A 72,089-nucleotide genomic window follows, 5' to 3' on the forward strand; every position below is an offset into this window, starting at 1 on the left:
GCTTGGGCTTAAACTAAACCAAATATATTGGTTGATAGGGCGTAAATCTAAATTATCATTATATAACAAGGTTTTGCTGTATAAGTCAATACTTAGGCCTATTTGGACCTATTATATTGAACTGTGGGGCACTACTAGCAAATCTAATACAGATATCCTCCGAAAGTTCCAGAATAAAGTGTTGCGAATCATCATCGATTCTCCATATTACGTGTCCAACAACTGATTCAACGCGATATCCCCTTAGAACCCATAACTAGTGTGATTCGAAGTTCTAGTGCGAAGTACTCTGAAAGACTATTAGTGTTTCCCAATGCACTCGCCAAACAGTTAAATGGATGCGATGACAGTGAAGTGAGTAGGCTCAAAGGCAAACTACCATACGAACTGATTAACAGACACATAGAGTGTGATTTAATAATCTCTAGAACAAGTTAGAATAGAAGAATAAGTTAGGATAGACTTTAAAAAGAACTTAGAATAGTATCTAGAATATGATTTAGATTATAAATTGTACAGCAGATCACTTACTAAAGTGATTCTGAGTTCTATATATTGGGATATTATATAACGGAAATCATACAATAATACTTATTGGCCACGGGCAGATTGTTGACGTTCTAAAAGATTAATAAAAATATATTTGGTCTTACTAATTATATCTCGCAATTGTGCAATCATTTATTTTAACCATGATGAACTTGATTGAAAATGACTGCAAATCTAGGGCAGTAAACGCATTAAAAGTACGGAATTGGAGCGTATGTTAGCTGTTCCAGTGACTTTAAGGACATACCTTTTTCTATTACATCTTCCATTAAATACACTTAGACAATCTTAATTTACAAATTAATGTATTATTATTTTTATTTTTCGCAACATCAATTTAGCAACATTCTGTCATGTTTTAGGACTAAATCTTGGACTAGTCCTTTTATTGCATTACCACATGTTACTTACTATATATAAACCCCATAAGTCTAAATAGGTCTTATTATTAACTGACATATTATATAATTTTTTTGTCTTTCGATTAACTAGTACAGTTTTCCAGTTTGACCTATCAATGAAACATATGGTGATACCGTTTCAAAAATTGGGCCTCCCTTAAATGATATAATTAAATTTTTGTTTTTTTTTCTGCATATAGTGGCATATAACATACATGGGCAAAATTTTGTGTTTCTGGGAAATTGAGACAAAACATTATTCTTCTATTGTTTTTGATGATGGTGTCTTCTTCACTTTAGGTATCTGTGTCATGTAGATACCGTTGACTATCAACTATTAACAAATTCAGAATAATGCTATCATGGGAATTCTATTAATATATTAACAACCGCGAAATAATAAAACAACCGATACCCTGAATGTTCAGTTAAAATACATGTTACATTTGTCATCATTCATCCTCTCGACCAATGTATGAGAATATGGGAATGGGAACCATCGTATTAATTAAAAATGAAGAAGAAAAACTCTGCTAAAGTAATGTTGAAAATTGTAAAGGAATGATTGTAAGAAAGGGATTTATGTCAAAAGAAAAAAGATGTCAATGTTAAATCTTATTAAAACAGTATTCCTAATGATAACTAATTGAATGCTTTTAATCCAGTCATTAATGGATTCTGCTACGTATATCTGATTGAATGTGAGTAATGGCCTGGATAATAGTTATTGTACATTACACATTATTATTATAGATCTACGACTGAAATAAAAGCTGTATCGCACAATCTTCATGCATCCATACATCCTTAATGTGACATTTAGCATCGTTCTTCAGGCAAATCACTAATGATTTATGCTAATTTCCTTCAGTTCTTTTTAGCCTAGAATTTGTTATCGTTCTGTCACGTTCTCCACCGAAATCGTCGTTTTCAAAAGAGGACAAACCAATAAGGCTATTGGAATAAAATTGTCTCTAAACTATGATTTATTGTGTATATATTGCCGCTTAGTGAATCTCGTGTGGTTTAGTGTCATTAACGTCATGCTTCGGTTACACACTTGTTAATATGGCCATTTATTTAAACATCATTTTCTGTCATACTGCTCAGTTTCCAACAACAAAAGAAGCAGTACTTGGAATATTTGCCAACAGCTTATTTATTATGGCAAAAGATGTATCTCTGCCAAAGGCTGTAGAGAAAGTATAAGTGATAATAATAACTTCAAATCTGTCAATATTAATTTTTCCTTGTAGCAAAACAACAAAAATCTAACTATATCACTTGACGGATACACGATTTCTGGCGCAGAGTCAACTAAATACCTCGACATCTATGTTTATGGTAGGCTAAATTATAGACATCATGTTAGACAAAAACAAAGCAAATCAGACTTAAAAGTGAAGCAATCAACAACAAAAAGATTAGTTTATCAGCTAGTCACAACGCCAATTTCGCCCTATTGGAGACATATATGAAACAGCACTAAAACATGAATGCTTATCCCTACGTAGCCAAGAAAGAGCTCTACGATGACCTCGAAATCAAATGGATTTACGCAGGAAATCAGAAGATTGAAGCGAGCCGAATCATCAATCAATACTCTGTGATCGATTGGATCGGTGTAACAAAATGTTTAACACCTCTAAATATTACTTTCTCAAATAGCTCTGATATTGCAGGTAGTAGCGAAATGGGCCTGTAAGATTCGACTTGTTCTGCAGGTTTGTCAGGTTTTTTGATCATAATTATTTGTGTCACCTTACAGAATTCCTGAACATGCTCCAGTCTTAAACAGACATTAAATATATATGTCAATATGATGACTGCTTTTCGTTGCAGTTCTTTCAATAATCCAGGTGAAATGTCATCTATATCAGGTGCCTTTTCAGGATTGGGGTTATCATTTTCAGTGGCAACTTCCAAAGGAGAAATTAGATTTAGATCTACATCGGTTTTATAAATAGGAGATGTATCCATGGTAGATTCTATATCATTAGGTTGAAATATGCTACCTAAAAATTAAACAAATATTAGTCCTACCAATAATATTGTAAATGAATTATTTCGACTAATTTCTTATTTGTATATGATTCACTGTTTTCTGTGTCTCTGTTAGTATACTTGCATATCATGATGATACGATATACTTGAGAGACCACCAGAACCTCTTATCAAAGAAATTCCAGATACAGGAAGTGTGGCATAGCAACTTATCGCCAAGTAATAGTGACAAGTTAAAAACATGCATTGAATCAACAAGTGATTGATAATTTTCCTCAGGTGGGCAACAAGCGCGGATAAATCGAGTGGATTATGATATTAGGTTACCTTATCGGTATATGAATAGTATAAAAACAAAAAGCATTTTAGCTATAATCACAGTATCGATTCAAAAAGAGTTTAAATCAATGCTAATATGAAATATTTGATCATAGTCGGTTTGGTGATAGTTGCTGTTGCTGGTTCTCCGATTGGGGATCATGACGCACAGTTTCAACAATTTAAAGTACGTAGTTTGTTGTTGTTTATTGTATTTATCATACCCAATTTTATTATATACTTAGTTGAAGCATGAAAAATTATACAAAAATCAAAGCGAAGAAACCCAACGGTTCACCATTTTTAGAAAAAACTTGGAATTAATTAATGAACATAACAAACGTTATGAAGAGGGTCTGGAAACGTATACAATGGGTAAGATGTCTTTCTATAGAGGTCCTTATATAGCAATTTAGTAAAAATAATATATTAGGCCTATAAATTAATTTTAACGGATTTACATAGTGATTAAGACATATTTTAACTTCACTGACAGGCTTTACTTTTCACTGTGTATTATTTCGTCGAATTGCTGTGTGAAGCTCATCATAACCGTGCTCGTTCGATTTTAGCAAGTCAATACTGGTTTAGACTTTTTAAAAATAGTAATTTAGACGCCGAGACAAAGAGTTCAGTACAACCAAAACATTTTTTAATTTTTTATAACATCTTTATTGGATATACTTAGTACAATCTTAATTAAAAATTAATTTATAACTATATTTCATTTGTATTCGGATTAATTCACGAGTAAGACAAGTGCAAGATAAATACATCAATATGTATTCATCAATTATAAAATTATAATAACTTAAGCTATAGTTTACACTAAAGGTCACCTTATAGAAGTCGGTATGGTTTTGTTCGCTTCAATCTCCTAACATTCTGCGCATTGTCCAGTAGTTGTATTGCTTCTACGTTGGTATGATTTAGTAATCTTCCTACGTGTTTTAAGGCGAACTCTTGGATAACTTCGCAAATCCATTTGATTTGCAGGTCATCGTGCAGTTCTTCGTTGGTAACGTAGCGATAGGCATTGGTAATTAATCGAACAACTTTGTTTTGACAACGTTGGATGACTAGTTGATTTGAATATTTAGCACAACCCCATATTTACAACCCATAGGTCCAAATTGGCTTTAAAATTGTCTCATAGATCAACGTCTTTTATTTTAGATCAACTTAAGAGTATCTTCCGACTAACCAGTATAGTTGTTTTATTTTGGTTCTAATGTGTTTTGCTTTTTGTCTAACATGACTAACAAAACAATTTGAAGGCGAGAATTTAAGGCATTACTCGATGAAACCATCAAATAGGATCGATATCGACTACACTTGATGTTTATGTGCTGATCACTGCGTAAAAAAAACGACTGAAATTCGAGAAGGGATCCAACAATGCTAATTTTCTGCATGATAAAGCTCGACTACATGTGGCAAGACCGGTGAATTGAAATATTTTGGAACTTGGAACCCCATCCGTAGTATTGTCCAATACTTGCTTCTTCTGATAATACTTCTCTCGGCATATGAGTTGTAATCTGTCTGAGCAGCGGTTCACTTCTTATGAAGATAAGAAAATATGGGTCCATTCGTCGATATCCTCAGAAGATATATCGTTATCTCGAGATGGAATCCGTAAATTTCCTAAAAGATGGAAAAAAGTAGCGACTATTAATGAACAATCCTTTGAATAAAATACATTGTACCAATTTTGCTTTAAGATTAAAGTTTCGAATTTAAAAAGGAATCCTTTAAAGTTAATGAATGCGCCTGATAAAAATATAAATTAGTTTTTCACGCAGTTAATGGCAATTTTAGCTATAAACCAATTTGCTGACATGACTTCGGAAGAATTTTTGGATATGCTCAAAGTTCAGAAGAGCACTAAGTCTGAATTAACTACAAGCAAGGCTCTCAAACATCCAGACCATTTGGAGGCTCCTGATTCTATTGACTGGAGACTGCTTCACAAAGTCAGTGTTGTCAGAAGTGGGAAAGCTTGTTCAGCTACCTCAGCTAATGCCGCCGTAAGTACTTCTGTTATAGCCTATGTCTTTAATTACAACAAGTTAATTGGATATTATTCAAGACTGGGGCAACAGAGAGCGCTTATGCCATAAAAACCAATGATAGCGTAACTGCTTTATCCGACCAACAAATGATCGACTGTAACGGCGGTTGTGTAAGCGGTAACTTGGATGACGCTTACCAATATATTGCCAAATATGGTCTGGAAACTTACAGCTCATATCCCTTCACAGGTAAGATCTCAATCAATTCTGCAGTTTAGTATTTTTATTGCCAATATTTATTAGGACGCCAAGGCACTTGTGGATACAAATCGGATAAAGTAGCGGTTCAAATAAGTTCTTATGTTAAAGTGGAGGAAAATGAAGAAACATTGAAAAACGTTGTTGGTAGTGTTGGGCCTGTTGCGGTTACCATCAACGGAAACTACCTCCAGTTTTATTCTTATGGTAAGTTATAACAATACTTCATCCAACATGTTTCATTAAGTGTTCTCCACAACGCCTTAATTCTTGTTTTAATCAATCATTGACGTGTAAGAGCTCATTTATTTTTTAAGGTGTATATCATAATGCGGAATGTACAGGAGAGGACTTAAATCACAGCCTTCTTCTTGTGGGATATAACAGCGCTAATGGTGTTGACTATTGGACTGCCAAAAACTCCTGGGGAAGTTCCTGGGGTGAAGTTGGTTATATCAGACTTAAGCGTGGCGTAAATGAATGTGGCGTTACTAGAAATGCCATTTATCCCATCATCAACTGAGTGATGACTATTACATATGTATTTACTTATAAATAAATAAGTTGAATATTTTTGGAAGCACTTTTCTTTCACCGTTCACCTATTTATACTGTTTCATGCATATATTATATTGTAATAATGAAAGAAAAATCTTTCAGAACTCTCACAAAAGTGCTTCAATTTACAAATCAAAACTACTTCGCTAGCACTTGGAGAGTAGTCAAAATTCTTATGACTTTCAAACCAATGTAAAATCAAAAGACATTCCTTCCTAGCGTTCTTATAACCCCGTTACCTGTGATATCTAAGGTTTTCGAAAAACTGTAGATCAAGAGGCTTAAATTGATCACAGATGAAAGAAATATTATTCCGGGCCATGAATTCGCTTTCCATAACAAACACGGCTTAGCACTTCAACGTGGAGCAACTTCATGGATTAGTCAGTGATTACTCGGTTACATTCCTTGATATAGCTTTTATAAGGTGTGGTACTCTAAATTTCAAGTTAAATGGTAAATATTTTGCTCCCACTACACCCATCTACTAAAGTCATATCTCAGAAATAGATGTTTCATTGTGAAACAGGATGACGAATACACTAAACTACAAACCAATATATTCAGGTATTCCGCAGGGCAATTCCCTTGGCCTATTTTTATATCTCCTATATAAATCTGACGTACTGATGTCAAACACCTCTACTATGGCAACACAGGTAAGGTATCTGGATCGACACTTAAATTGGAAGAAACACATACTAATAAGTTTAAACAACTTGGGCTTAAGCTGAATCAGATGAATTGGCTCAAAGTGTACGATGGCAGATCCTTTCTTATTAATAAACATGTATAATAATTTTTAGAATAAGATAGAATAGTAATGAAATGATGTATAATACTTGTTTAGTTGTTTAAGTTAAGTTTCTACAAGAGATTATTTAATGAGTTTTCTACATATCATTGCATAACATAAATATTATCAAACACTTATTGCCCATTAGGCAGATTGGGGAATGCTAAGAGAATAATTTTCAAAAAATAGTATTGGTCGACTGTCGTTATTGTCAGGACAATATAGGCAACCGTAAATGTATCAGGTACTAAGGTTTTGATACCGTGCAGTCCCAAGGATCTACCTACAGGTACGCTTGGCATACAATCTGCAATTCTTATTAATCTAAAATATCCCCGAAGTTAAAATTTTGATAAGTTAAAGAATATAAAGAAAAAAAAGTGTGCTATAAAAAATATAATATATTTATCAATATATATACATTGCGTTACAAAGAAATATCAAGAATATCTTATAAACGTGTAATAGAGAAATTCTTAATCTTACCATAAATTTCAATTATAGGAAGAAAAAGAAATAATTGAAATAAATATCTCTTACTCTGAGATATAATCCTAACACCTGATGTATAACAAGCTACAAGATGAGTATATATGCTACAAATATAGACAACTATATCTTATTCTGTCAATATGATATTTTAAAACCTTCATTGGAATCAAATTTCAATGTTCCTTTTATTACCAACACAAAACACATCGAGGATATATCTCTGGACTTTTATTTTTGCTCTTCAATTTTCTCTAAAATTTACTAAAAACGGAAACTAAAAACTTTCAGCCAATTAAACAACGTCGAAAAACGAGAAAATTGAGTAGATCTATGTTTATCACCTGGGTATTAATCTGTCATATATAATTTACAATCTAGTAACTAAGTAGAAACCAAGTCTGTATTTCTATGTAAGTACTGTTAATATATCTATGTAAACCTCCAGTATACACCACATCCGCAAGGCACCTGTACATCGATGAAACTTGAAACTTTATACCATTCTAATTCCTGATCTTCATAAACATTTAATTTGTGTATGAATAACTTTAATTTAATTTTTATATAAAGACAAAGCAAGTTGTATGCACATAAAGTGTTGCACAGCTGAAAACGGAATAAAAATATATTTGAGTTCGGCTTTTATAAGACTTAAGAGAACAAAAGTTCATTGTTTCGTTACTATGAATGAAACGTGGATCCACTGCTGTAATTATCATTTAAAATTCGAATCTAGAGCGTCCAAACAGATGCAAAAATTCCAAAAAAAAAATTAATTAAAAATTAATATGATTATAAATCAATTTTTTTTCAATGCAGGTTCATTTTAGTTAACATATTCGGCGAACAGCTTATTGTAACCAATATTTAAGTAGCACTTCGAGACCTGTTAATATTTTAAACTGAATATCGAGATCATTCGACCACCCGATGATAATTCGAGTAGCCGCCGGTGAACGATATCGGCGATGGATCCAACCACCCCTGAAGAGGGGCTCCCCTGTAGGCTTGTTTGCAGACTCTCTTTTTATTCAGCCATTATCGACGTAATTATTCACGCCGGCCCGGTTTAACCAGCATAACTAAGTGGCGAAGTGTTCCAGCCTACTATGGCAACATCAAAATCTCGACCGGAGTAATACTTAGATGTAAATATTGTATTAAATAACTTATAGAAGAAACTGGATTGGTAGTAGCGCCTTCCTACATTCATGCAGCTAGTTTTGTGTTTGCCACACGAAAGCAAAGCCATGTTAGGACACTATAGTGTTAGTAAATAAGATGTTTTATATTATTGGTTGGTTTTGCGCATTGTAATTACGATAATATATATCTGGTTATGTTTATTATTTGCTAACTTCTTAGGTTATGTTTTCACTCACTTGTTAATTTCACATATATGGTTGTGAAAATTTGACAAAATTCAAAAAAAAAGGAAACACTACTATTTTATTATTTTTAATTGAAGAAATGAACAAATTATCACGACATAAAAACTGACACGATAAATCAATTGGTTTATGTTGGTGTTAATTTATGTATAAGGGTATTGAGAACAAGAAGTGATAGTATACTCTATAATACTTGAAAAAAATCGTTCGAAACCGAAGGTAATTTTAAAACATGAATAAAAATTATAATAATTTCTAGATCTGACAATATTAACAAAATTACCAGAACATAGTAATTTTATATCTTACCTATTAAACCTTACATAATTGCAGATATAATAAAATGTAACTAGTTATCCAACATTGGTAGAATATGTTAAATTTATATATATTATATATATGTATATATAATCATGGCTTTTATTGCTTATTAAAAAATATGTTGTAAAAGCATATATATTTGATAAAAATATGTAAAGAATGGCTACTGGAACTGTTGCAGAGAAATAGATGATGATAGATATATGGATGAAGCTACTATATGACAAATATAAAGCTACAGGAATCCAGACATACAATATATATTGGAACTCATTGGTGGTATGAAAAAACAAATGCGAAGAAATTACATCAATAAAATGTGAACATGCATAATTGAATATATCAATGCTAATAATTACACATTGAAATATAAGATATTTTATATCAACACTGTTTTGTTTTATTTCTTTTCAATAATGTTTTCAAAACCTCAGTAAAAAGCTTTTATTTATATTTTTTAACTCAAATTTAGTGAACAAAAAGATAAGTTAGTATAATTCAGTAGCATAATGATTATCTATTGATACAAGCTTCATTTTATTTGAGTGAAGTTTTTCAACTAAATTCTAATTACATTAATTGTCCTGAAATATTAATCATAGTAATTGTATTGTGATGTTTTGTTTTCAAAACAAACCAAATCGTTAGGCAAATTTACTTCTCAACGAAATACGTACCTCTATATAATGAAATTTCTATATATGACTAAGCTAAATTGAAATGATATTCATTCTATTCAAGTACACATGCCCTATTTATCCAATCTTGTACTACATTTTACAATTGTACATTTTGTTCATTTGTCTGTAGTCTCATGCTTGATCTTGACCAGCAAATCGACAATAAATTACAAACCTCATATATTACAACAAAATATATTTAATTACTTTGAATTTATTTTAGAAATATTTTAATAACTAAAGTTTATATGCAGTGGGTTTACCGTTTAACGTAGACTACCAACCACGGTCATAGACATTAAGCCTACCGACTGGTGAGTGACTAAATTGGAGACCATCAAACAAGACATCCGGTCTTACTTGACTGATTATGGACGTGATTGGAATCATTTTCGTTGTCGGACTTTGTACTCTCGCCTAAGTACAATCGCAATTATTAAACAATAACAAAATTAAATTTATGACCATGTCCCCGCAGGATTTGAACCCGCGACTATCGCAACAGTAGGAGAAACGTCGTGTTGCTTTTAGTAATGAGCTAACCAAAACGGATATTTAATTACTTATTAAAAGGAGATGTAATAATTTGAACAATACTATCTGTCAAGATTATACCTATTTCGATAGAACACTATTTCCATCTAGTGAAAGATATCTGAAATAATAAAGATTTCTATATAATCACTTCGAAATCATCTCAGAAGTTATTTGGCCTTATGTAAACCGGTTTCTGGCGTAATTTGTGGGATTCTATCCTCTTGTCTATAAACCATCATAAAAACTCTTTTGAAATACTACATCCATCCACTGCCACAATTATTACGATACCAAGCCGTCTAATAGATCATCATCTAAAATATTCTAATAAATGAAACTGATGTATCTGGCCGAGAATAAGCCATAGTAGGCGCGCACCACCCTAGACAGCTCGTGGATAAGCTTTGATTAGGGCCATTGTCGAGATAACTTATTGGTCCATCTCTTAAAAAACCTGTCGCAGATGTTTACAAAAGGGGCTTGAATTGGTAAAAATGTGGCCAGATTGGGCGAGCTATCAGTATCTCTATATAGACCGCACTCCTCTTCAGAACAGTATGGTCCTGTTTAACTAAAGTTTTCCCGAACATATGATGATGTTTGAGAACAAGAATAGGATTCTGCGGGGGGTATATTGGAAAGAAACGTTTTTTACTGCAGATGTCCGTTTTTTTATCTCCTGAAATTGATATATGGCCAATATAACACACATAAAAATCAGCTTGGAGATGTTAATAGTAAGCTATATTAGGAATTTTCTAATTTTTTCACTTCAAAAAGGCATCTGTTAAAACAAATTCATACATTATGTGTTATCAAAATCCTGTCCATCAATTTCTGCATTTGTTTTTCATTTTACTGGAAACATGACGATCTTGTGTTTGCCAGCGAACCAATCATCTATGTCCTTTTCCAATATTCCAATTACGCTGCATTTAACTAAACAAATGATCATCAGAAGACGCTATGTCTGGTGAATACTCTATGTAAGGTCCTCAGCACGCTGCTAGAATATATCCTACACATTTCGTACTTGTATCATGGGTGTATTAACTTATATCTCTTACTCGCTGACGTTTAATATGTTTGCAACATCTGCAATAAGATTCTACTGTGCTACTTGTTGCATTTATACCAACGGTATTCTTGTAGCAAAAGCAATCATCTACATTGTTATTCTGTTTCCTTCATAACGTTGCAACAAAACAATAAAAATTAGACATTTTCACCAAGTGATCACTTGCAGAATAAAGTTGTTATGAAAGTTGGCTTATCAATGTTTACTAGAACAATGCAATACAATACATTGTAAACTTGTATAATTAATTGAATCTACTTAGTAACAATATGACGATAACACATATGGAAGCAAGAAACAATTAAATTATATTCAAACATATTTGCGCTTTTAACAAGTTAAACCACAAAAGTTGTCTCGCCATTTCCATTGATATTGTTTTTTTTTATTCAATAAAAGTGCAGTCAGAACATTTCAGAATACGATAACAAACTACATTGACGTAATGAGGGAGCATTCAGATGCAAAGTGATCGCATTTAATGGTCGTTAACGCCCTCTGTCCGTGTAACCTTTTGCGTTCGGTCGTCGTTAGTCCAAATGACCGACGTAAATTAATTTTTGGGGGGCGAAAACCCCACTCGCACGACCCGGTAGGTGATGTTAATGTTTTATTTATGCCGGAGATAGGAAAATCGTTTGTGACATTCCTTGAAAAATAAGTGTTATTATTATAATACAGAAAAACTTTTAAATGTATTACGTCTAGTAATACCACAATAATTACGCCACACCCATCGTACCCGCCAGACATAGCGTCACCTGATTAACATTTTTTTAAATCGATACGATATGCTTGGCTAGCAAAAAGTTTTAAAATTCTGAAAAACTGCAAAAAAATTTCTATGTGTTAGCGCCAAAAAGATGGAAAAAAGTTGTACAAAATGATGAAAAGCGTTACGAAGCACCTAGTAACTTTCAAAGAACACAATTAAGCATACATTTGGGATGATTTTGGGATGATGGAAAGGAGCAAATAAGTAATACATACCAACGTTAGAATATTTTTATAAGATTTATTTTCCCAACTAAAATTACCCCATTCGTAAAAATACACCCGTTGCCTAGTAATGATCTAAACGTATACAGAATAATATATTTACATAAGGATAAGGTAAGTCAGTGATCTTAGAATAAAGTCGGTTATGTTGGAGCAGTCAGATCTAGAAAGGTATCTACTGCATGAGCCTCGAGGTTAAGTCCAAAGTCCAAAATGTTACCTAGAGAAGTGTAAGAATAGAAGGTAAGAATTGATTAGGATATGCGTAATGTTGCAGAAATAATTATATGTGGAATAAGTAATCATAAGCACGATATTAAGACCTGTTTGTGTGGGGTCATGTCTAAAATATACAAAAACTAAACTGCAGTGCTTTTTTACCTCTAATATCTTAATAGCATGCAATAAATTAATTAAAAAATTAAATTGTTAAAAAAAGTTAAATTGGTCCCTGGGTAGTGCAAATAAAAATATTGAACAACGTAATATACTAGAACTACATTTATCTAAACTATATGCATCAGCATCAAGATGTTAACTTCAATTGAAGATCAGCTGCAATCAATGACCGATCAGACCGAAAAACTATTCTAATTGAAAATGAAAATATTGAAGAGTTACAGAGCGTACTGATTATAGTCAAACACGGAAGAACACCGGGTCAAGATAAAGTAGTACTGAAAATTTTTAAATTCGAGCCAGAAGACTACTGAGTTATTAGTGGAAATTTGCCATACATTAGGAAAGAACAAATTCCACAGGATTAGCATTTAGTATCCCATATACGATATACAAAAAGTAAATGTTTGAAAGTAATACTTCTCAATTGTAGATGTCGCCAAATATGTTATACGGAATGTTACCAACATTAGCGATATTTACAGTTAAAGAATTCATTATCATTTCAACAAAAAATAGAATGAAATAAAGTGTTTATTGTAATGGAAGTGTATGTATGAAATATTTGTTTATCGTTTATTAATAGAGAGTATATTAGCCAAAAGAAATCAATTATAATAATTATATGGCGCTTTGTAGCATTAGTTCAATTTCAAGAAAGAGATCGCTGGAGGTCATCGAATGGTGTACTAAAATCATAGTAACCATGCTCCATCGGTTTCAGTGTGTGAGTACTGGTTTCAACGTTTTAACAGTAGTGATTTTGACACCGAAGGCAAAAAGTATTCTGGCCAGCCAAATATTCAAAACTAGAATTTGAAAGCATTCCTCGATCACTATCAATGGGAATCAACATCTACTAAAATTCATGTGTCTAAGATGAGCAATAAAGACAGAACAATGTTATTTTTCAGCATGACTCGACCACACTTTGATCACAATACAGATAAAAACATTCTTGGAGACATTAAAATAGAAAGTGCTACACTACCAGCCATATTATCTAGACCTTTCTCATTCAGATTCAGATGGAAATTAAAAAATGGAATGAAAAATGGAAAATAGAAAAAAAACTCTTATGGAAATACCAAAAAATGGGTCACACGACCCTTTAGATTAGATATGATAACGAGTATTGTATTGTGCCAGAACATGTAAGGACACCCGGTATAAGTAGAGGATGCCGTAACGCAGAAAGGAAACTCCCACGGCGCTCCGAAATCACTCCGAAGAAAACCCAACAGAGAGAACGGAACGTTCGTTTTTCCACTTCAAAACTGTAAATTCTTCCGCCGGTTGGCGGACTGACTTTTAGCCCTAACTTATGGCTCATCATGGCCGACAATCGACTGTTTCTTTCGTGGAAGCCGCAGGCAAATTTAAAGGATTTATGGCGATGTTTTGCCTATTCTTGTGCCCCCAGGTCCTACCCCTGGAGGATATTTATCATTTTGACCGAATTTGGGTCCTTATTGGGACGAATGGTTGGCAAAAAGTTTTGAAAAAAATCATTTCAAATTACTTAGACAATGAAGAAGGTATATACAGCCTTAATATGGAACAAAATAGCACGAGGGTAACCTTTAATATTTTGGGATCGTGTTAAATTAATGCTGTCCGCTAATAACTGACTTTTCTATCACAACATTTACTTTTTTTGGCTGTATTCGTAAGAAGTTTGATTATCGTCATATGCGATTTGTGTAGTTACAATAACTGACAAAAACCATGATCTTAGGATAACATAAGTACGCCTTTGTTCGATGTCAATGTACATATTATTTTTAAAACATATTAATAATTTACTAATAATGACAGGTAGTGTAAAAGTCCCGCTACCATTGCGCGCTATATTGGTTATGTGACGTTTAGTTCAGTTTCGCCTTAACCATTGTGTTGTGTGGACGTGTAACAATATTTGTTATGGATAAATATACGCCATAAGAACGAGCTAAAATAGTGACAACATTTCTTGCAAATAATCGTTCCATTATTGCTACACAGCGGAAATTGTTTCAAAAATATCCTAGTCGTCCAGTGCCTCACAAAACAACAATTTCTCGTTTACATGCGAATTTTCGACAGTACGGTACGACAGCAGACAAGCCTCGTCCTGGAAGACAACGGACGTCCCGTAACACTAAAAATGTGGCTCTGGTACACGATAGTATTGTAGAGTCTCCAGAAACATCAATTCGGAGAAGTGGTTTCCAGTTAAACATTTCTATATATGAGTTAAAAGCGAATTTTGAAAACTGATTTGAAAATGTTCCTGTACAAAATTCAGTTTGCCCAAAAATTGCTACCGAGAGATCATGATCAACGAGTTGAGCACAGTAATGCAATTCGAAAGCTGTCTGGTGTTTGAATTGAAGATTCAAATTTCCTCTAAATTGATAGTTAGCGATGAAGCCCAATTTCTTCTCAGTAGCTACATCAATAAACAGAACAGTCGGTTTTGGGAAACACAAAATCCTCAATTTATTCATGAAACATCATTGCATCTACTTAAAACAACTGTATGGTGTGGTATTCATGCCGGAAACATCATTGATCCCTATTTTTTTGAAAATGACCAAGGTGTCAAGACATGATTCTAGTTTATCTTTCCTAAAATGGAAAATCAAGGACTAGAGGACATGTGGTTTCAGCAATATGGGGCCACAGCACACATAGCTCGTTCAATAATTCAATTATTGAATGACGTTTTTCCACGACGACCAATTTCGTGAAGTGGCCAGCCATATCTCCGGATTTAACAGCATCAGACTTTTCCTTATGTGGTTTTTTAAAATCAAAGTTCGCAAAGCTATATTTATAAAATATTTTTTACTTGATTATTTGCAACATTTCTATAGAATAATATAGTTATTCACTTTGAATCAACGCTCCATTTCACAGAATACGTTAGCATTCACAGCGTCGAAATATATACACATAATAATCATTTATGCACGGCGCACAAGTTTTTAAGCGGTCTCCGGTGACTGTTCGGGCTGCGGTCTTGGCGGAAGGGTCACCTGGTGACAATTTGTCACCCTTCGAAGACGGGCGACATAAGTTCCCCATTTCCACAACGAAATATCCAGACTGGCAGATATGCGGTCTAGTTTAAACCTTATTAAAGTTACATTAGGATGCGGCAAAAGCGGAGATATATTATGGTTCATTTCAAGCGCAGGCTTCTACATGTAGACAGCAGCAAAACGTTGAAAATAAAGTATTCGTGAAAAACTAGCTGTACAACCACACACATGTTATGATGCTATATATATATTTATATATATATATATATATATATATATATATATATATATATATATATATATATATATATGTATGTATAATTACATTATTTTTACAATAACAATTAGAAAAAGCATTTTTGGATAAAACGTAATTTGAATACTCGAAAAGTAAATAGAAGCAAAGGCTTAAAAACAAACAGGAAGCCACTGGAAAGAGCACAAAGAACAAGTAACTGGGTTCAGAAGAGTCTCTTAAAGAACCACATCTAAAAATTATAAAAACGGGGTCGAAAAAAACTGGGGAAACAACATCAAAACAAAAAATTACTAGCCGCATACCACTGAAAACAAAAAAAATAGCCAAAATAACACGTACTCGTAGGAAATTCTTATTCAAATACACTTTAAAATCTACCTACTGTTTAACGTGGGTTCCGAACCACGATCCTCGGCACTGGCACCTGCCAGCTGGCGAAAGACAACTTAGAAATCATCCCAGAAAACATCCGACCATACCCAACCTGGTTACCGGCGGCACAAATGCTTAACAATTACAAACATAAATTTAAGACCATGACCCAGAAGGATCATAGGATAATTTTAGGAGAAGCCTTAGAATTATAAAGCCGTCTAAAATTGAATAGAAGAGATTACGCACGATTTACTAAAATCATAAAAATCAAGATTGTCAAGTAAAGAAGGCCCTCAAGTAGCTTAATTAAAAGACAGGACCAGCTAATAGAGTTAACAGTACATTCTATGTTCTAAATTTACTCTGTACCAAAACATTCATAAACTCGTAATGTTTTTGATGCCCATGGTGCATAAAGGAGGTGATTTCTATCCTAGTGACCACCTGCGCCTTGAGTAGCCCCGAATGTTTGAATATTGGAGAATTGCAAGTTGCCTTAGTGAAAAAGTAAAGGCAACAAAAGTTGGCGGCTCAGCTAGAAGTCGCCCACTCAGTCAAATGTTGATACCAAATGGAAAAATCCAGAAGCAAGAAAGTTGGACCCACATATCTTAATCTGAAAATTGTAACGGGTATTGAAAAGTATATTTTTACGAGAACTCTGAATGTAAAAATTCGTGAGAAGCTCCTGAGAAACCCACTAGATCAATACCAAAATAGGATATTCTCTTACAAGATCTTTTCTCCTACGTATATGCTACTTCTTTATCATAAACTCTTGAAAGCTGGTCACACTGTGTCTGAAAAACTTGGCCTTGGGTAGTATTGATAAATAGAGATGGTTTAGATAAACACAGATGTGCATAACTTTTAAATACTATTTGAAATCATTACTTCAGGATGTACTGCCAATTCATTTTCGTTTCATTTCAGTCCATTGATTTTTTAACTAGATCTACTAATTAGACCGCCTTCAATTCGTCATGCGGCATTCGCCATTAAGCCTACTAAGTGACCAGTGTCTCTGCAATACAAGTCTCTATTTATTAGCTCGCAGTAAAACACAATAAGTTGAATATTTTAAGTCTCTTGATGCTTTTTTTTCTTTCCCTGAACCCCGTTTTTGGGTCTTCTTATAACCTACATTGTTATTGCACTTATCTTATTGAGGGAAACCTTACAATTAGACAATTAGATAAAACGGATGGCAGCGGTGTTACCTGGAGACGAGGCTTGGGCAGTCGATGATGGCACATCTAAACCAAACGATGGTTGAGCACTGAATGAATCGAAATACCCTTCAATAACATCCCAGATAAACGTCTCGGGATTGCCGCCAACTATTCATTATCGTGTTCTAGTTGGCGCTGCTGGCACCCCGCCCGTGTTCAACATCTGGGATTATATTTCGGGGTATTTTGTTAAGACCGTTATTCCACGATGCAAAATTCGACAAGCCTCAAGGTCGCTAAAACAGTTATTAAAATAAAAGAATAACATTTCAATTTACGTACAAAGTATACATATCAACATAAAACTATAAACTATATAAAATATGATAAAGGACTATAAATATACTGTCATAAAATAACGAACGACTTCAGACCCTCAAATTTCAAGATCATCTTACAGGTAGAATGTCAAAGAAATTCTCCATCACACGCCTTATGACTCCATAGCACCTTCACTAGGTCTAATTCCAGGCAACTACTATTTTAGACCTTTAATGGCCTTTCTTACGTTTAATATTTGTTGATAATCATCGAAAATATACAAAAGTTGTTAAAGATATGTACATTTAATATACTTCCACAAAAATCTAACTGTTGATAGAACATATAGTATGTATGTTAATTTTTTAGAAACTTAGAATAAAAAATGCGAATTTACACGTGTGTGAATAACAAGTATTGTCCTCGTGTACAAACAACCGAAAGTAAAGAGAGAAAGGAGTCCGTACACGATGCTGGTGAAATAAAGGGACGGCTGAAATAAAGAAAACGGGCAAAAAGGAGAAGATAAATACAGCTTTTTCTGAACCCGGAGTATTTGCGTGTACAATTGATCGTGTTTTGTATCGCCCACTTCGAGATTATACAGCGTCGTTCCTGCCGATGATATTCTTTCAGGAGGGTGTTTGACAATGGTGCCGCGGCCGGCTGCTCTCGAATTTCCCTCGGGATTGGCGGAATATCCGACGCCTTCCAGTCCGAGAGCTGCGTACAAAACGCCGACTCACCTCACCGAAAAAGAAAAAGACGACGCGAAAGATGTGGCCGAGGCTGTGCAATTATAACTTTGTCGGAAAAATTATTTCACTTTCAATTAATATTTTATTATTTATACTTCGTAGTAAATTAACTATGACGTAAATGTTGGTCTCTTTTTAAAAATAACATGACAATTTCTATGAAGAACAGGCAAAAGATACGTTGAGCTAGGCGTGGCCCCAGTCTTCAAAATAAAGAATTCCTGTACAAATAAATAATTTACCGAAATAAATGAGCCAGATTTTCGAATTTTTTATTCCTGCCTATATCTTTAGAATAAGAAGGAAGAAACAATACTGATGGATTGGGAAAACATTTTTTCGCGTTCTTGGAAACGAATTTACTGAATTTACAAATTCAAACGTTAATCACTGATATATATGCTATTCAATCAATAACCTTTTGTCATCCTCATGGTAAAATCAAAATCGTCAAAAATCGAGCTTTCGAAAACCGAATCAAGTGATTTTCACAAACTTCTTTCCGAGTCAGAAGAAATCGAATTAAGGGAACTCTGCAAGGACTGGAACAAATCGGATGGAATAACTGCAGGAGTATACGGTGGATGCATCAAAGCATCCCAGCCAATCTGTCTCAATTTTTGACGAGTCACTAAAGATATCTGTCTAGCGTTAGTGTACCTTTCATATTGATCAATTCTGACCCGTGTTCAATACTATAGTGTGTATAATACTTACGCTCGTCCAATTTTGTCTGTACACTATTAAGATCTAGTCTATAATCATGTACTACCAACATTGTAATAGATTATTGTAAAGGAATTATGTAAACCTCGACTTTAAAAGTCGGAGACACTGTTGGGTCGTCAATTAAGAAACATAAATAAATTATAAATTAACAGTCGCTGATAGTATAGAACAGAATTAATAATTTGACCAGGTTCAAACAACTCTTTTGAACTTTTCCTTTTAATTCCCACCAAAAATTACACCTCAGCCTCCATGCCGCCATTGGGGTCTTTCTAGTTGTTTGTGAAGCTTTAATCATGATATTTTTTGCGCATTAGTGTCGTACGTGATCCAATTCATCAATATATTCACTGCTCTGAAACTCTGACCTTCATAGAACGAAACCACATAAAACAAGATTGGACCAAAATAGTTCTTACAACAGCTATATTTCTACCTTACTAGCCACAACTAATAAAATCAACAGCTACAAATAAAGTTCAAACAACTGTAAAGAGTACTATCAAGTGGACCAAAATATATTGATGTTTAATGAAATAAATGTTTGGAGGAAAAGGATAAAATTTAATTAAAGATGTTATACATGTTTTAACCTTTTTATAATGATATAGCAAAGCAGTTGACAAAAAACAAATTACCTTGAAGTGCTATATTGTATGTTCAACTTTTTTTCTTCAATGTCAATTTTAATACTCATTTCATCTACAGCACAATGCTTGAAATTGCTGTGTTGATATTATTACTGATCCACTGATCTCTGGTCACAATTAGTCATAAAAATAACTTAATGTCTATTGATGAAATTGAAGAAATATTTTGCATGTGAATAAAACCCTTTCCACAGTTATTTTTGTTTTATCATATTATACTCTTTTTTCTGAATCATTATTCTGAAATCAGAATGAATTATGTCTATAGGTGATGATTATGATAATCATTTTAGCATATATTATTTTATTCAAACTAGAACATGTTAATATGAATGTTATGTTATTTTACAATCAGTTATATCGAAATTAAAATGAGTTATTGAAATTTATATATACAAAAAACAATTAATCATTACTGCCCGTTAATTTAACAAATAAATAATATCTATATAGAGTTAAGATTGGTGCATAAAAAACGATATGTACACCCTTCCTTCCAGTTTTCAATTAATTTGTTATATATTTTAAAACCATTAATAGAATCAAAGAAAAAAAATATAATAGGTTGTTTAAAGGTAACTTAGTTATAACTATAATATAACAAGTAACGCTCGTATTTATGAATAAAAGAAATAAAATGTATATCTTAAATTAATGTTTATCCAATCAAATTCAAACCTAAATTAAAAACCTAAGAAGATAGAATCTTACCAATTAGTGTTGATTTATAAAAATAAAGTACAAGAGTAGAGTACGTAGTGATTCGTGTAGTAATAATGGTCAATCATTTTGGTGACTCAGACTTTAATATTTTAGTGCCTAAAAGAAACAACAAACGGCCTAAACATTTTAGTATAGTTTCTTTATACCCCTTCATAATACAAAAATAAGATCAGTAACTGTATCATTTACTTCTTAAACCATAACGTGATAACATACTCACCAGAGAGACCAGAACTTTTTATTAGAGGAATACTATTTTTGATATTGGAAGAAGTCAAAATCAATAGATTGATCGATCATTAACTTTATATCAAGTCTCACCTAACGATTTAAGAAAGACTACTACTATATATAATAATTTTCTTATCAAGCTACTATTTATGGTTCATGTCATCCATAGTTGTCTGTTCGTGATACAAGTGACAAGAAGACATGGCTTGGAAATTACAAAGATATTTCCTTATACTATGATATTGTGATAATTTAAAAACGTTCCTAAACTTTGTACTTTGTGCTTTATTAATTTAATATTAATTAATTTAATAAAATTTTATGCAATATGTATTTATAATAGTGATTAAATAACAACAATTTACTGAGACATCCTAGCGAGAAAAAATCCTGATAATATTGGTAGCAGTAGAACAAAAGACGGAAAATACAATACAATAAGGAACAAAATTATAACATAGGAGAGAGATGGACATCAAAATTAATGAAACAGATATCGTAAAAAGATCGAGAAACGCCTTGAAAGCAAAGGATAGACCGTAAAAATAATAGAAATACTAAAGAATACGCATAAATTTAGAATGACTCAAATAAAATTTCAGATATATCTGTCAAACAAGCGAGATCAAAATAATTACTAAAACCAACAAACCATAGATATCAAGGAATAATTGTAATGTTGAATGTGATTTCGTATAATTAGGGAAATAAGAACTAAACAAACCGAAAACTGCTTGAAATTGGAAAGGGATAGAGAAGGCAGGAAGTAACAAAGAGGAGATAAAAGAGAAAAACGCAAAAATATTTTTAAAAATATAGAAATAGCACATGGAAATACAAATGTAGACAAAAAGTAGTTACAGAGTATAGTTCAATAATAAAAAAAGATTTTAACAAGAGTTAATTTAAAAAATTAATAAAACAATACAACAAAGAAATGACGACAGATAAAAATAGAAAAAAATAACAATATTGGAGGAAAACCTGTCAATAAAAGAACTGGAAGGAGATTGATTTACAATAAGTAAAAATAATGAATTGTTCATTATTTTTACATTGTTCTCAAGTTACCACAAATCGATTCCGACATATTTGAACTTGCAAGTCTGATAATCATATCACATTCGAAACGTATATAATGGTCATGATAACGTAGAAATATTGTTTAAACAGAACCGAATTCATTTTTATATTTCGCAATATATTTTACGCAAATATGGAGACGGATTCTCCGAGGACCCGAAGAACGGAAAAAATTGGGAGGTGGCACCTTTTTACTTACGTATTAGCAACAGAAAAATCAACAAAAATCCTGAAAAATATCGTCGCAAACGACGGAGAATAATGTTCCGGCCCGATCCGGGCCCTCCTTCGTGGTTTACCAGGTCCGAATCCTGTGGGTATAAGAAGCGGGAGGTGTGGCTTTCGAGACGGCTGGAAAGGCGGCGCTCCCGTCTGGACACTCCCAGGATTAGAAGTAACTGGAATTGGAGCCTCCGATGCTCCTCTCGGTAACTGGAAACGTTCGGTTCGTTTTGCTTTTCAGGAGACGATATGAGAGATGTGCTCTTATTTGGTACTGTCCAGGTCATTCTGATAATGTATAATTCAGAATATTGAACAAATAGAAATGCATTAAAATGTTTTATTCATTATTATTTGGGATGAATAACTGTTGAAATTTTGAATATTTTTTAAAACTATTCTAGATATAGTCAATTCAAAACAGTAGTGACACGTGTGTCAATATTTGCCTGCCTAAAGTTGTAAATTCCTTTTACAATCAGACAATATTATCATTCTCATTTTATTATATTTAAAAAAAGATAGAAAGCTGTTATAGAAGTTCGATCCTGTAACCGAAAGAGCTTGTTGAAGTTGCCCGTTTGTCTGCAAAAAAAAAGTCTGCAAAATTCTTCAAAATATTATAATTACGGATTGTAAACTGGCAAACGGTGGTTTAACGCTTTGTTTTAATAAATTGCAAATCGACGGGGTTTTTATAGAAAATATTTTTTGGGCGTTGCAGCTGCACTGAATATTAGTACGGGCAAGGTCACTAAACTATCTCAAAAAATAAAGAACAATATAACCTTAAATTCACCAAAAAGTAACCATGAATTAAGATCAACTTGTTAGCTGTATCAGAAATCCAATATACAAAATGTAAAAAAACAGTAAGTAGTTTTTTCAATCGAAGCATAATTTAATACAATTATTTCAAAGAAAATTGTTAGTCTGCAAAGTACATATAAAAAGGCAAAAGATATACAGCTATTTGAGGCATGTAGACCATCCCTTCATACACTGTTGGGTAAAACCGGATTTAAGTGGTGTAAAAATAACCCACGAAGGGGTTTGATGGTTTTCTCATACATTGCTTTTAAAAGAATAATATTTTTAGAAACATATAACAAAATCAAGGAGGAATTATTATAACAATTTTTATATTTAAATGAGACATAAATATTTCAAAATAGAACATTAGGTGGCTCATGGTCATAATTAATATAGTGTAAAGACAACAAAAGTTGATGGAAAAAGGTAAACGTTGGATAACTATCGATTAGGTTTTGTTAGTCATAACATTTTTATAATTCATTGCAGACATATAGTTCTTCATCCTGGAAACAGAAATCCTTTTATTCCTGGTGCAGAATTAGTGTTCTTCTCTAAGTCCAAGGGTGACTACCAAGAAGAAATGAGCCATAACTTGTTTTTGCAGCAGAAAATCAGCTTTTAAAGGACTTTTAGGAACCTTCAATTATTGTTAAGAAAAATGCACCATATCTACCATATATATATAGTGCACTGGTGGGGAAAATCCAAACAAGTATACCAACAAAGGCTGCAATTAAGGAATAGCTTAAAGTACATAAAATAAGTTTCGAGGAAATCATGCTAAAGATTGAACTATTTCAAACTGTTACTCGGTAAATATATATGAAATATTGAATTGCATTTTATGTAAATTCAGATTACTGAACGTTATGGCTACAGAGTATTACAGAGGTCGAGAAGGATATTCAAACCAGAACTATCTGGACTTATGGAAACAGGCATTGTCCAAAATAACACCTTCGGTTTTTATGAGCTCGATCAGACATATTGAAGAAGAAATTGACAAATGGTAGAATCTTACGCAAGTTTTTGATAGATTAGAAAGAAACAGCTTAATTATTCACTTGATTAGTGATTCTGAAAGTTACAGTGATTAAATGAAACTTAATGAAAGTTGGTTTATGATTCAATGCTGACAATTGTCAGCATTGAAGCATTGAAGCAATACCAGCATTGGTAATTCCAAGACAGGGTGATGAAAGAGGAAACAACTAAAGGTCAGTATACATTTAATATACTTTAATTGTAGGAAATTGTATTATAGGGAGAAAGCTTTAAGAGCATGTGGGTTATTGTTCAGAATATACATGAACATTTGTAACATGTATGAGAAGAGGAATAATACTAATTATTTTGCAGATATGGCAAATGCATTAAGGAGAATGTAGCGATTAAATCATTTATTGGTTTATATATAAAAGTTGGACTAAAGTAATGTATTGAGATGTGAACCCAACAGGATATCATTAAAATCCAATATTCAGAATTTAGAAGAATATTCTGAAGATCAGATTGGTCACTGATTCTTTACAACATAGAGACTTAGATATAGATATGCTAGTTAATCAGAAAAAAACGGAACAAACATTCAAAGAACATTAAAAACTTTTTATATTTATAACTAGTAAATATTTTGGTCCAGCATGAATAATATTATAACTAAGATAATAATAAACATATGTAATATTTTTCTTCACTAAATAAAGTCCACTATTAGTTACGAGAACGTTTACAAGATTGTACTGATATTAGATTTTTTAAGAAATAACTCATCAATATTTCATATCAACATCTAACAACCCTGAACTGTATTATTAAATTTCAACCGAAAATCATGCCAAAGTATTTTATTATAAAGTGCACTTTAAACTCACTAAACTACTGAAAATAATTTGACTTTATACAGAAAATGATACTGACCGAATAAACATTTCCAGACAAGATTAAAAAACTAGCATCCATAGAAAAAAAAAACGAAAAAATATAACTAATGACTCACATCGATAGCGGATGATTAAAAAAAGAAACGGCCAAGCAGAATAATTCCTAGGGTTTGCAGGAGAGTCCACTGGGAAAACCACGGTGATTTTTAACCCTACGAGATGACTGAAGGGTAAATTTGTATTCTGAGGCAGAAGCGCTGGTGTAGTTGTTTTATTTTTCCTGAGGCTTGTGGTGAGATGGAAGGGACTTTTTGTTTCAGTTTTAAAAATAAGCATATACTCATATTGTATTAATAAATGATAGAAAGGTTCTAAAAAATTTCTTGTTTTCTTATAACATCTGTGATTATTCTTATATTTGAATTTTTTTAAAGAAATAGACCATATTAGATGAAATCAGCTATTAAAACATTTTTATTATTGCATTAGCATTAGTACCGATTACCTGAAATTTCATGTATGTATGAAGGCAAATGCTCAATTTTTCCAAGAACTGACATATTAATATTGGAACAGTTTTTGTATCAAACTAACAAGTTCATTGCTTATTTGGTGAGGATCGTTATGTATATGGAAGCAGGTTGAAAATAAATAGTAATGGTTACATGATGCGTATGTGATAACGCGTAAACGACCACGTTAAATAAAAATAGAAAATACAATATTTTCTGAATATTTTGTAGGCCGCTATTCTAAGATTCTAGCTATTGCTCGTTAATGTTGCATTCCTGGACATATCTCAGACCTTTGTTAGAAAGTGGCATAAAAGGTTGCAGAAAGTCTCTCTAATTCTCACTTTCAGTTACAAAAATCTTATCTCGCATATAGATATCTTACTATAAAACAAGACGATGAACATATTGAATTTTATACAATACATTCAAGAGTTTTACAAAAGAGTCCGATATTGTGTCTCCTATATACAGCTCTCTGGCAGGCTTATCATCACATTAAGGTCCCATAACAGCATTAAACAACTTCCAAATACAACCCAAATAGTTATTAGTACTTATTCGTAGATGTCCCGCCTATCAGTGACCAGTAATAATTGTCAACTACCCTAGGCAGACGATACTAACTACATTGGCTATTATACTTGAATACTTGGAAAATAACTTGGACTTAAATTCTATCCAGTGTATCGACTCATCGGGTGCAAATACAGATTATCAATATCAATACTTCAATCTATTTGCTTTTATGGATACTATAGGATACTGTTAACAAAGTTAATGTATCCATCACTTAACGGTTCAAAATGCTATTTCGTTGATGATCTGTACTATGTCTGTGATATAGTGTTACATCCCATAATAAGTATAATACAAAGTGTTTGTGTTAAGTATCTCGAGACTAGGTTAGAGCACTAGGTAGTGATTGCTAATCAGATAAATGTGCGACGTGCTAGTGAAGTATGCAGACTAAAGCTCTTAATACAATATGATCTGATTAATGAACATATAGACTTAAAGTGTTAAAGAATAAGATATTTTATACAGCTTTTACTTAAGTAATTGAAAATTATAATCTTTTTCAGAAAGTTTTTCAATATTAAATTACATTAATTCTCATAAAATTGTAATAATTATACTCGCATTGGGATTAATTATTTTTAAAGCAAACCCTTAATTAAATTTATATTTTAACGAAATGCAGTACGTTTGCAACAATGAAAATATCAAGCATAACTAAATCAAACTAAATTCAAATGTTATCAGTTCAATTTAAGTGCGTCTGCGCACAACTAAAGCCCATCACATCTTGTTCTTACTACACATATTTTGTATATGTTGTTTACTTCCCTGTAATCTCATTAATGAACGCCATAATTGAAAATGTAACTGAAATTTATTATGTTACAAAAGTTTTTGATCGCACTTCGTCTGTAATGACCCATGATAACTAACATCGGCTAGAATCGTCTCATGTTCAAATTATTTAAATAAATGAGAGATAAAACCGAACTCATTTGTATATCTAATAATATCTAGAACTAAAAAAACACATTAATATTTAAAAAACAACTGAATAAAACAGTACAGTTTATAGAAATAACTTTTCACATAAACCTTATGGTTTTAAATGTTTTTAAATAAGTTAGGATCCCGTTTCAAAAATTGAAAAAATTTAGGGCGTTTTTACGATTTGCCCTGATTTTTTATGGTATAAAGTCAAATTACCACGACCCCTCGTATAATCTTATGACCTTCCTACTCCATCAAGTATCAAGAATATATGCCCTGTTATATACCGAGTTATAAAACATTGCCACCCCTTGTCTAAGACAAGTACATCCCCCACGCTTTCCATGTAATGCAACGTAGGAAACAAAGAGCTCAACCGGAACGTAAATAACATTACTTTACTTGTTTTTTTATTCAAATCAAATAATACTACGTGAATAGTTTTGATATCACTAAGTTACAAAAAATAATACTCGCTGTTTGTTAACTGTTAAATTGACAACGATTTAAAAACTCGCACTATCATGATATTTATATTAGCGTCAAGCCCTATTTTGCCAAGGTAATTTCTAAGGGTAGTAAAACAATAATAAAGTAGACTTTTTGATTTGGTATGATTAAAAAAAGGGAGAGGGGGAAATAATTCTTCCGGAGAGCGAAGGCAGTCCCTCGGGAGTGCTGTGGTGATTTGTGCCCTAAGTCTGTCGAGGGAATTTGATATTAAAACGGTCTAGCCCGTTATTCGTCCGCTGCATTGACATATGTCGAATATAAGTTTTTGTATAGAGTTGCTTTGGTACAGCTCTAGTTATTTTTTAACGTGATTTTAATACTAGTTTAAAAGAAAAATTAAAACAAAAGTTAAATAAACATCCTAGTCTACAGCCATTAAGATCAGTGAATTTTTGAAATATTTTTTATTACTCTTATTAGTTCCACAATCTACCCATAGGGCAATACGTATTTGTTATGTTTTCATAGTTGTATTTGTTATTTGTAGAAAATCACTTCATTAAGTGATCTCCTGTATAAAATACTATTTTATTTAATTAGTATTACTCTAAAGGCTACTTATATCCAATAATCAGATCGGATAGTATTAGACATTTTAGTCTACGCACTTCACTGTCACTTCGCATATTTAGCTGATTAGCGAGTACAATCGGACACTCTTTCGAAGTACTTCACACAAACACGTTGAGTTATACTCGTTATTGGTTCTATAGAAATATCGACGTTACTCAACTTCGAGTATTGCTAACAAAGCAAGAAGACGAGCTCTCCGCAATGCGGATGTTGCTACAAGACGCCCTTACTAAACCCACCCCGGTCCATTCCTCCTGAGACACCAAATGAACCCACATCCCTACCGTTGGAAAATTAAGATGCGGATGATGGATTCACCGTGGTGGGAAAGAGGAAGAGGGGTCCCATCACCCCGCCACAACCAAGTCAGCAGTCGAAGGCCGTCGATAAGGCTAGAGAGGCAGCTGAATCCAAGCCGGCTGCCAAGCCGTCTACCCAACCCATCCACCAGAGAGCCAAGGCCAACTCGCAATCATCAACCTCCAGAAATGCTGCCAACGCCCAAACCAGCGGCCGTCAAGACGACCCAGCCTACTCATATATCCCTAGGAGACCACAAGTTGAGGCAGCTTTTTACGCAGACGACACTGCTTACTTTGCTTCTTCAAGAGTAGCATCGCGCATTCGAAGCAGACTCCAAAAACAACTCGATGAGACGGTCCAGTCCCACAGAAAACTCAGGCCATCTTCTTCCACAAGAAGCGTTTTGCACCGAGCATTTCGCGTCTTAAAATCGAGAACGCCGTAATCCCATGGTCAGAAGAAGCCTCTCGGTCTTGTTTTCGATCGCAAATTTAGGTGGAATTCCCTCATTCAAAAGTCCCTCCATAAAGTATTGTTAATTTGCTGCTCCCGCTTATCAGCCGGACCAGCAGGCTTCCTATCTATAAAATCTCTCCTGTACTAGATGCTGGTTCGATCAGTCGTTCTATAGGGCTCCAGTGTCTATCTAAAATACGTCCCACCTAGCCACGTGGAACGTCTTCAAGTCTGTCAAAACAAAATTCTCAGGAGATATTCAGGATCAATGCCTCCTGGTTCGTCAGGAACAATCAAATTCATAGAGAAACAGACGTCCCCCAAGTTCACGATTTTATATCCGAGGTTTACTCGAGATATTTCTCTATTCTTCGTCTCTCGGATAACGACACCACGTCCTTGCCTGGCCCTTGTGCCTCTTAACGGTGTTACCGGTTACGGGCACCCTCCTTACTAACAGTAAGAAATATCAGTTAGGGTCATTGGATCAGCTCATAGGGTAGGGTTTAGTGGATAGCCCAGAGGCAGTCTCCACATAACCAGTCCAATTCGCTTATTCCTGCGGGTTTTCCCGACCAGGTATCCGTAACAGGATTCCCCTACCCGGTTCCAGGCCAAAAAAAAAGAAATATCGCGTTGTGTTACTTCATTTGAAACATAGTACGGAGCATCGACAATGGCACGCAACACCTTATTTTGGAACCGTTGTATGATGGATATTTAGAACTTGCTGGTGGCTCACCATAGTTAGATTACAAAAGACCAAATAGGCTTTAGTGTAGATTTATAAAGTAACATCTTACTATTACTTGGATTTGCGCCCGATAAGCCAATACGTTTCATAGAGTTTAAATCCAAGTTTTTTTACGTTTGGCGAGTAACTATGCGCTTCTTCCGAGTTAGGCGTTGATCTAGGTGCATATCAAGATCTTAAGCATTCTCTGCTTACAGGAGTTGAAAATTATTGATAACTAGTAGACATGCTCTTCTACGGAACGTAAAACTTATCTGGCTGGATTTTGCTTCGCTGAAATGCAGCTGAACAATCTCTTTTGGCGTTTAGGTCTATATTTATTTTGTTTATAAATATATGCACTTGTTCTATTATTCCGTGTTTATTGCGAAACCCAAATTGGTGTTCTGGAATAATCTTTCTTTAATATATTAAATTGTTATTATATAATCTATTATATAATTTAGCCTCTTTATGTACAGATACTCAAAAACTTGCAAGAATATAGGTAATAAACTTATAGGCCATTAGGAGGTGACATCTTCTGGTGTTTTCTGTGGTTTGAGAATCATTATTATTACTTCTTTGACGGTGAATTTTTTATGTAGTAAGTCCATTTGAAATGACGAATTTAGGAAGCTAGTAAATTAATTGGATTAAAGTAAGAATTAATTGAAGATCCAGCTAATTCGCCAGATTTAACTCCCTCTGAATTTGGATCTTCTCGCGTCTATAAATTACCTTTACACATATACATTTAAATATTATTTTTATCCCGTTCTAAAAGCTTATTAAACACTAACTGATAAATATCATAAACTTTATTGTATTGAGTATTATTACACCTTTGTAAATATCACATATCATCACCACCCAAAATGGAAAACCTTTTTTTTCATTGTGTCATAATAATCACCATTTGGCCGAGCATTGCCATGCAAGATAATGATCGTGTGTCTCTTGCTCGCTATTGCTGATACTTTTTACAAAAATACGACGCACAATTTGCTCAATCGACATCGTTAGACATCTGCAGTAACAACTTCAGTCATTTTTAACAACACGTAATAGAGTACACCTTGCTGATCCCACCATATATACAACAAGACTTTATATGCATGAATATAAGCTTTGGTTTAAATGTGGATAACTCTCCTGGCCTCAGCCATGGCAAGTTTGAGCTGGCTTTTATTTTAAATAAATCATTGACATCAAAATCGAGATCTCTGAAACCAAAACCGACAATTAGGATTAGACGGAGAAGCATCACCATGAGTGTTTAATGGACTTCGACAACAGATTTCTTCAAATTGAACAAAAAAAGTAAGGAATGTTTCAGCATTTCGTGATTAGCGTCTCTATATACTGAACAACTCAATAATGCCAAAGGAAATCCTGTTACTCTCCTGAAAGAAATATCAAAACAATCGAATTTAATAGTTAGGTTACGTAGTTAACAATTAATACATACAAACACCTTACATAGACTTTCCAAGTGAATATCCCGTAATCACCATTTTTATACGTATTAGAGTAACTCTTTCAGCTAGCAATCCAAAGAAGTATTTAATTAAAAAAACAACATTTAATCTACACATATAATTCTGAAAATCCGGACACGTTATTTGGTGTTTCGTAAAGGGCCGACTGCCTATGTGAACACCATTCACAAAGCAAGAAACAGATATTCCCGGTGGACGTTACGTCTTCTGATAATAATTCACATCATGTGCGGTCGAAAGAAAAATGCTTTTAAGTCCTTTTAAAGTTTCCTCTGGCGTTTTCACAGTGGCAGGGCAGTGTGATGATTTATTGTCCGAATGTCAGACAGATAAATGTAATATGTTTGGTATTTTGTTCGTTCTTTTCTCTCCTTCTTTATATTTTCGCCGTTGTAATAGTGGAGTAACATTTGATTTTATATTATTTTAATCGAAATTTTCATCAATATTCTATGAATGCAATATAAAATATAAATATGGTTAACTGAGTAAATTTGTGCTAATGTTGTAATTCAACTATTTAATTATTATAACATTAACTCTCTGAAATATTTAGGTATTACAATGGCACATTAAATAAGAATTTTTGTCTGTATAGTTCATTTAATGTTATCTATCGTAAGTTTCTTCACATGTGAGAAAGATATAATATATCAATAAGAGTAAATTCACGTCATTAAAATTTCAATATTGACGTCAAAACGTCGCATTGTTGCTGCATCAACTTTCAGTTTTCAGTTCATTTTGACCTTGATATAACTAATTATCGAATATAATTTATTTTAACGTAATCGTACATCTAATACATATATCTTTAGAATGACTTATACAGGGGCAATAATTTGTGAGTTATACTTGTTTTAGTATATTTACTTTTAGTTTCTACAAAGGCTATGTGCTAGAGTTCTAGTAACATGTCTTTAAGTAGTAGTGTCCCCTAGAGGCCTAATACACATAATTAAGACTTTTTATTAGAGAGCATATTTACGGTTTTGTGCTTAATTCTAGTTTCCTTCTTTGCTGCATTTCCTTGTCATGTAGTTTTGATATTACTATGTTTCTCCGTGTATATATTTTCTTGGTAAAATGAGAGTTAATCACTGAATTCTCACTAATGCATTTACCATATCTACAAAACGGTTAGTATTTATTCTCTCCTCATACATTCCAACGAAACGCTCATGTATACCCTGAACAATTACACACAAATCTATGCAACCAAATCTTCCACACTCTATAATATGATTTGCTACAGTTATTCTATATTAATGATTTACTCACATTTAGTTGTTTCCACTCTTATAACCCTCTTTTCGTTATTGTAATTTGATTGTATTAAGTCTGCAGTGATAGGAAGGTACTCTGTGGTCGTATTGTCCAGTTAAATTTCAGAAAAATAGATTAGACATTTCATATATATTTACCAAGTAAAAAATTTGAAATATTTCATTCTTTAACGTGATTTCCTCGAAACTTGTTTTATGTTTTGCAATCCGTTATTCATTAGAGACTTTATTGACCCACTTGTTGGGACCCTTCCCACATCTAAAGTTATCCATATGAGATATATGTATTTTTAAATTTAGTCCACATACAGCGATTATTGATGATCATTACAATGATGCGAGTCACGATGAAAATGATGTTTAATTTCAAATTACACATCTGTCCGAATCACTAGGACACTTAGCAACATTATATTCTTAAATTTTCCTTTTAATTTCAACTATGATTATATTGTTTACCATCCGTTTCACTGAGAGTTTGAAACCATTAAAAAATTGTGGTCAATTAACTTTTCGGAGAAGATACGACACTTTTTAATACCGAAACTCGTGAATGCCGTGAAAATTAAGTGAATTTAAACATTCATTTCGGTATTAAAAACACAAATTCTGATATTGTCTTTTGAAAACAAGCATACAAGCATCAATATCGCTCTTTTCATCTATATAGCACGTTCACTGCGTTACTTCTGTTCACAAGAATCACATCATTTGTAATTTAATAATCATACCGTAATTTTAAAAAGGGTTGTTGGCATGTGATTCGTTGTATGGGTACATCCATTGTTATTTTACTGGTACATGAGTATTGGTTTTCAAAGTATATATCTGTCTATTAATAAGATCGAATGGTATCATTACGCACATTTAGCTGGCGTTCATTTCGATGGTAGGTTATATTGGAAACATCATGTTAGAGCAGAGCAAACTCAAAATCAAAATATTCTCATGTTGACCCAACATCAAAGAGATTGGTTTATGAGTTAATAATAAAGGCAATTTGGATCCATGAGGTGCAAATCTGAGATGGCACTAAAATATCAACCTAGTAATCCAACGCACCCAAAACAAAGTTTTACTCCTAATTATCAATCCTTATCTCTACGTCACCAAGAAACGATGATCTTAAAATTAAATGAATTTACGAAGTTGTCCAAGATTTTGTCTTAAAACATGACATATGGAGGCCTGGCATATTGATGGCGCTAATAGAATGAAATCCATATGTTTTTTAATTAGTCCTAACCCTCAAAAGGTGCGTATATAAATTTGGCAGCTGTCGGATCATTAACTTTTGCTATTGTGAAAATAATGGAAAAAAAGGAATTTCGAGTGCTGATAAAATATTGCTTTTTGAAAGAAAAAATACAGTTGAAGCAAACACTTGACTTGATACCGAGTTTACGGACACTGTCCCAGGAAAATCAACCATCAAGGTTTGGTATGCTAAGTTTAGACGTGGTGAAATGAGCACCGATGATGGTGAACGCAGTGGACGCCCAAAAGAGGTTGTTACCGACTAAAACATTTTAAAAATCCACAAAATGATTTTGAATGACCGTAAATTTAAACCGTACATCATATCATTCAGGAATATTCAGATATGGGAAAGTTCTGTGAAAAGATGCCGCGCGAACTTACTTTTGACCAAAAGCAACGACGAGTTGATGATTCAGAGCAGTGTTTGAAGATCATCAATCGTAATAAACCCGAGTTTTTGCGTCGATATGTGACGACAATGGATGAAACATGGCTCCATCACTTCAACAGTCATCTGAGTGGACTGCATACGATGAACCCGCTCCAAAGCGTGTGAAAACGTAACAGTCGGCTGGCAAGGTTATGGCGTCGGTATTTTGTGATGCACATGGAATGATTTTTATTGACTACCTTAAAAAAGAAGGACCATCCACAGCGACTATTACATGGCGTTATTGCGTCGTTTGAAGGACGAAATCACCGAAAAACGGCCGCAATGCACCATGTCAAAAATCCATGAATTGGCCTTGAATTGCTTTCTCATCCACCGTCTACTCCAGTTCTGACTCCCAAAGACTATTTCCTGTTCTCAGATCTCAAAAGAAAGCCTACTGAGAAGAGATTTTCGTCGAACGAAGAGGTGATCGACGAAACTGAGGCCCCTTTTGGAGCAAAGGATAAATCGTACTACATAAATGGTACATATATGTCTTACCCTGGTAGGCCGGGAATTTTTCAATTGACCTGTTATAGTTGCAAATCACAGCAACGTGGAAACAGTAAAGCTATTATACAACAATCATGAAATCAGAAGCCTGAAGCGAACCAAGTGTATTCTTAACTTTAGCTTGAGTATATTAGCTTTGTTTTAATTTGTATTATTATGTATTATCCGTCACCTTGCTTCTCTATTAATGCAAGTACAAAAGAACAGGCGCATTAAACTAATTTATAAATTAAGATTGTAAGCATATCTGATGTAACTAATAAAAGAAAAGTACATTAAGCTGACTGACAAGTCGAGTGTAGTGCACCGATACTCTTTCGTTTTGCAGTATTTTGTTTTGAAACAATTGAACTCAATCCGTTTTAGTCAAGAATTTATTAAAATATAAAAATGGCTCAAAAAAGAAGGATATTTCCAACACAGACGCCGTACTCGAACAACAGTGAATTGATCACCGACTAATTGAGTAGCATTGAGAATCCACCTACAACGAACCTAGTAGAAGTCGAAAAGGGATATCATGTAATGTCTAGTAAAACGAAACAGTCACCTCCCCCTCTCTTCCCGCCAACCCGCCACCGCTCAAATATTCAACGGTTTTCCGACTGTGATTAACTTAGCAGTAACAATTACAAAGTCAAATGTGAAGTTGAGAGAATGTCGTCGAGAGCTGGTAAAAGAATTAAGTTTTAATTTTTAATTGGACTTTGAATACGTTTTCGGTGTTTCCTCGGGGATAGATAGGGCATAATGGAGGACACCGGGGACGCAAAGAATTTTAAAGTAAGGGGACGGCGTAAGTCGGAATTTAAAAGTTCTCGTGATTATGTGAGGTTTTAAATTAGTAAGGGTTATTGACTGGATGGGGTAGCGCACGATATTAGGACCCGTACCAGAAAGATAGAAACGTCAATATGTTGTGCCATATTTTTGGTCGACCTATTCTCTATCTAGCTATAATACAACATCGAGATGACACTAAGGTGTTATCCCAAATGACTGAGACCGATTTAAAACAAGTATGGACGTATTATTGTTATTTCCTGTTGAATAGAACAGTCACGTGATTTTACTTACAAAGGTAATTTAGTTTTGTTCTTTTTATTAATAAACATGTTTTTATTTTCTAAAATTGAATAGCAGGTTCTGTAAAATTTGATATTACAGTTAGAATTTTTAGTTAAAATATAGTATAATTTTAAAGACATATGAAATCATTAATATCTAATCTCTGTATATAACGATAACTGGTAAATTTTAATAATTAATTGCAAGGTAAAAAGGTTAGTCAAGAAGGTCCAGTGATGAAATACCCATTTGAAAGGAATAGTTTCCGTATAATCGTATTTATGCTTGAAGGAAAAGAAATATCTTACTAATGTTGTCTTTACGGATAAGTTATTCTTAGTTACCAAACGCAGACAACTATTAAACAGCCAAGCTATTAAAATTTATAGTCTTCTCTATCAGAAATAACAGCTTTCTATTTGGAATAGTCCTAAAAATTACTGTTTAAATTTTTTCGTAATCTGAATCTTTATTGAGAAAAATTAGTACAATGTGTTGAATTCATAAGTATTGCCCATCGACAGCCGCTACTTTTCCCATATTTTAGATAATTTACGGATTCCATTTTGAATGAACAAAATTATCGACCCATTTTTTTGATATCTTCGTAAAAAGCGAAGGTCTGCTCAGGCAGGTCAATACTCATATGTCGAAACAAGTGGAAATCAGAAGGAGCAACATTTAGAGAATAAGGCGTGTGGAGTTCGTCTTTTAATATTTCGAAGTATGTCTTCACAAGTCTAGGAAAATGTGGTTGATCGTTGTCATATTAAATACTAATATTCTTGTATTTGCTCGAATTCCGGTCGTTTTTCGTGCTTAAAACTTAATTTTTAGTCGATAGCGATCTCCATTGATGATTTTATTGGGCAATGCCTTCAAATCTTCGTCTCCTCTAAAGTAACATAATTCAATGAACTTAAGCGCTTTTTCCTTTGAATTGAAGTGAGGAATAAAGTATTTTGCAAACGTGATTTACGATCTACTGCCGAAATCTATCAGCAATTCTGTGATGCAGCTCTGTGAAATCCTAATACTAAAGTAGTGATTTTGATGGCAATGATAGAGAACCAGAAGATACAAAAGAGCCTAAAAGTTCTAAACCAATTAAATATAAGGCCCAAATTCTCAAAGAACCCTCAGACAACTTAGTAATAGATATATTCCGACAATACTAAATGCAAGAAATCACGGATTAGTCATAAAGTAAAAAATTGTAAAATGGTCTTATGAATTAGGGATTTCGTTCCAAATCACATTCCAAGTAATATTCGGCATGCTAATTACGTGGTCATTTGCCAAATTGCATTATCTCTTATAGTTTCTGAAATAAAGTCAACCGAAATTTTACATTTTAGGCTCTGTTTTTCCGTATAGGCCAAAATTGTAAAATGGTCTCATGAATTACGGATTTCGTTCCAAATCACATTCCAAGTAATATTCGGCATGCTAATTACATGGTCGTTTGCTAAATTGCATTATCTTTTAAAGTTTCTGAAATAAAGACAACCGAAATTTTACATTTTAGGCTCTATTTTTCCGTATAGACCAAAATTGTAAAATGGTCTCATGAATTACGGATTTCGTTCCAATTCATATTTCAAGTAATATCCGATATGCCAATTACGTTGTCGCTTGTCAAATTGCATAATCCCTTATAGTTTCCGAGATACACGCTATCGAGACTTTCGCATAATAATCGCAATAACATTAGAATCTGATTAATATATATCCAACTTTCACATAAATAATCAATGAATGACCACAATTTCTTGTTGCCTTCGTCAAAGCTTGCCGCATTTAATTTTCTTCGAAAAACGTTCACGAGCGAAATGATGGATTCGACCCTAGGGATTCTGGTCAAAACATTTGATGACAAATGTTTGCGGAGATGTCGAAAACTTCGACAGCGTCAAAAAGTTTGTGCCCAAAAAATTACAGACAATTGAATTTGCCTATACTCGGACCGAAAACTTATATTTTTGTTCGACGCTCTCTGGGGACGTCGCGGTCACGTCTGAGGAACGACTTTGGTAACACACTCTGTACATGATTTCTGTATGGCCGAATCAAATGATGAAATATAAAAAAATATACAAAATCTATTTTATTTTGCACATAATTTGATTGCTCAACATTTCGCAAGCTGATATAAAGAAACGTTTGGGCGATAAAATAACTTAAATTATTTTAAATAAAGTATGTTTATGATAAGAAATTCCTGATATTGAATACTCTGAATATAAAACTACATAAAATGTTTAGTATCTATCATCTATTATAATCATTCATACAAGAATGTTTCATTATTTTAATAATTTTTATTTCCATAAGAACTCGTCGATAATGAAATATTAGTAATTATATAGCAGTGAATATGGATTTAGAGGTCTATTATATAGTAATATATTTTTATTTCCATTTATTTATAATAGATTGTTCCAAATATCTTTCACTGAACTCAGGAAACCGCTTAGGGGACACCCTAAAATTCAATGACTATTTGACTTTTCCTCCACTCATAAGTTGACATAAGTTTCATGTATATTACTTCTTTACATCTTTCATCATTGTAGTAAATCCATAAAAATATATGTATTTGTGTTACTCTAAATGGCTAATAATATATTCCTAAAAACGTATTAATGAAAAAATTAATATATATGAATATTTATATATATATATATATATATATATATATATATATATATATATATATATATTTATATGAATATTTATATATATATATATATATATATATATATATTTATATGAATATTTATATATATATATATATATATATATATATATATATATTTATATGAATATTTATATATATATATATATATATATATATATATATATATATATATTTATATGAATATTTATATATATATATATATATATATATATATATATATATATACTGATATTTTAATATTTTTAAAAAATTATTTAAAATTAAAGTAAAACGTCTATTTTTTTAGGTATGAATAAATAAGTTTAAGAACATTTTATTGTAAAGTGCTTATAATAAGAATTTTTTCATTAATACGTTTTTCAGAAATATATTATTAGCCATTTAGAGTAACACAAATACATATATTTTTATGGATTTACTACTATGATGAATAGTAAAAACTATGAACAAAATAGTAAAAAAAGTTACTTGTAGGTTGGAATAGATTGTTCACTTACATATTCTCTCAAAAAGCACAACGAAATAACCAACGAAACATAAAAGAGTTTTCGTCCACAAATCATGACTTTTTCGATAACTTGTCACATGAAGTTCCATTGGCAATGAAAAAAGACAAGAGAAGACAAAGATAATTTATTGTTGGATGTTTCCATTCATGCCCATAAAAAAAAATTGAAAATATTGAAATCCATTTGAAAATAACTAACCCTAAAATCATCACAGATATTTGTAGTCCAGTATAACATTATTCAGAAATAATATCAGTCCGTCAATGGTGGTGCTATCTTTGTGGCATACCAGATACTACTAGGAAAATATAATAATGGAAATACTAATATTATGAGTTATCAGACAACAATATCTGCCTGTTAGAAATAATGTTGGTCATTCTATTTGGGTCTTCCCTTTATTAACAACGACAAATGCTAATACTTTTGCACAAATATTTTAGATGTACGTTTCTATAAACTTTTGTAAATTAAAAAATTGTATGAAATATAGCAACGTATTTTGTATAATTAGCTACAATTCTCTTATAATAATACTTTTGTTTAAATAAAGATACCTTGATTACAAAACAAAATGAGACGCAACATGTCATTACGTAATTATTGAAAACTATATAGAATATTAAATTATTATGTTATGTTATCAATTTGAAGTACTGATAATAATTAAAATCACGCACATACAAATTAAAAGAGTTCTGTTTACTTATTAATTATCTCATAAACAGTTTAAGAATTTTTGAGTTAGTTGAACTGCTAAAACGAAAAATGAAAACCAACTTATTTTCGTCGCTGCTGTTAGTTTTCCTTATTTTTGGTTCATTTTGCGTTAATAGTGAACTATACCAACCAACATGGGAAAGCTTGGACACAAGACCATTACCGGAATGGTTTGACAAGGCTAAAATCGGTATTTTTATCCATTGGGGCGTGTTTTCTGTTCCCAGCATGGGAACTGAATGGGTTTGGACATTCTGGAACGATGGAGGTAAGGATATTTCATTAAAATATCTTTGTTGAGGTTTTTCGAATTAATATTTCTGGTTAATATTTAGATGAAGTAACGAAATATATCCAGGATAATTTTCCCCCGGGATTTTCTTATCAAGAATTTGCCAAGGACTTTACAGCTGAGTTTTTCAATGCCTCCGAATGGGCTCAATTATTCGCCAGATCTGGAGCCAAGTCAGTTTTGTTTTATTTCATTGTTTCAGTTTACGTTTCCATTGATTTTTTTTCTAAGAAAGATAGCCTATTAATTAAATTATTTAATGAAAATCTTAAGTTTACCAGGATTTAATTAGTAATTATTTTCAGATATGTCGTTCTTACATCTAAACATCATGAAGGCTTTACCATGTGGCCTTCATCATATTCTTACAGTTGGAATGCCAAAGATATTGGACCTCATCGTGATATAGTTGGTAATTAACATCATGTATTATATACTGGCATCTATATATATAATGTGTATAATTTTGTAGGAGACCTAGCAGAAGCTGTCAGGGCCCAAAACCTGACTTACGGTCTATACCACTCCTTACTGGAATGGTATCATCCATTGTATCTGAAGGCAAAAGCCACCAACTTTGAAAACCGAGAATTTGCAGTCCAAAAAGCAATGCCGGAATTATATGAACTGGTAAAAGAAATAATCATTAATAATGTTAACATCACGTTAGGTAATATAAATCCAGACATTCTCCATTCATTTTTTCCTCGATTTCATCTAATTCTTCTCTCTAAGATATATAAATTCAATTCTAAAGAATAGAAACAATAATGTTGTTTCTTGTGAAATGTTATTACTTTTCGAACTTTATATTAGATGAATTTTGATCAGTTTTTACTTTAAACATTCATTTATTAAGAAAAACTGGTACAATACATATCAATCAAAACATTTACGACCGTTTTTTTATAATATTTACCCATTTTCTGGCATCATGACAATAAAAATGGTCAAAAGAACGACGTGATTCCTATATTCACACTCCTTCAACATTTACGTCAACCAATATATGCTGCAACGATCTAAACAAGTGGTAATCAGAAGGCATGGATCTTTCTCAGTGCATACACATGCCTGGAAAAGATTCATTCATCAATTACTAAGCTGCATGAAAGTCTTCTAATTCATTGTCTTCTGACTTTTTGGTCGTTTCTTTGTCATTGACATAATGACAAATGATATGATGGAGCAGTATCACCATTATTTTCTACAATCCGCTGCTGACACCATATACCATTTCACCTAGCATTTTACTAATAGCTATCGAAGATTAAAATATATGAAAGAAGCAAATGACTTAATTTTTCTCTTCACGTGAATATCTTAGGTAAACAATTACGAACCATCCATTATTTGGTCTGATGGAGCTTGGGAAAATCCTGATACCTACTGGAACGCTACTGATTTCATAGCTTGGTTGTATAACGAAAGCCCTGTTAAAGACTTCGTTGTTACTAATGACAGATGGGGACAAGACGTGACTTGTAAACATGGAGGGTATTATACCTGCAACGATCGATATCTACCTGGTAGGTTATTTTAACTATTTAGCAAGAAACATGAGGAATAATATTTACATAAAAAAAGAAACTATGCAAGAAAAAATATTTAAAAATTTTGGTTTAACCTATCACTGAATTGATGATGGTACCATTATAGACAGACTTATATGTATAATGTTATTCTATTAGTTTACTAATTTTATTATTTTAACTTAAATTGGGTAAACGATTTTATAGAATCTCTAATAATAAATAATTCAATACATAAAAATATATTATTTTTAGACGAACTTCAGGAAAAGAAATGGGAAAATGCAATGAGTTTAGACAGATACTCCTTTGGTTATCGAAGAAATGCTAACTATGAAGACTATTTGTCTTTCGATGAACTAGTAACTACTGTTATCCAAACAGTAGCCTATGGAGGTATTTTTAATTGACAATTATAAATAGTAATTATACTAAAGCATAATATATTCAATGTTTTAGGAAATATTCTTATTAACATCGGACCAGGTCATGATGGAACCATCAATATGATTTTCCAAGAACGATTATTGGAACTGGGCGATTGGCTATCGATAAATGGTGAAGCTATTTACGAATCATCACCATGGACCGTAGCTCAAAAAGACAATCTGACTCAGAATGTCTACTACACGATCAGGAATGGAAACTATTATGCCTCCTTCTTGAAATGGCCTGTCAATGATGAAATTGGTATCTTATATTTGGGATCCGTGTCAGAAATTTTCAATGCCAGTAAGTATAAAACTACAGATTATATTTTATCTGAAGTGTATGGGAAAATAAGAAAAAAAATTTACTAATTTTTATTAACCGACTTCATAAAAGTATGAGGTTCTATGTTCGTCTGCATATTTTTTTTAATGTATGTTCACCGATTTCTCTGTCAATTATGAATCGATTTTCAAAATTCTTTTTTCATTCGAAAGAGTGCACAATTATAAATTTTTGAAACAATCATTAAAAATAATTTTGTATATTCGTTATATAATATTTTCTGATATGGGATAGTGGCTTAATGCGCATTATGTAACTATTATTGACTGATTTTAGTTAAAAGATTTGATCGCCCAAAATTGGCAGTTGTTAAGAAAAGTACAGAAACAAACAAACAGTAAACCCAAACCAGAAAATATCAGACAATAGTTCGTTTACAATTTTGCACAACATTTTAAACAGGCATTACTTGTCATTGTGGATCAAGGCATTAATCAATTATCAATGATAACAATGAAAAAATTTATGAAAATGAAAATGATTGTTATCAACATTAACAATGAATGAAATTCTTCTGCAAATCTTCTACTACATGACTGAGTAAAAAGAATCGTCGGATGAATTCACATCCGATGGTAAAAGCCGTTCAATGCAACAAAAATAAATCTTTCTGGTAAAATTAGTTATGGAAAAATTGGTGAGCCGTTAGAATAGTCACTTTACAAGTAGAAAGTCGAAAAAACAAGTTGAAAGAACAAAATAAATAATTTTATCGACAATGATTCATATATATTAAGGTATCTTTTTACCAATGAGGGTGTATCTGGACTGGACCTACTGTTTAACGTGGGCTCCGAACCACAGTCCCTGCATAAAGCCTACCGACTGGCGAGTGACCAACTTAGAAATAATCCCAGAAGAAATCCAGTCTTACCCAGCCTGGTTATTCGCGTAAGTGGGATCATTTTCCTTGTCGGATTTTACACTATTGCCTAGTAAAATCACAAATATTAAACAATCACAAACATAAATTTACGACCCTGGCCTAGTAAGATTCGAACGTAAAAAGCTTTGTGCTATTTAAAAACTTTGGCACAAAATATAATAAATAGTTTTAATATAAAAATTGTGATATACTGACAATTCCATCGACAACTTTTAAATAAGTAGTTCCATAAATGAGAGCACTATATGTGGTAGAATGACTACTGTTGGAAGCTGATTCTAATTTACAAACTCTCCTAATATTTTTAGCAGCTTCAAAGCCTAGTTTAACTACAAAACTTAAACATCAGTCACGCGCAAAAAATATTATACAACATTCAGATCAACATATGGACCAAAAACATATTTAGCACTGCAATATGCAATTACAAACAAGAAAAAGCTTGTAAAGCAGCAAATATGAATATGTAGCATTTTTGGTGGTTGATCTCAGTCAGCAACGCTTTGCATCGAAATCTAAAATATGCGCTAAAAGTTGCTGAAGTTCTGTCGGATAAAGGACCAAAGTAAACGCAAGCGACGCTTGCAGCTCAGATATGTCATATAGATCTTTTTACAAATTTTTGCATCAAATGAAAGAAATGCATAAACCGGAAAGGGTTGTGTTGTAGCCAAAATCAGTGAAGATAAAGGTAAGCATATGTGCAAAAACTTCTTATTATCAAAAAACCAAATACTCCTTAATACATTTATAAAGTCATTTCTATTTTTTTTTTTCAGATACCACAGTCAGCCTATTGGGCTTAAACGGCAATCTCTTCTGGACCAAAGACAACAATATAGTAAAAATAACTTTACCTAACCTAGCACTGATAACAACAAAATCTGCATGGGTCATTAAGATAGAAAATGCACAGAAAAAATAAGATAACTCGCCAGCGTTGAGACAGATTGTTAAGTACGAGATATAATAAAAATGTCGAAGGATTTCCGTCTATACGTATAGTTCCCCCTCGAAGTAATATCCACGGCGAAACACTATATCAACTAAAATACGCCATATTTCTCATATTTTTATTTGACAAAAATCACCCTAATTCTATAAAGCATTAAACTCATCGGAAATGTAGCCTACAGTCCGAAGGAGCCAATAAAAAATACAGCTCCCAAAAGGAAGCGCCTGAATATTTCAGGTACATGGAAAGCCAATGGAATCCATTGGAATGGAGACTGCGTTCCAAAATGCGGGATGTTACTTCATTCATTGGGATAATTAGCTGTTATTAAATTTGTATCTCATTGTGTACATGAATTTTTACTTAATATTAGATACACAGCTTAACACATTAATTACTCTGGTAATGAAATGTAATAGGCCTATAAATTAGCTTTAAAGGATTTTTTTAAATTTCAAACAATATTGGGAAAAATCGATGTATTTTATTGCAAGCACTGTCTGTTCATAGTAGCTACATTTCCCCATCTTTCGGGCCATTTACGGATTTCATCTCGAAAGGACTATGTATCTTTTGAGACTATCCATGAATGGACCCATTTTTTGGTATGTTCATAAGAAGTGAAGCGCTGGTCAAGCAGGTATCAAGAGGGGTATATAGGACTCATACGAGGGTATAAATAGTGATTATATTTCGGAAATAGGAAAAAAAACAAATAGTTAAGCTGCGAATATATTTTTATTGTTTTTCAAAGTACTCGTCACGATGATCGATACATTTGGCATACGCTTAAACCAATTTTCAAAGCTTTTATTCCATTAGGAATGAGATATTTTCAAAACATGATTTTTGAACACATTAATAGCTTCTTCGGGCGATGAAAATTGTTGGTCACGCAGTTTATTCTTCACGGATGGGAACAAAAAGGAGTCGTTGAGTGCCAAATCAGGGGCTGTATAGCAGATGACCGATCAATTCGATGTTTCTAATGCTCAAATAGTCTCTTGTTTTAGTCGATGTGTAAAAGCTCGCATTATCATGAAAGAACAATTTGGAGTCTCTTGTTTGTTTTTCTTATTTCACCGAAGACTTCAAGCAAACAAATGGTTGTGTATCAATTAGAATTTACTATTCTACGATCCTCTAGAGGCGCTGTTGCAATATGACCAGTTTTCCCGAAGAAACAGGTCGCCATTTTCTTTGAAGTGCTTCGTGTGCGAACAACTTTTATTGGATTTGGTTCATCTTGGATTACCAATTACCCATTTCGGGCTCATACGAATATATCCATGATTCGTCACCTGTCACGATTTTATAAACATCTTTCGAAGCACCGCGATTGAATTTCTTAAGCATTTTTTGCATCAATCGACACGAGCCTTTCTTTGAGCGATTCTCAAATTGTGTGGGATCCAACGCGAACATAACTTTCACACAGCTAAGTGTATATATAAAATCGCATATGTGCTGGTGGAACTAATGCTTAGGTATGCCTTAATATCACAATAGATAGCGAACTACGACCACGATTGAATTCACTAAACCAGCGATACACAATGGTCTTTGATGGAAGTTGATCGTCAAAAGTCAAATTAAATGATTGATGCACTATTTTTGTATTCTTTGCTGAGACGAAATTTTCAACTAAATATAAAATAGACAAATAGCGTTCGTGCAACAAAATGTTCTGGGTACGTATATCGTCGAAATGTCAAACTTTACGATTGAAGGGTCAGATGGACTCACATGATAACACTGTTGCCATTTCCGAAAATATAAATAGTGACCCTCGTACATCAGAATAAGTAGTAATCAGAAGGAGCCGGATCTTTTCACCGGTTTTGCAACATGTGGTCGAGAATTGTCTTGCTGAAGAATGACATTCTGTTTCGTTGCTCATATTCCGGCCGTCTGTTCGCGCGATGATCTACTCAAACGCATCAATTGATATCCCTAGCGATCCCATGATCCCAATTTCAATACATCGAATAATGCCTTCAATATTTTAGAACGCTCTTTGTGTGGTCGGTGTCAAAATCGCCACTTTTGAAAGGTTTAACCCAGTATTCACATATTAATATATATGGACATTCAGCCGGCATTTCCTTCAGCTTCTACAAGTGCGTTTTAGTAATCTTACAAATTCAAATATTTTCAATACACTGAAAAAAGTTTTGTTTACACTATGAAACGGCATACTGAAAAGTGAGGCTTCAATATGAAGTTGGTCACAAATGTGACCGACGCGATTAACGAACAATAATACCATCTATTGAAAATCCTTTAAAATTAATGTATTAATGTCTGATAAGACGCCAAAAACAAGAAATCCAATTAAAAAGAGTGTTTATTCGTATCTAGTTCGATATTAAATGAAATGGACAAAGGAATATTAAGTCAAGTTTTATCATGTACTCCGGGAAAGGCGGTAAATGTGAAGCATTTCAACTAGTAAGTTACAGAATGTTCAGATAAGGCAATTACTTCGAAAAAGAATTAGAAGTCTTTCTACTGAATGACAACGTGTCAAATTGACTCGGTGCTTGCGTGACTCAGAAAATCCTATGAAAGTTGGCATAGGCAAAATGTTCAGCAAGAAATTCGCCTTAAATCTATAGAAATAAAGTTATACAAGTATTAGTATACAGCACATTACACCAAGTTATTGAGAATTATAAAATATATTATTTTTATGTGCTATTATGTTAAAACTAATATCATAAAGAAAAGTAATTAAAATTAATAAGAATTGCTAGTTTTACCAACTATATCCATCGAACAAATTAAACGTTATAAAATAAATGTTAAATTAGACATTATCTCATTATTATATAGGGTGGCCATCTGTTGGTTACTTTTTTATTAGGTGCTTACATTTATTCTGATCGTTTCTTTTTCTTTAAAAAGAATACTTTGAGAAAAAATTGCTACAATATATATTAAACAAAATATTTTTCAATATTTTCTACAGATTTCTATCATATTTTTGGCAATATTGCCATAGCGTGACGGGAGAATGATGTCGATCCATTTTCGCATTTTTTCAGCATTTCGAAACTATGTTGAAGTGAAATGACATCTGGCGAATATTCTGAGACCGGCAGAACTTCCTATTCAGGCTGCAAGGTGTTACCGAGCATTGTCATGAAAGATGATGACTTCCTTGATGATGAGATGGATGATTTCCTTGGATTAGCGCACTATTTTTTACATTTTGCATTGTCGCAATAGGTCACATTTTATTGCCACCCACTCATAATATGCCGAAACTCTCATATTTTTGCCAATTGGCAAGCAATGAAACCACTATGTTGAAATGGTTCGAAATTACATTTTCAGTCAATACAAATGATAGCTATTTCCTGTCTTTTTGGATCATTACCATCGCATGTTCATTCATGAACTACTAAGTTTTCTGAAAGTTCTTTAAAAACTTAAATTGGGGCTTCGTCCGATAAGTTTTGCAATTCGACTTGTGGTCCTCCAGACCGTTTTCTACTATTAGTATCAAAATCGCCACTTATAAACTGTTGAAATCGAAACTGAAAAGTGGGATATGCTGAAACAACATCACCATAAGTTTCTAAAAGTTTTTGATGGGCTTCGAGAGCAAATTTTTTTATATCCAGCAAGAAAAGTGATTAATGTCAAAAATATAATTTTGAACTTTGCATACTTTTTATACACTGAATGACTTAATAATATTATGATTAACATAAATTTTGCACCAAATATTATAAGTGGAAAATGATCATGCAAATATGCAAAATAACTTCTGGATTCAAAGAAAGTAGTAAAATTTGGATAAACAAACGAATAACTTACGGCGCTATTTATTATGAGTAGCCGTACTTTCTACCATTTTCCTGAAATTAAAAAAAAATTAATAATCTATTACATCAACATTTAAATAATTTTACGGATACATCGACATAAAATTGAGAACGCAGCTATCTGCAGGTAATTTTTTAGAATTCGCCCCCCAAAAGTCGTCACATCCGGTGTTTATGGTCAGCGGAGGCCATATCGATAAGACCGGATATAGATGGCCGCCCGATCTGATTCCGTCGTTTTTATTGGATCCGGCGCAAAGAAATTTCCAGGGAAATCATGTCGGAGAGGGAAATAATTTTCGGTTCGTCTCTTTTCCGAAATAAAAATTAAAAGTTTACTGTTCGGCGAGCGCGATCCAACTCTGACCATAAACCTTTTGCGATACCTCCGGGATCAATCCCCAACGTGTTCCCATACCGGGAAACAAAAAATACTTTATTTATTTTTAACGGTTTATTAAGTTCCTTTTGGTGCACATCACTATGTTGCTTTTTTGTTTGGTTAATATCCATTACAAATATTTACTTCTGGAGATCACAAACTGTTGCAAAAACTATGACGTCAGTATTTCATTAAATGGTATCCAGCTCAAAGGTCTGCGGTAATAATCGTCTAGCTACTAAAATTATCATATTAGGCTCGAAGGACCATAATGTAAAATGCTCAAAATAAAGACAAGGACAGGCAATCAGGAAGTATTTCATTATACAAAATAAATAGAATTAAAGACGGAAAACTTTAGAACAAAAATGTTAAAAAGCGAATAAATTCTCACTTGTCCTCGATTGTGTATAATTTCTTTCAAACTCTCTCGCGCTTTCTCTCTCTCTCTCTCTCTCTCTCTCTCTCTCTCTATTCTTTATAATAATTTATAGATATTCTTAACTATCCATTGCACTAATTACATCAAAAGAAGTCGCCAAACTTGCTAAAACTGACAAAAGCTAATGGCAGCACGAATAATTAGATCTCAAATCTTGGAAACAACCATCAATTGACAGTTTACTGTCAATAAATAACACTGGTACATATATTAGCTGAGCTATTTAAGCTCAATTATTGATAAGGAAAACCTGCACTGCACATTAGTTTGCTTATGTAAACATACATTCAACAGTTGACTATATTCTTTCACATAACCCAGCCTTCAACCTGATTGTCATGTAATATACAAGTTCGAAAATGTGCTGCAGAAATCTTAAACTTCTATATCTCAGACAGAATATTTAAAGCTAAATAAGTGGAAAGATAGCTAAAACTAAAAAATAGCTAAACTAATTATACAGCCACAATAATTTATAAGTTAGAGTTGTTTTATTATACTTGCATTGAACTTCTTTCCACACGAGTATAGGTTCTAGATGCGTTTTTTTATGTAGTTATATCCCCCCTAATCTACCTATTTAACAATTGTATATCTGAGTAACGTATTTTACTTGGATTAGAGAGCATATTTACTTTTTACGCTTAGTTCTTGCTTCCTTCGATGCAATGTTTCTTTGTAAAGTCTTTTTCATATCACTGTACTTCTCCTTAGTTTGTTCTGCTACTACCTGCTACATCTTTCTTGATAAAACTACATTTAATCACCGCATTATCCTTAATACATTTGCTATATCTGCAAAACAATTAGTATTATTTCTCTCCTCATACATTTTAAACAAACGTTCATGTATATTTTGAATAATAACTCACACGCACATAAAGCTTTCACAGTCTATAATACAAATTCATACAGTTAAAGTATATCAACTAAATGCTGAGACTTAGTTGTTTCCTCTTTCATCACCCGGTTTTGGTAATTGTCATTAATTCGAACATCACTCGATCAACAAATCATAAACCACCATTCAAGAAGTTTTATTCAATCACTGTCACTTTCAGAATCAGTGCTCAAGTGAATAATCAAGCTGTTTATTTCCAATCAATTAAAAACATGCCTACCATTTCACCATTTGTCAATTTCTTCTTCATGTGTCTGATCGATCTCATTCAAACCGAAGGTGTTATAGTCGACAATATTTCTTTCCATAAATCCAGACAGTTCTGGTTTGAATGTACTTCTTCTTATATTCATACTTTAATATCTATTGTAATGATTATTTGCAATATCCCATATCAACTCAATTGGATTAAATATGCAGTGATACGGAGGAAGGGGTAATACTCTGGGGCCATAACGTTCAGCAACCGGATCTATCATGTAACTTTTCTCAAGCTTATTTCTAAAAACTAAACTACATAAAATGCAATTAAATATTTTATTTATATTTACCAAGTAACAATTTGAAATTGTTCATTCTTTAACATGATTTCTTCAACACTTATTGGGATCTTCTCCACCATTATACTATAATTTGGTGCATTGTTCATAACAATATCTGATGATTCCTCCAAGTTCTTTAAAACTTGATTTTCAAAACACTTCAAAAACATGTTATGATTAATTTTTGCATAGTAGTCACCCTTGGACTTAAAGGAAAACACTAATTCTGCACCAGTAATAAAACCATTCCTGTTTCCAAGATGAAGGACTACATGTCTGCAATGAATTATTAAAAAATGTTATGACTAACAAAACCTAATCGATAGTTATCCTTTTTCCATCAACTTGTTGTATTTACACTATATTTATTATCATCTTACCATGACTGACCCAATATACAATTCTGAAATATCCATGTCCATAATAATTCTTCCTGGATTTTGTTATATGTTTTTAAATATTGTATTATTTTAAAAGCAATGTCTAGAAGTTGCATTAAGCCCCTTCGTGGGTTATCTTTACACCACTTAAATCCTATATTACCCAACAGTTTTGGAAGGGATGTTCTACATCCCTCAAATAGCTGCATATCTTTCAGCTTTTTATGGAAACTTTCCAGGCTAATAATTTTCTATGAAATAATTGTATTAAATTATGTTTCGATTGAAAAAACTACTTACTGGTTTTATACATTTCGTATATTTCTGATACAGCTATTATCAAGCTGGCTAGGCTTCGTTTCATCATATTTATATTTCATTTACATAACGTAACATCTGCAACAGTTTATTTTTTATTTCGTATTTACAACACATGTAAATTATTATTGTTTTTTAAATATTTTAATTAGAATAAATCATGGATTTTGCCCAGCTTTGATTGTACTAAGAATATCTAATGTAAAATGCAATTAAAGAAAAAATAAATCATATGTTTAATAAAACAATTCACACAATTATAAATCCAACGAATTTTTCGCATACATTTTTTTGTCGTTCCACTACTAGTCTATATTACATTTACAGTTCAATGTATTATATTAACCATACACCAGAACATCGTAGAAAACTTGAAATTCCCCGAACGACACTACTCCCAACAACATATGAACATTTACATCGGTTTTCCGGCGACAAAACTTGTCACATTATAATTTAAACCGAGCTCGTGTACTACCAACAATTGTCAAAGTTTTACTAAGAAAGTTCGGTCGGTCATAGCGAAGACAAAACAAGGACGAGCTCGCTCGCCGGCTATTGTTCAAAATTCGGTGCTTAACCCGAATGGATGAAGATTAGAGAACGTTTGCGAACTTTTCCGGATTCAAGTGGTCAGATAGTTCGGTTTTATGGTGCAAGAAACGAGATAAAGGAAATGGATATGATGTGTCGTTAGGACGTTACTTTTTTCTTTTGATGTTCTTGGACTCTTCCATGTCTGATGCCGCATACTCTTTTCAAAAATTAGGGTCTATAATAGAATATCAAAAACGGTAGTTTTTTATTAGCAAGAGCTCTTGAGACATTTTGGAATATATTTTTTAATTAATACATTGTTACTAGTCGCTGCCGGCTAACCTACGATAAAACCACAATATCATAATAACTAGACATACATCTAGGAAAAGTCATTGGCCCTTCGCTGATCTCTATACCAATGAAGCACAGATTATGTATTAATTAACGATTTTATTCTAATAAGTACACTCCATTACAAGACGAAAAGTAGTCTTCCCAATAAAACAGCCAATGAACTTCAACAAAATATATAATGCAACGTTGCCGCATCAAATTTAAGTTTTATGATATAACAAAATACTATGTAAATAAAACATTAACATTGCATCTAGGCACGTTATTTTAAGCAGTGATATCTTCTGGAGGAATCTACCTAACTGAAAATGTATATCCTAGTAATGTATTTTACTTTCATTAGAGAGCAGAATTAGCAAAAAATAAACATAACCAGGTGTAGATTATCCTAATGCCTAGAACTTCCATTGAGAACTATCGACTGAAAACAGTCGAAACAGTCGATAGTCAAAAAACTAGCGACTGAAAATAGTAATTACTATTTTCAGTCAAATGCACGGTTCGACTGTTTTTTTCACTTCGTGATGTATAATCAAACGAATATGTACTAATCCTTTCCTGTATAAATTGTGAGAGAGGAAAGGAGGGAGATAAATGCTTGGGGCAGTTAATTTTATATGTACTTATATTTTCTAACGGTAGTATAAGCGAGATGGAGATGTACATATTCCTTCACGTACTATCTTTAATAAATAATGCTTTATTTATTGTTGAACGGAAATATTTTTTAACAATAATCGAGAGAGTAATCAAAATATTACCTATTATTGCTATAAAAGCATATGTTTTACTATTTATCATTCCCAATTTTAATCTGTTTACTCTATTACATTAACAATCTTGAAAAATATAGCACCAAAATGCTGCTATATTAATATACAATATATTGTTATTTACAAGCAAACTACCAAAAAACCATAAAAACTACATATATTACATATAAATCTATTTAAGCATAAATTGGGTACATTTTTGTCAAGATCGCGGCTAGGACGACAGAGCCAGAACGTTAAAAATCAGTCGAATGAAACAAGTAGAACCAAAAATAGTAATTAAAAGTGTACGACTGAAACAGTCGGTAGTAAATAGTAACAAAATCAATCGGATCGAGAATAGAGACTGAAAACAGTCAATGGTACAAAGTAGTAAAATCAGTCGAACCAAAAATAGCGACCGAAACAGTCGATAATAAAAAGTAGTCAATTAGTAAACAGTCGGTAGTTCCCAACACTAACTTGAACACAAATATCGATCGTCAGTTTTCAGTAAGTAAGGGACATTCATCATACGGAACACTTTTATACCAAAAAGCAAGATAAGTAATTCTAGTTAAAATTATATCGGCAACAATTGATGGTCCCACAACGAATTTGCTCATAATCTATCCGGGACAAGTCCGAAGCCCCACACAGCCCGTCTTAGACAAATGATTTATGGAAAATATTACGGCAACTGGAAAAGTAACGTCCTCGTTATTCCCCATGGTCCCGGCCCGATGCCGTTCCCGTTTCCCGGAGTCTCCGGTGGGAATCCAGACTTTGACCACGACGACCGTTGCATTACGAATTTTGTACCGTAGTTCTACAAGAAAAATTGTATTTATGACTTTTCTATTTCTTTCTGCTGATCAAAATTGATGTATATATCCCCGGAATTTATGGAATCCACCAGCTTCCTTTCTGTCTAAATTTTTTCTTTTATTTATATCGTTTTGTTGGTACGTGTACGAGTAAAATATCTATTCAAAATTAATGGACTCAATATTTTATTCGATAATGTTTAGCTATAAGAAATTAATTAGAGATAGCTAAAAGCAAAAATTAGAATTAGCAATATAAACAATTGTTAAACAGCCTAACGTAAATGTAAAACTCGATGGTTTTTGACGTTTCTGTACATAAAATATAACGCTGCATATAACGGATACCCAAAGTTGCATTGTCAAAATTCTTTACTTTCGTTATCTGATTTGAAAAAATGTGCTGTCGAAGTCCATCAGATACTTCTGGAAACACACAATAAATTGCAAGATTATTGAGTGAAAACCCACCCAACCCAGTTTCCAAAAACTTTCAGACACCTTAGCAGATTATGTATTAACTGTTTTTAGATATACACATACGATAGAAAAGATCTAATGGAAGAGAAAATAGCTGCCTCACGAATTGACTGCATTTTACCATATATCATTGTTTATCATTATAAAATGCTTTATCAGGCTTTATGATTCACTGATAAACCAATTTCTGTAATTTTAAGTTAAGCAGAGTATTTTCCGACTAACTAGTACAGTTGTTTGACTTTTAGTCTAATCTGTTCTGTTTAGCCTACCGTCGAGATATATACCGAGGTATTTACACATCGAGGAATCGGACATCATCAAGTGATATAAGTTAATTAGTTGTTTGTTATTTCGCCGCAATGCAAAATTATCATGGACAGATTTAGAGCTATTAAGCTATATCTTAAAGTCTCTAGTCCATTTGTAGATCTTGTTAACGGCTACTTGTAGTTCTTCTACAGCCTTAGACAGAGATATATCTTTTATCACGTTAACTGTGTCGTCGGAAAATGTTTCAAGTACTGTTTCTTTTGTTGTTGACATTTCAGCAGTAAACAGCAGATACAGGAGTGGTCCCAAGGCGCAACGCTGGGGAACTCCAGTCGAAATAGGTTTAAGTCTTGAGAATACCCCTTCAAGCGAGACTCTAAATTATCTTTCGAAAAGATAGAGCTTCCAGAAATCGACAGTAATATTGGAGTAACAATTATAGCTTATAATGACTGGGCAAGAAAATTGGTTCCACTACCCTACCACTACTAAAACCAAATGAAACTGTTGGATTATCATGGTAGAAAATTATGTTTTCCCTGATGAAAACTGGATATTATTTAACAAAAGGGTTTGAAAGTAAAATCTAAATATATTCAATTTGAGATGGTCCGCAAATAAAATTTCCTTTAAATGCCAAAAACCTGGAGCTAATACTTTCTGGGTCGATTTACTAGAACTTACTTAAGGGGAAGAACTCATAAGAGCCAGTTCACACTAATCTGTAGTAAGGGTTTTAGCCGTAAATATTTATAATATCGATAAATATCGATTTAAAAAAATTATATCGATATTTATTAACTCTACCCCCCCCCCCCCCACATACATTTGATGACCGATTGCTGCAATCCCAAAAAACAAGTTCTATACTCATAGTGTCCGTACTAAAATTCAGTGCAGCTGTAACACAATAAAACTATTTTCATTAAAAGCCCTAGCAGCTTAAAATTTAACAATGCAAATATTTAGCAGCGATTTCAAATTTGTCAAACTAAACAAAGCGCCAAAAACGTTTGCCGGTTTATAACCTCTTTTCACTAATGTTTTGAAGAATTTTACAGACATTTGGCAACCGAACAAATTTTGCAGGCCGATTCGGTTACATGTTGTATCAGACAGCATTGTGTCACTTTTCAACTAGAATAAAGTGAGAAGGAAAATATTGTCTGATTCTAAAACAAATTTACAAACTATAATAGGCAATGAACATTAAACATTTTATTGATGTGAGTTCACTGCTACTTTGAATAGACTATGTCTATATTTTGTATATTTCTGTGTTTTTGTGAAACGGTATTTCGTAAACATCCCTTTTTCCTCTTGCGAAGAAATTAATGAAACTGAAATGAAATGAAAAAAGTAATCTAAAATTATGAAAGTGTGCAATTCACAAGTTAAATTCATGAAGATTATTCCATAAAACCATCAAACCATCTATACACAAAATACAGAGGAATTAGAAGTGTATCTCCCATATATAACCTATGAACAAGTTTAGCATTAATTTGCCACCAGAGAGCGCCACTGACAATTTGAATGGCGGGAAATTTAAAATATTTTAGTAATAAAAACGCAATATAAGCTTAAAAATAAATTTTATTTAAATATATGTAAAGTTTACGTTACAATTATATCAAAGGAAAATTCTGAGAATTAAATTCACAAATTTATTACAACAAATTCTATGTTTAATGACAATATATTGTACTAACAATATATTAAAACATAAAATAACAGATTTAACACAAAACTTATGTTGACAATATATATGTTGAAGATTATTGATTTTGAAATGACTTTTTAAATATTTTCTTTGTCAAATATTTATTGTAAGTATATAATTGTATATCATCCAGCCATAACAGCCATGTTATATTTAGATATTACAATAAAAATGTTTCATTTTTGCCTTTTGCTCTTCTGTTCACTTTTCTCATCCTCCAAAACAAACAACACCTAACTATTATCTTTCTAATTATGTCTCGTTCAGAATGCTCAAAACAATTGATCGTTTTGGAAAATACAGGCATTCGTTGATTTAAGATATTGGACTTTTTGCTAAGTTTTGTGCATAATCTGGGAATTCAATAGAACAGTCAAGATATCATTTAGCAACAAAGTAAAAAAGTCTCTGGCTTTGTCAAATTACATCTGTCATACTGGCGGGCTTTAATTACTTCACTGTTCAACTCATATTTCCTAACATATTTGGATCAATGTTTTTTTTCTTCTATGCCACAGCTAAATGGAGGCTTGTTATATTTTACAAATCAGTTACATATAATTAACATGATAAAAGACTTACAATGCAAATAACAACTGGAAGCCATATCCCTGTTAAGCAATGCTCTTCTACATTTCGGTTTGTAGTTATTCTGTGTAAAATGTACATTACAAACCCTTTTTTCATCCTGGGACGCAACCCTTGAGATGTCTTAAGATTTAAACAAATCATTTTAACTAGAAAAGAACCATAAAAATACAGTTAACAAAATAAGAATATTTAACACGTAAGTTCATAGGTTTTTTTAAGTTTGCTTTGTCAGCAATGAAAGAGAGGCTTTCAACAAACGCTTTGCCGAAAAAAACTTAACCGAAATTCTTCTATAGGAAGCATAGAACTACCAAAAAAGTCCAAAATATCCAGTAAATTTTTGATTATTTCCACCAAATATAAACATACTACGCATACACTACGCCTTCTTATTTTTTAGTATAGGCTCCTGAAAGCAGAAAGTGTCAAATTTCAGCTTAGCTACCAAATTTATACTTCGAGCCACCTGGCGGCAAATTAAATAACTAAAACACTGTATCGCATGCGCACATTTAAGATACCCTTCTAAATTCTCAATATTTTGTGGATCTATATGAAATCCTTGCGGCTGGATATAACCCCTTAATAAAGGCAGTTTACTAGTAAAATTATCAAAACTAAAGACGTAAAACGATGAAGTAATGATGGGGATTGATCTGAAACAGTTCATAATACATCCACATCGGCAGTAAATAAAACAGGCGGTAAATTATCTTTCATTCTGTACATTGAAACAATCACTAATTGATGTCGCACAACCGCCGAAATCCAAAACGTGCCATTCGGCCACCTCATCATTAACAATAAATATTTTTTTCAATAATTCCACTCGTCCCGCCCCATCGGTCGATGCGCGGCCGCTCTCAAATAATCAAGTTGCCTTAGTTAACATGCGAATTGACGTTGAAGCGTCATCCCTGCGGACCTGTCAAGCGGGGCGGCGAACGTACGCCCGCCCCCCTAATCATTGCAACACGCACGCACTGATCTCCCAACGATGCAGACCGCTACCGCAGCCGCACTCGGACAATCTCAACAATTAGTCGCGTTCGGATCCCGAATCCCACGGGCATAGTCGGTTAGACGCGATGTTGTAGGCGACGTCGCGTCGATTTGGTGAAGTTGTCATAAAAATCAAGCCCGATAATGTCCGATGGCCGAACTAACTAGCCTAGGAAACAAACGAAATTAAAAATATAGCGAAAAATAAAGCATAGAAGGACAAATAGGAAATTAAAAACAAAATATTGTACCACAAAACATTGTACTAACAAACATAAGCCACTTTCAGATAATTACAAAAGAAAACAATCTCAACAATAGGCTAAATGACTATAATAAAGAACCACGAAAATATTGATAACAGGTCAATTGAAAAGTCCCCGACCTACCATTGTGAAACACATTTTTTTTGGCAAAATTAGTTTCTTTTATTCAATATAATTCCCTTCAACGGTGATACACTGATTATAGCGGCCCTCCAAATTTTCGGTAGCATTTTTGTAGTACGATTTTTCCTTAGCAGCAAAATAAGCCTAAGTTTCGGCGATCCCTTCTTCATTCGATGAAATTTTCTTCCCAGCGAGCATTCTTTTGAGATCTGAAAACAGGAAATAGTCACTGGGGGTCAGATCTGTAGAATACGGTGGATGAGGAAGCAATTCGAAGCCCAATTCATGGATTATTGTGTTTTCACTGACTTGTGACTTTTATTTCGCTTAATCATCTTCGCATGCGCTATTTCATTCAATTTAAATTTACGGTCATTCAAAATCATTTTGTGGATTTTTTAATGTTTTCGTCGATCAACAACAACAATTTCTTTTGGGCGTCCACCGCATTCACCATTTTCGCTGCTCATTTCACCACTTTTCAACTTAGCATACCAGTCTTTTACCAAGTTTTTTACTAGCGAGATTCGACCCTAGTATGTTAATGTCGGCGAGCTATAGTCTTAACTAGTGTGGAACAATTGACTGAAATTGACTGTTCAGTAAATGACTACTTTTTACTATCGACTGTTATATAGATGTCATCAATAAAAGACTGGCAATTTTAGAAATGAATACGATATGCGGGAAATCCACATTTTAAGATCCTATATATAAAAAAGCAGGATTTGGTACTGCAAATAATGCTGAGGCGATACAAAAAGTTATCACAAAAGAGGTATCTTCCATTCTAACTTCAAAAAATACAAATATAGTTCCACAACTCGAAATTTAAGACAAAACTACTGACCAAGAATGTATTGACATCTCGAGATATTTTGATAAAAAGATGGCTAGAATGAAAGAAGTAATTACTCCAAGTACTGCAGCAACTTTACAGATTTAACAGTATTTGGAAATTCCATTTATTGGGCGTTTAGAAAATTTTAAAAATATTCCTCTATACCCGCAACATCTGTCCCTTGGGAACGAGTTTTTTCAAAATCTGGGCAAATAATTAACGATCGAAGAAATCGCCTAATGGGAGAAAAGTTGAACATGATAATATACACAGTAATTTTAAAATATTTCCGTTCAAAAATAAATAAAGCTTTTATTTAAAAAGGGTCTGGTAGTTATTGTACGATCATTTTTAGATTCATCATGGATTAGATTTTTCAATGATTAAGTATATGTTTACATTTTATTTAGTAGTTATAGTTATTGAAAATCTTTAGTTTTTAGGTTTTATTTAAGTTGTATTGTACTATTTATATTTGTTATGCTATGTTATTTAAAAATAGCAATAATAAATTAATATATTAAAATAGGACAAAACATTTGTGGTGTTATTATTCCATTCCTTTTTACACATCCACAGAACATTCAGTATAAAAGTAATCCTACTTTCTTTAAAATGATATTATTTATTACATGATAATAGAAATTAGCAATTTTTTTTCCTTTTCTTTTTTAAAGTTATCAGGTTAATGAATATATATACATCTCTGTCTCGCTTATATTACCATTGGAGAATATAAAGACATTTAAAGTTAACTGCTTCAAGCATTTATCTCTGTCCTTTCCTATCTCACATTTTATACAGACAAGAATTCGTACATCTTCGTCTGACATCACGAATGAAAGAAAAAAACAGTCGAACCGTGCCTTTAACTGAAAATAGTAATTGCTATTTTTTTGATTATCGACTGTTTTGACTGTTTTCAGTCGATAGTTTCCAACGCTAGTCCTAACCCACACGGCTACGCGTATGGCTTGCCTGTATTTTTTCACGTATTAATATCACTGATCTGAAAACTATTCCAGGTAGCTTGATTGGGCGTTTCTTATTTAATTGGAATATATTTCTTTGCAGGGCGAAGCACACCAAGAATATTAGGCTAAACTGATTAATGTATAGATAGGCACAATCGCGAAAATATTTGCGTGGCCCTATCAACCCAGGCACTGAGACTAATTTTTGTAAATTAATGAGCCAATCAAAGACATTTGAATAGCTCATTTCTATAACGCGATTGTTTGTTTTTATGGTTTGTTTATGACGATATTTTTTATATTCCTGACATAGCGTACGTTCCCAGAACAGACAGACGTGAATGTTCGTTCTAGCTCAAAGGTTTCATCGGGTTTATCTACTACAGAGGGAAATTAAAAAGTATTACCTATATCACAGGGGGAAATTAAAAAATAAAATTTTAATATAATAGTTATTAATAGTTAACATTTGTATAAAATATTTTCAAAATACATTGAAAAACAAAATCCATTCTGACAGCTAATAATTCATTTTCTAATTATACATTGTTATAGCCTTAAATGATATAATATATAAATTAAAAAATAATTTGTCCCAGGTATACTTATATCTAAATTACCTGAATTTACTGAATGTAGTAAATACATATTAAAATTTTGATTACGAAACTTCCTTTCCTTCTTTATATGTTTTTATAGGTATTTAATTGGACACTATCCATATTATATGTAGTCATGCAAAACATTTTTTTGCCCTTTGCTATCCTTTTTATTTTTTTCATCCACCGTAACAGGCAACGCCTAATTATTATTTTAAATATATATATATATATATATATATATATATATATATATATATATATATATATATATATATATATATATATATATCTAATAATCATTGTAATATTACCTGTATATGTAGTAGTATTTAGTTATATTTTTGGTGTTATACTAGTGTTTTTATCAGCATGATGTTGAAGGCACAGATTCGTCTATTTCAGATGAATCTTCAGGGAAATACATATTATAATTTTAGGTCCATAAACATATAGTCAATACAGCTGTTCTATCATCATCATCATCTCTTTGCTTCAACTTCAACAAATATTTCTTTATTTGAATCAAACTTATTTCCCTAGAGCATTTTTCCCAGGTCTGTAAATAGCTAATGGGACCCAGAAAGCCGAACGTCGTAATAGGTAACGAAAGTCATTCATTTTAACCAAAGTTTATATTAGTTAGATACCAAGAAACCGATGAGGCTAACAGGTCTATAATGCGCACACAACTTCTGGAATTATAACTGAAAACAGAAACCAAATTTAAAAAAAACATACAATATAAAATTTTGATCCATAGAAAACAGGCTCAATGGAAAAAGTCATTGACAGATATACCATCCGCGATGTGTCTATTGCAACAGCAAAATTAAATAACGGATACCGTAACACCCTCTTTGAGAGCAGCGAAAAGCTTTTTCTATACATCTACCCTAGTTTTCAAGTGCATAGAGCTAGACCGTGATAAAAATGAAACTATACATTATATGCAGAAGCCGTATCTACCATTTAATAGAAAGTTAACGCTGTTAATGTTCCATTTTATGGTAAGCGTACATCGTTGTAGCGAGATATTACTACTCTTGGATTTATATTCGTTCTAGAGAGGCTTTATTTACATTCAGGTGTATCTCTACACACTTTTCCAGACCTAAAAGTGTTGCCGTTACAACGTTATTTTGTCTTTTATATTGTGCGAACGCGGGAACGTCTTTTTTCCCTCCAGTGGGAATTCGTCTCCATTCCAACGCCTTTGCATAAACATATTAGAGGGGAGGGAACATATATATTGCCATTATAACTATCCCTAGCGAACTAAACGCGATTTTTCAATATCGCTAAATTTGAAACTATGAAAGGTATTTTTACAGATGATGATTAATCACAAATTCCTGCACCATATGGATAGAAGAGCCATTTTCGAAAAGCAAAATATCTGTGCGTTATACACGACGCTTCCACTCTATTTGCTGTTCTATTGTGTTCATATGAAATGCTCTGCCGAGAAAAAAAGCAAAGAAAGGAATTGTCACTGAGAAAATTGGGAGTAAGAATACGGAATGAGGTGTTATCTTAGCTATATATACATCCTTCTTAAACTAGGTGGGAAGGAAATAGAGATACATCTATCGGAGTGTTGTATCTCTGTTTTAAATATTTTCCGGTCAGAACATTTAACTCTGAAGAATGTCTTCTTAAAAGCGCCTTCACCAATTTTCCGTCACCGTGAAATGAAGATTGAGTGAACTAAAATCGAATATTTAATCGAAGAATTACTTTACGAACTTTTCAAATTCGTACCAATATGGTTGCGTCTTTTTAAAATAATTAAAAACTATTTGTTTGGCTTATACAAAGAGATGTTAATGAATTTTTAAATTTGTTTCTGATTGATATTAAATCCATCTGATCTAGTCGCAAGGACTATAGCAAATTTGCTACAAAACTGAAAAGTCAGCCACATTTGGCCAATAATAATAATTTTCTTGAAAAAGAAACAAGCTTTAAAAATATTTACAGGTGTGGTTTTCACAAGTTTATTTTAAAAAATGGCTCATTCTATCTAACTAATACTATATAATGTATTAAATAAGAAACTAGGTTTAATTTAATTTTTATTATATTGAAAAAAACAATGAATCTAAAATTTTTCTTAGTACTGTCTACCTATTACTGTATTACGGTAGTATTACCTATATAATTAGCAGTTGCTGTTCTTTGTATCCTTTTTGGAAAACTGAACTTTCTTAGTTTATGATGGAATACTTTCTCCAGCACGATGAATCATATTTTTCAGTTAAATGAATTTTAAATTTCAAAAAACATTTTAAAAGTATTTTGAAAAGAAAACAGAGAAATTAATCAAAGCAAGAAAAATTAAAATAACAAACCAACCTACTTGAAGTACATAATCAATATTATCGAAATCACAATTTAATCTATAATCTCACTTGAAACTCAAATTCAAATTTAAAGAGGTAAACATAATTACTAATAAATATTAAGTTGCAACGGTTTTTATTGAAAATATTTTCTAGCGTGTTGCAGTTGCACTAAATATTAGTTAACACGGTCATTAAAATATCTCAAAAAATTTCAAATATTTTCTTGAACTCACCGAAAAGAAACGGTCCTCATACGAAACGAGTGACGAATCAACATCACCTTGATCTTAGCTGTATCAGAGATCAAATAAATATAACGTATAAAAATTAAAGTAGATTTTTCAATATTAACATAGTTCAATATAATTACTTCAGAGGAAATTGTCTAGAAAGTATCCATAGATATGTTAGAACTATGAGACTATTGAAGCATGTAGAACATCCCTTTGTACATTGTTAGGTAAAATAGGAATTATATGGTGAAAAGACAACCAACGAGGGGGTCTAACTTCCAGGCATTGCTTTTAAAAAATACAATTCTTAAAAGCATATAGCAGAATCAAGGAAGATTTAATATTTCAATTTGTGTATTTGGATGAAAGATGGATATTGAAATAATTGGTCAAAACATGAAACAAATGAAATTGACAAAAAATAATATTGTAAATGAATGTTAGATATATTGGAAATTAACAGCTTAGTTATTCACTTGAATTAAACTTTGTGAATGTTGGATTATGACTAAATGCTGACAATTTCCACGACAGGGTGATGAGAGTGGAACAAACTAAAGGTTTTTCAGAATTTTACCCGAGAATTAGGTTAGAATGTATTAGGAGAGGATGAAACTTTATAGACATGGTGAATGTTTTAGGGAGAATTGAGTAATACTATATATGATTTATTCAAAGTAATTTTGTACATACGTCATGTAAATTTGTGACTTCAAAACGTTGCAATGTTACCGTATCAACAATAAGTTTTAGTTCAGTTTGGCTTTGACATAAAATAAAATTCTAATCCAAATAAAATAATTAAACAAAAATGTTATCAAATATAATTTATTTTAACATAGTACATCTAAAAACAACAGTTAAATATATGGTCAAAATAGTCATAATAACCTCAGATTACTTATTGCTTTCAAGAATTTTGCATACCTCTGACAACCGGACAACTTTGACAGGCTCATTCGTTTACGTGTTCGTATTGTGTACGTCTTAGCATTGTGTCTCTTTTTAACTAGAACAAAATTAGAAGGAAAATATTGTCTTATTCTAAAAGGAATTTATAAATTGCGACAGGCAATACATTAAACACTTTGATGACGAATGTACAAAACAACTTTGAATAGACTGTATATAAGACACTGTAACAGAATATAGTTTATATCTACGAGACAAATTAATACTATGCAGATATCAATAGAAGTTTGGTCGTAAATAAAACAGAGAGTAGACTACAGCGCCACAGGAAAGAATGAGAATATTCTATATTTCTATCACTTTGGGTGCGCGCCCACACAGTATATTCAATCTGCCGGACCACAACAATTTTTAATGATTGATTATAAATGGCAACGTCGCAAAATCAGGGAGGAATTACACACATTTACCGAATACCGTTTAGGATTCTCCAAAAATAATAATTCAATTACTAATATTTAATTTAAATAATGTCGAAATCTGGTTATAATACCTAAGATCACAACAACATACGAAACGTTTTTCATTTATCGGACGTAATTAAAGAGTCTCGCCGTTAATCCGGGAAAGAAGAAAAAAATGAGCAACGGAAACGGGCCGGGATGCGTAACGATAAATCGTAATCTGGCCCAGGGGCGTTATTTCGGATAACGTGGAGCACATTTTGAAAGCCAAATCGGCAATTGGCGAGGTGTTTCGGCCCGGCCAATTGTAACATCACTTCATTTAAAACGTTATTTGATTCAAGACGGACGTGATGCCAATAAGAACGGGCGATTCGCCCGCCCGGCATCAGACACTGATTTCGGCGGCGCTTCCGCCCGGTTATATTGCCTTTACTGTGGATATTCGAATGCAGAATATCAAACACCACATCTGGGGCGGGGGTGGGGACAGTCCCCAGTGGAATTTGTAACCCGGAAGGTTTTACGGCTAAAAATAGGGTAACTGATAAAATCCCGCATGTGTTTTGAGTACAAATGATAAAATATGGATTTTTACTATTTTTAAAAAATTCGAAAATGTCAAAAAACTTCCTCGTTTCCTCGAATAGTCGTAAGTTCGCGAAAAAACCTTTGGTTTTTATCTATAATATGTCTATCCAAAGTAGCAGTGAACTCACATCATCTCAATTTATAACGTCGAAACAGTGCAATGTTGCCATTTAAAGTTGACATTTTACGCATTTTAGTTCATTAGCCACGTTCTAACATATATAAAAGAATGAAACAAAAATTTGTTTAAAGATTTTCATTAGAGAACACGTTTCCCTTTTTGTTTCGTTTTTCTTTGCTTTATTGATCAATTTTCTTGTCAATATTGATATCATTATTTTTCTCCTCTTATTAGCCGTGTAAATTTTTCTTCGTAAAATTACATTTAATCACTGCATTTTCTCCAACGTATTTGCTATATCTGCAAAACAGTTAGTATTCATTCTCTCCTCATAAATTTTAACCAAATGCTCATACATATTCTGAACTATTACACACATATCTATGTACCTAAATATTTAACCCTCTACAATACGGTTTTCTACGGTTATCCTCTATTAATTATATACCCACTTTTAGTTGTCTCCACTCCAATCGGTCTGTCTTAACTCTGTCTAATAACAAAGCTGTTGGCCAAACTAACAATACATTACAATTCAACCATTTGTCAATGCCTTCCTCTATGTGCCTGATGGAGTTCATCCAAATATAAGTGAGTAATTGCAGAGAGTATATTTCTTTTCACATATCCAAACAGTTCTTGCCTGTGTCTATCTTTCTCTATCTGCATATCTACTGCAGTAATTCTTTGCCACATCTCATAACAATTCAATTTGATTGGATATGAATTTCTAAAAAAGTAAATTATATAAAACACAATTAAACATTTCATTTATATTCAACAAGTGATAATTTGAAATACTTCACTCTTAAACATAGTATATACAAAACTATTAATGTTTTGCAAGCTATTTCTTAATTACAGCTTTTGCCCACCGCTTTTTTGGTTTCTAGCATGAAGAACAATATATCTTCGATGAATTATTAAAAATTATTATGATTTACACAACCTAATCAAATATTATTCTAACTTTTGCCTTTTTGGATCAATCTTTATTTTTTTTACACTCGTTTTATTAGCGTTTTGCCAAGTGTGTTTTGCCTAATGTTCCATTTTGAAATACCTATGTTTATACTCATGACTTATGTCCCTTAAAGAGCTACATAACAATTGAAAAGTCCCCGGCCTACTATAGTAAAACACATTTTTTTGTCAAAACTAGTTTTTTTTATTCAACATAATTCCCTTAAAGGGTGGTTATAGCGACCGTCCAACTTTTTGATACCATTTTTATAGTACAATTTGTCCTTTGCTTCACAATAGGCCTCAGTTTCGGCGATCACCTATTCATTCGACGAAAATTTCTTCCCAGACGGCATTCTTTTGATATCTGAGAACAGGAAATAGTCTCTGGTGGTCAGATCTGGAGAATACGGTGGTTGAGGAGCAATTGGAAGCCCAATTCATGGATTTTTGCCATCGTTACCACTGACTTGTGACACGGTGTATTTTCTTGGTGAAGCAGCACTTTCTTTTTCTTCAAATGCGCCCGTTTTTCGGATATTTCGTCTTTCAAACGGTCCAATAATGCTATGTAATAGACTTGACCGATTCTTATGAAATTTTTTATGCATATTCAGTAGGTCTGAGAATCGGCTATTATCTATTTTTCAAACCCCTAAGTGATAAGGGATTTCCACCCCCAATTTTTTTCTATTATGTGGCATTAAAAAATACATACGACATTAAATCACCAACCTCAGCTTTTTAATAGTCATTTTAATAATTTCATCATTGTTTATCCCTCTCGATAACATCAATTATTATCACATATATCATTATAAAATGTTGTCTGATGCGTCTGAACATAAGCCTATAACATCTATAAACGTCTGCAAAATTCTTTAAAATCTTAGTGACATTAAGTACAGATTATTAAGAAAGAGAACTGGAAAACCTTCATCAAATAAAAAGTAGAATTTGATGCGGCAACATTGCGACATAGGGAAGTCATAAATCTTCATGACGTGAGTTGGCCGTTTAATCGAAGAAGCTACAGTTATCTAACAGAGACAACATTTATACATTATATACATTAACATTTATAATTACAAGTATTGTTATGTAATATATAAGGATATAGTTATATAAATATAGGAATATGTAAGAAATATATGATATTGACACTATTATTGAAAATACTGTACGTGTTACAAGAGAACTACAACATATCCATAATACAGAAGTATAGGTTTGATTTATATCAACACAGTTGTATTTTAATTGTGATAACAAAAAATAAAAGTAAATTGACTGTTTTGAAAACATTATTAAAATTTCAAGTTATTTTAGGATGGGTTTTGGTACAATAACATAACGTTCCTCAATGTATTTTAATTATACCGGTACATAACATAATTTGGTCAAATATCGACTACTGTGTCATCACCAGTATTAATAAATATTTTATATTGTTGATACGTTATGCTGTAATTAACAAACACTGTGGTTTGCCAAACTTTCAGATAAACACTCAGTTTCAACAACTTACCAATTTCCTTAACCAATTTTTGTCCAAAACGATAATTATTATGTATATTTAAAAATGTTATTAATTATAAATAATGCACATATATACTGATAAATAGAATTAGAATTAACAAATTTTATAATCAAACATCTTTATCCAATGAAGCTATTTTATTCATATTTCTTGGTAAGGCACGTTTTCTCTGCCGTCTATCGAAAGAAATTTAATTAATTCGGCGGCGTTGGAAAGAAAAAAAAACAACCATCGGAAGACAATTGAATCCGTAAATAATAAAACGACATCCATAAACACGCCTTAAAAAGCACGGGCATCCCCCATACCACCGCCACGTTCCGGACGTACGAGAGGTAAAGAAGAAAAGGAAACCATCGCCCCCCTCGACATTTCGCGGATCCGAAAAAATTTATTCAGTTCGTCGTTCTGTTCATTTATTTACGCGGAACGGTGGCGCAAAAGGAGGAGCAGGCCGGGGAAAAAACTGATAATATATTTTCACGGAACGCTTTCCTTAGTTTCTTTTCTGTTTTTCTACGGCACATCGCGCGAGCGACGGTCTGGATGGAAAATGGGTTTTATAGGATAAATTTGGCTCGTTTTAAATATTTAAAAAAATTGTTATAAACAGACGGAACGATAGTTGTGTCGAATTGGTTTCTGCTCTTTTGTCAGTCAACTCGGTACGTTTCATTTTTGAGAAAAAGAAATTAAATAATTAAACAACTCGACCGTATTTTGTATTCCTTCTTAGTTTTAGTTTAAACAAGCAGATACTGTTTTAAATAAGATATCAAGAAAGTAAAATAAGGTGTACACAAAACAAGTTTCCTCTTATGTCCATTATGATATTTAGGTTAGTCATTGATGTATGTAATTTTATTATAGGTGTACGAAGTAAGGCATGTTGTACATACGTGAAAATCTTTTAACATAACAAATAAGTAATTAATTTAATTAATACTAATAATTAGTAACTCAGATAAATCAACATTAAATAAATAATGATGATAAAAAATTGGACTTCTGTGCTGACGTCTATTGGAAAACAAACCACGATCCAAGGCAACCAAATGTTACTTTGAACTGACAAAATTACGAAGACAAATGCGGTGTATAAAACTCATTTTTAATGTGACAAACGCCAAGCCGTAACTACCACGTATTATTACTTGATAGTTTGGCCCGGTGAAGGTAACTTAGAATATTTGTTGATCACTGCCAGTTATAAAGAGCAAATAACTTTGCTGAACACCCAATATTATGAATATAGTTCCTGACGAACAATCTTCAAGCTTATTAACCCATTAAGATCGTATATCAATAATTAAAATTTACTTTCACTATAATAGGAATACAGATAAAAACAATTTAATTTAGTTTATGCTGATGCTATTAAATGTTTTTTAAAATGAATGAAAGTGAAGATTAATCTAATTAAAACTTGTTGAGATTTTAAGGACAATGGATCAAATAAAAAAGTAGTCATTTAAACAAAATACTTTATTACAGACCTCCAAGGTTTCAACGGTAATCCAAATAAATAAATTTCATAGAGATATTTCAGAAAACCTGGAAACCAACATGCCACACGCTAATAAGAAATAAAAAAGGAATCAAATATATCCATACGTACCTGTTGGGAAATATCGCTTGCATTATATATATATATATATATATATATATATGCATACATTATATATTAGAAATATTCTATAATTAAAAATATATAAAAAATAAAACAAAAAGATTGACACAACAAAAAGTTCTGTGGTGGAACTTTTTTGAGCAGTAGACGAAGTTCAATTCACTAGTGTCTGGACCGCCATTATCTTAATGAAAGAAAACATAATCGAGATGTGATAAAAATATTGGATAAATAACATTTCAATCTCAAGGACCGACAGAAAATGTTAAAATAACTGGGGTTAATAACCGTTCGGTGAAACAATAAGGTAATTTATCAACGCCCCCTCGTAATTAATGGAAAGATGGGTAACGCCAAATAATTTTGTAACTTAAACAAAAAACGATGTGGCTGTTAACAAAAGCAATAAATAAAATAAGGGAAATATTATTTACAGTGAAATTCGGGCAGTGCTTGTGGTAAATACAGAAAAATTATACTGAAGGAAGAGAAAGGAAAATAAAAGAAATAAAGGAATAGAGAACCCCTTGGAACAACCCCTCAAAAACCATCCCCCCAAACATTTACCCGAGCTAAACCTTTTGCGTTGTCGAGCTGTACAGTTGGGGCGTGACATTTGCGGTCGCTACAGGTCTGTATTGGCGGTCTGTATGGCTGTACAGTTGAGGTACTGAAGCTGTTAACATTATCTGTACCAAATCAAGGACCCGGTCTGTATATTGGCATTAATCTGGGCAAAATCTGTACTCTGTTTTCGATTTTATTTTTTGCAACTGTCTGTCTGTATTGAACAGTGTTTAACTGTTTTTGATATTTTGTCTGTACGGCACGACTGGCTTAAGATAGCTTTTTGGCCTGTCGCCTATAAAAGAGAAATATCAAGATTATTATAGCACGAGCAACAATAACATTACAAAAATGAAACGCCTTTACATAAAATTAGATTAGTTCCTTTATTATAAACACCCTACGAGACTTAACTTACATTGTATTTTTTTGGCTAAATGTGGCTGACTCCAATACAGGTCAGGACAGAAATATCTTGAGGGACCCCCGAATGGACACAAAGCTTATGGTTGACCATCATTGCGGTTGGCCCCTCTATATTACTATATCGAAAAAATATATAATTATATATTAATAGTTAAGAAGTATGTACTCTACAGCTATATTAAATCTAATAATGGAATCATGTAAAACAACAGAACTTGGCTCTTCTAAAAATCGATTCAAAGCAACAAAAAGAAAAACAGAACTAAAAACATGCCACTATTACGGTGTTTACAATACCAATAACATTTGTGATAAATTAAAAGATAAGATTCCTGCGAGCGAATGAATTATAACAGTTAAGTGTTAATATTGAAGAAAACAAGTTACACTTGGTTCTAAGTGGGAAAACACACAGAAATCCAATCGAACATAAGAAAAACATAGATCAGTATGGAAAAAAAAGGCTTCAAGTACCTTTCATCGCGACTCCGAGGATACCGAGAATATGTCAAATCTATATGGGAAACTAAAAATGAACGCATGGGATAAAAACGGAGGGTTTCTTTAAATTTCATCATTTATTATCAAAAATCAATTAATGTTTCCTCATAAAAATACGTATATCACATGCAAATTAATGACAAAATCGAAACAAACTTCTGCCGTTTTTTACTCCACCTTATAACGAGAAAGGCAAATGTCTATTCTGACTCAATCGATCAGTCATCGATTAACCCTCAGATAATTAATAAGCCGGTCAAAGGTAAAAATGTATAAACATGATCTGAAGTTTAATGAAATACTGATCGAATAAATGTTAATAAAAAAAATAAGCAACTGACTACAAGCAGAGCGTTTAAATATTAACCATAGTTACATCGCTGTATTCCAACGAAACGGGTAAAGTTTATATAATTCGCGACCGAATCGATAACCAACCATATTTTCTGACTTGCCCGACGCGAAGTCCTTGAAGGCTCCGTCCTGTTACAGACACGGTATATATAGCAGGAATGTTAACGGATACTCCAAGAACGTCCCGGTGAGAAAAATTAGAAAAAAAAAACAGTAAATAACCAAAACGCAAAAGGAACAGGAAGGTGGATACAAACTGCTTTTCTTATGCTTTTTGCGTGGTGGGCATGTTTAAGAGCGAGAACGACTTCGACTTCTGGAAGCCTTCTTGTTATCGGGGCTCTTGGAATGCGAACGGTCTCTGGACTTTGATCGTGATTCCCGTTTGGAACGGGACCGCGATCGCGAACGTGAGGCAGATTTATCCTGAAAACAAAATTAATATAAAAATCAAGGACCTTTCAATCTTAATTATAAAGTGACCTTTTCAAATAAGAAGCATCAATTGAATTGAATTGTAATAAGTAAAATAATCTTATAATGATTATGTGAAAGAAAATACAAGAGAATGCTATCAGTAATTATCAATTACTTCTTGGTATTATGCAATCCCTAAATTTGCTGAACTACTTAAAATATTTGTAGTGTATATTAACGAGGCGATATTAATCGATGTTTGTAAAAAAGATCTGAAAAGTCCATATTTTTCAAAATAATGTTAATCTTCAAGAATTTAACGGAAGCTGAAGATAAATATTTATTTACAAATATGAGACACCACAATTCTTGATAAATTATAAAGAACAAATAAAGTAAGAATGAGTGTAAGGAAAGAATACCCTATAGAAAGTTAAAAAAAAGTATTAAATATAATTATTAAGTAATAAGCATTCATCTAACTCTTATATAAAGTGTCCATTTTATTTATTCAAAGGTGTCAAACAAGTGAAGGAAATCAAACATCAAATGAAGGTTGAAGAAAGATGGAGTACTTTTTCCCAAACCTAATATTTACACTGTACATATTACTACTAAAGTGTATGTTTCTCAATATTACCATATATGTTCTGAATGGAAAAAAAAGTAAATACGAGTAGTATCTAAAACCACAGTTTCAGATAAAATGTAAAGAATATTTCAGACAATGCTAAATATATTGTCACGTATTTTATTTCTATAATATATACTTTCATCAGAACAAATATTTCATCACTTAAAT

General features: G+C 32.6%; 3 protein-coding genes across 6 annotated transcripts in view; 2 read left to right on the forward strand and 1 right to left on the reverse strand.

Moving 5' to 3' along the window:
* The first annotated feature begins 3,299 nt into the window (after positions 1–3,299).
* Positions 3,300–6,118, forward strand: LOC143196048 (cathepsin L-like proteinase). The gene is made up of 6 exons (XM_076403637.1): positions 3,300–3,459; positions 3,518–3,647; positions 5,094–5,302; positions 5,365–5,536; positions 5,591–5,752; positions 5,863–6,118. Exons 1-6 carry the CDS (start codon positions 3,370–3,372, stop codon positions 6,066–6,068), a joined length of 969 nt encoding a protein of 322 aa, XP_076259752.1. The 5' UTR covers positions 3,300–3,369; the 3' UTR covers positions 6,069–6,118.
* Positions 6,119–39,625: 33,507 nt separating this feature from the next.
* On the forward strand, positions 39,626–44,109 carry LOC143194993 (tissue alpha-L-fucosidase). Its single transcript, XM_076401824.1, has 8 exons — positions 39,626–39,906; positions 39,974–40,103; positions 40,236–40,342; positions 40,403–40,560; positions 41,258–41,459; positions 41,718–41,858; positions 41,922–42,194; positions 43,902–44,109. Exons 1-8 carry the CDS (start codon positions 39,687–39,689, stop codon positions 44,045–44,047), a joined length of 1,377 nt encoding a protein of 458 aa, XP_076257939.1. The 5' UTR covers positions 39,626–39,686; the 3' UTR covers positions 44,048–44,109.
* A 24,753-nt stretch (positions 44,110–68,862) lies between these two features.
* LOC143196090 (serine/arginine-rich splicing factor 5) overlaps positions 68,863–72,089 on the reverse strand; it is a 4,711-nt gene continuing 1,484 nt past the window's right edge. Inside the window, exons 4-6 of one of the 4 annotated variants that reach the window (XR_013005663.1) lie at positions 71,128–71,296; positions 70,008–70,131; positions 68,863–69,884 (exon numbers count right to left, since the gene is read on the reverse strand). Coding sequence is in view for 2 of the 4 variants with exons in the window: in XM_076403677.1 (XP_076259792.1) it covers positions 71,162–71,296 (135 nt within the window). In the remaining 2 variants the exon portion in view is untranslated. Of the gene's footprint in view, positions 69,885–69,956; positions 71,297–72,089 lie in introns of those variants that run through there. The other 3 variants (XR_013005662.1, XM_076403677.1, XM_076403675.1) reach the window with 3 other exon arrangements.

Source organism: Rhynchophorus ferrugineus, unplaced genomic scaffold (genome assembly GCF_030347505.1).
Source record: "Rhynchophorus ferrugineus isolate W39M unplaced genomic scaffold, kcgeb_rfMv2 rfM4, whole genome shotgun sequence".
Lineage (NCBI taxonomy): Eukaryota > Metazoa > Arthropoda > Insecta > Coleoptera > Curculionidae > Rhynchophorus > Rhynchophorus ferrugineus.

What these genes read in the sequence shown, in the direction of transcription:
- LOC143196048 (XM_076403637.1), top strand. Translation starts at nt 3,370, where the DNA reads ATGAAATATTTGATCATAGTCGGTTTGGTGATAGTTGCTGTTGCTGGT. An exon ending in TCTGGAAACGTATACAATGG is followed by an intron (nt 3,648 to 5,093) that starts GTAAGATGTCTT and finishes TGGCAATTTTAG; the next exon opens with CTATAAACCAATTTGCTGAC. An exon ending in CAGCTCATATCCCTTCACAG is followed by an intron (nt 5,537 to 5,590) that starts GTAAGATCTCAA and finishes AATATTTATTAG; the next exon opens with GACGCCAAGGCACTTGTGGA.
- LOC143194993 (XM_076401824.1), top strand. Translation starts at nt 39,687, where the DNA reads ATGAAAACCAACTTATTTTCGTCGCTGCTGTTAGTTTTCCTTATTTTT. An exon ending in TGCCGGAATTATATGAACTG is followed by an intron (nt 40,561 to 41,257) that starts GTAAAAGAAATA and finishes TGAATATCTTAG; the next exon opens with GTAAACAATTACGAACCATC. An exon ending in CCAAACAGTAGCCTATGGAG is followed by an intron (nt 41,859 to 41,921) that starts GTATTTTTAATT and finishes TCAATGTTTTAG; the next exon opens with GAAATATTCTTATTAACATC.